This window comes from Strix aluco, chromosome 7 (genome assembly GCF_031877795.1).
Source record: "Strix aluco isolate bStrAlu1 chromosome 7, bStrAlu1.hap1, whole genome shotgun sequence".
Taxonomy (NCBI): domain Eukaryota; kingdom Metazoa; phylum Chordata; class Aves; order Strigiformes; family Strigidae; genus Strix; species Strix aluco.
Genome location: NC_133937.1, coordinates 34,517,062 through 34,589,150, shown reverse-complemented (window position 1 = coordinate 34,589,150; position 72,089 = coordinate 34,517,062). Strand labels below are relative to the sequence as shown.

Genomic DNA, 72,089 nt, shown 5'->3' with positions numbered 1-72,089 from the left:
GATAGAGTAAGGTGAAGATGACAGAAGTAAAGCTTCCTTCGGATAGGGGAAGATGGACCAAATGAACTCCCAAAGTTCCTTCCAGACCCCAGATTTTATGAAGATATGTAAAATAAGACTTTCGGTGTTTTATCTCTCATGTAATCTCATGATTAAAATTTTTCAAAAATGTAGTAAAATAAAATAAATTGAAATAAAATTGTCATTTTAGTATATTTAGAATAACAGAATAACTCTGCTAACTTTTCATATTGTGTGTGACTAAGACCAGAGTTTGGCCACAGATTTGTACTTTAAAATCACATGACTGAAAAAATAACAGCATGCCTTGGAATCTTACAACAGGTAATTTCTCCCAAGTCAAATTTTCAGTGATGATTTACTTATTGTGCTACTTACAATAAATACCATGATTCTCAACTACAAAGATAACAAGCTGTATTTGTGAGTGGTGCATGTCGCATATTTAAGAAGTAACAAAGCAGTAAAGATTACTTCACGTGTACAGATTATGTATTATTTGTTAGTGTGTCACTTCCAGTACTCTTTCTTTTCCAAGTGAAAGTATAAAAAACATGTGATTAGCTGTGATACTTTATGTGTTAGCTTTTACCCAGATAAATGTCAGATTTAGATAATCCTGTGGGATCTATGCTTCAAATGCTTAGAAACACGACTCTGGAAGTTTAAGAAAATATATACATACATATTATTGAGATTAGTATACCAAATAGTACAGTCCTGTAATAATAATGTGTGGGGCAGGATTGAGTTTAGCAACCATCTCCAAACATTTCCTACATGAATTAGTGGAAACCGAGTATATGGCGAAGGGGAGTAGATTATTCAGTAAAGATGATGGTTAAATATAACATTTCTCCCTAATCCATCTCGGTCCTAGCATGTTTTTTAAAATTTCAATCTCAAGTATATTTGTAACTTTCAGGAAAATAAAATTTAGTACTTATGGCTTCCAAAAGTGTCTGCTGTGGATAATTCCTTTTATTCTAATGCATGGACTTTTGCACAGGTAATTGTTTTTTCCTCTACCATTCATTCCTTCTCGTTTATACTTTTCCCATTTAGCTCATATCTATAGGGTGCTCAGACAAATAAGCATCAGTATGAATACCGCTGCTGTAAAGGCAAAACATTTTTCTGTTGTAAGAGGAGCTCCTACAACTGATTAACTTTTTTTTGCCCATCATGGGCTCAGTATCTGTTAATATTCTGCAAGCCTTATGTAGTATCATATTTATTAGACAGGCCATTCTTGGGAACTGACCCTTGCAGAAAAAAATTGTAATTAATCCTCAGGCATCCAAATCCTTTTCCAAACTTAATTTTGCTTTTGAATTTTGTCTTTTAAGACACAGACAAAGTCAAGTGCACTATGACACTACCTTAAAGGGAAAACTTATGTCTTGCAGAGCATCTCAGAGATACAAATAGTTTAAGTGCATATTTACTGACAGGGCTCCTATATACCTAGATCTTACTTTATCACATACCGTGTTGCTAAACAAGAAAGAGGAAAATTCCAGGCCCTGGCAATTTGTTCTTTCGACTTGCTTTCCTCATCAGTCTCAAACTGGAAAAATATAAAGAACTTAAAGATCATGAAAAAAAAAGAAGTTAAATTCTTTGTACAACTTCATTTGAGTTTTGGAGAAAGTCAGACTGTTTCATGTTTAAACAGAAACCTGTCACTACCCAACATAATGTAAACAAGTTATATAGGAGTTCACTGTCTCAGCACCACTTTCATCTTGCTCTTTCTACTTTCATTTACTGCATGTTTCAGTTACTTCCAAGACACACTGTATTACTCTACATTCTCATAAGCATGAAATATTTTAAGAGTTCTTTACTATTAAGAAGTTGGTGATTTGAGTGCATGAAAGGACTCTAGGAGAGGAAATCGAGCTTTCCAATATGAGACAGAATTTGACATTGGATGTGTAGAAAAAGAAGTGTGAACAGCAAGGTTAACCTTGTACTTGAGTCCTTCTTTTCTCATTGTTGTTAAAATCTATTATAGCTGATGGCTAACTCACAAATGCAAAAATTACACACCTGACTGCCAACTATGCACAGCTGCATAGATCTTGCTACTGATCCAACCATCTGCAAAACGCAGCAGCCAGCTAATGAAGAAACCCATAGCACTCTTAGGAAACAACACTTAATTTGCCAAGTGCTGCCTGCAACTCAAAAGAGGTATCCATTCTCTGGGATTCTGGATTAACAGCACTGGATTTAGTTTGGGACCCTAAAGGGACGGGCCAGCCCGTTTTAGTAATCCTGAGTTTCATCAGGGACCTGATACAAACCAGACGGTTTTTGAATCACACACCAAAACCAAAACAGACAGGCTAGAAGAATCAACCTCACTCATATCTGTCCATAATAAAACAGTGGGCAGCAAGGAAGTTGCAAACCTTAAAAAACCCAACACATCAGATAGACTTCTGCTGTGTACACACAGTTCAATATATAGAAAATATGTGATTGGGGCCTTCTGACACTTGGAAATATATGTAACTAGATATACTAAGAATTTAGAATGGGAACACTGAATTTAGAATTTAGAGTATTCAGCACTGATTTAACTGAGGCCTTATCAAAACATTAATTTCCTCAGAAAAAAGCCCAAACAGACCAATGCTGTGCAGTTCTGAAGAAAAAAAGGATGAAGAAAATATACTGGGTACTTACAATACAAATGATAGGCTGTTAAGAGATAAAGGATGATATAGAGATGATATCTTCATCTCTAAAACTATATCCTTCTCTTGGAAACCAGCTCTGGGTAAACTGCAAGTAGTCAAGACAACATTTACAGAGAAAAGCATTCTGTGTATTGTAAGTAACACATCTAACTTTTTAACAACGTTCCAAACCCAAAGCTTTTGGAAAATTACTGTTGAAAAATAATGAGATACAATAAAACTATGGTTAAATGATGATGACCTGCCTGATACTCTGTATGTAGAATTAAGAAGAAAAATTTTCCAAAATGCTTGTTGATTTATTTATAATCTAAGGCCATTTAAGATATTTGTAAAAAATTAAATAGCACCCACTTAACAATGTGTGTTCAGTAGACTCTCATCCCCCAAAATATACACACCAATTACCTTACCTTTTCCACAGACTATGCTACTCCAAAGAATCCCAACGTGCTTTGCAAATATAATTAACAACATGGCATGTCAACTTCCACTGCTGATACGCAACTGTTATTTATGAAACTGTCAGCACTTGGCAATACTGTGTAAATGTTTAAAACAAAAGTGAAGAATCAGTTATCTGTCTAGGGGGCAAATATAATCACTTAAACTTGGAATTTGATTGGGATTAAGCACTGGGCTTTTACGATGCAGATCTTATTATTGCATTCCCATGGTATCTTGATGGTTAGCACCCTTTATCTGTGTAAGGGATGACGATGTTTGATTGGATGACTGCAGCAATGAAGGGCGCTACACAAAAAATAAGCCTGGGTTTGGTTTGGTTTTATAAGGGTTCAAACCTTCTTCTCCAAAATATGCATTTGGTATAGTTAAAAGGAAAGCAACTTTGGGGCAGAGGTAGGCAGGCTGGTTGCAGCAACTATAGCATCTAACAGCTGCTCACACTACGCTCTTTCTGATTTTAGCTTTCAAGGGATTATCAGTCAGCTAGCTACAGGCAGTCCTCTGGGTAGCACCCAGCCTATTCCTGACATTACTGTAGTAAAAGAAGTTGACTATTGTAGCTACAGAGACCCAACACACTGGAAGAATCTCAAGCTGGTCACTTATGCTATCCATACCGTCTGATATCATGGTACCCTAACAAAGACTATCTCACCATATACTAATGCTCTTAAACACAGCACAAGGCATTACAGATAGAATACATAATGATTTCATAGTTCATGAATTTTGTTTTACGAAACAAAAATTCATGTTTGTGTTTACTTTCCCTGGTTATAAAGGAGGATGTGAGAATTCCTGGGTTGTTCCAAAAATGTAAAGCAGGATCAGCAGTAAAAGATGTTGAAGCAGCAGCGTTTCCCTGAGAAGCAGCCAACTTAGAAGTGGAATATGGATTAGTGTCATCAGGAGAAGCAGCAAGAGCTGCACAGGCAGACTGATGGGGCACTTTCCTCGCACATCATTCTGCGGCTGTACAGCTGAGCCACTCAGAAAATCACGGCTGAAAAATTTTGTCCAGAACTATCAAGCAGATTTGCACCCTCTCTACACTCTGAATTTTACAGGTTACTGAATAAAGATGAATGAATATATTATGTAGCAGGTGTAATTTTGATCTCCAGAAAAGAAAAAAGTAGCTCCACTACTGTACACAGGAATGGCATGAACTACAGTTTGATGTGTCATACAGTATCTTCGCAGAAGTTTGTAATCTCTTGTTGGATGAGGAAAATAAATGCTCTTTTTAAACAATCCAGTCAATCTCTTCTTCAAATGCTGTTTTATTTGCAAAAACTGTAGCTGGGAGGTCTCTAAACATGTTCAGATATAACAAGGAAACACTCAATAAATTTTCTTCTTTAATGTGTCACTTTGAGATTACCTAAAACCCCTTATTAATAATAAACTAACACAAAATATGCTAGAAATCAGTCTTTCACATTCATTCAGTGGTAGCATTCATTTCAGTCTCTATCTTTAACTGGCTATAGTCAACAAACCTGCAGGAAGTTTGGGTATCTACCTCTCTTAGTTGAAACTGGCCAGGAAGTTAAAAAATTATGAAGGCGTTGATTACTGAATGACTGAAAGTCTGACTGCAAACACCATTTTTCTTTAGAAATACAAAAGACCAACCAATATTTACACTGTAAAGTTTTCCAAGTGACAAAAGATATTTAAATATAAGCTGCACAAGTTCAATAATATATTTTATCAATTTTAAAACGTTCTGAGTTACCATAGGGCAAATTTACATCACTCTACTAGGCTCAGTTAAAAAAATAATATTCTGAAAGTCTGGGTTTACCTTCTAAGATGTCTCAAGGAAGGCACCTGAAATTGTAAGTACCAAAAGTGACAGCACGCTTTTGAAAACATAAGCTTCTATTTCCATAGCACAGAATGTTATTATTATTACTGAATTTCAGACATGAAGAAGCCTTAGCTATTCACTACCTACTCAGAACTACATGCCTAGTTTCTTTCCTCTTGTCTGGATTGAGTTGGTATCTCACAGTGTTTTTATTTCCGTCACTTGAGTTTGCTCCTATATATCTTTTTGTGTTCTTATTAACATTCTAAAAAAGTTGAAGAATTCAAAGTAGTGAGTTTTCCCATATGACTATCTATAATATTGACCATTAAAGCATTAGCTTCAAAAGACCTTCATGTTACCTAAGGAGTTGGTAATTCTTTGTTGTGCAAAGACTTCTGGACATTGAAGATTTTCTTGCGTTCTCCTTCTGCTTAAGGTGAAGTAGCTTCGACCATCATGAACATAGCTCTGCAAGATTTTAAGGTAAAGATACAGTATGAATTACCTCCTTGTCCATTCCATGGTATAACATAATCACATGGCTCTTACTACCTAGCACATCCTGGGTGTAGATGAAAAATAAGACAATTCCTAATGTTAGTACTAAAGAACAACTCTGACCAGAAAGTTCCTTTACCCCAATAGGTTATTGCTTTGTGCTACCAGCAGACAAGTCAAACTTTTTACCCCATCCTACAGACGGGAACACTGAGGGAGCAAGACCAAATGGCCTATCCAATCTGTGGGTGGTATTAATATCACAAGCAGGAGCTCATAACTTCCAAATCAGATCTTAGGCTACTGGCCAGTAGCCTCAAATTGTGATCATAGGCCCTTGCAAATAGTCAAATTGACCGTACAGTCATAATAACTATGCATTTAAATTAGGCAATTTGTTATTATAATTACAAGTTTAATCTGAATTCTGTGTGTGTAATAAAATTTAGAACTATCCCAAATATGTTTCTCACAGTAGATTGCGATTTTTAATTTCCTGACACTCTGCAGATGTCAGAGAGGGGTTACTGCGATCCCTATGTCTTTTAATATGCCCTAAAGATAAGTGAATCAAGATGAAAAAATTCATGAACCATAGGCAACCTCGTTATCCATACTCTCTGTGCCGTTCATTTCCTAAGGACTGTTCTATATGAGGGAAATTTTCTATATTCTATGTATACTATAACAGGATAGATCTATTTTCCATCTGCTACATTTTCCCCCCTCTAAACTGTACTCCCCCTGTTGGTATAATCAAAAGATTCCTGCTTGTCCTCAAAGAGAAAAGTATAACATCTAAATTTATACATTTCATCCTATATTTTTCGCAAAATACACAAAAAATCAACAAAATTGTTATATGCTCTTAAAAATGATTTAGGCCTTAACAGTTAGCTACCTCATTTTGTTCTAAAATTCAACAAACTCTGAGAAAATCTCTTTTTATACAATCTTTTGGATATGTCATTTGCCATTTATATTTGATGGCCTTAAGGAAAAAAAAGTTACAAAAAGGTATTAATGCAAGTAGATAATAAAGCTGCATTCTCTAAATCTATAGCAGCTTACAGTAATCATTAAAGCATGCAAAACTCTTTCATCTATTCAAAAATATGCAGTGCACAGAATGCCTGCTAAGGTGCATGACAAGTCAGAGTTAAATATATATTAATAAATGAATTAGCTTCATAAATAATAGCCATAATGACATTTTAGGAGACAATAAGTCTGAGGATTGTCAGAAAATGGTTGATGTATGAGCTTCACGTCTCAGTGATTCTTCAAAATGAATAGGCTTTGCGAGATAGTTCAGACCCACGACCAGCCTATTTCCTTGAATAATTTACTTGTTGTCAATTTGTACAGCCACATTACACATGCAAATTGTGCTGCCTGTGCAAACACCACTTGGAGATGATAAAAACAAATTTACGAAGGCTATAGAGGAAGGATTTATTTCACTTTCTCGCCCAGGTCAAGCAATACATGTATCTGACGATTGTGTGTACCCAATTTTGTTGTAATTATATCAGCAAATTATTCTTTATAATCTTATTATTTTTAGCAGTCTCCTTGTGCTTGGGATAATTAGCTTTCTTCACTCAGTGTAAAAACAATTCAACTTGCCAGCTAGGCAGGGCACAGCTCCATTATCTGTTTTGGGTTTAAATTTATTCCCTATATTCTTGGACACTTTGTGTAAATTAAAAATTTCATAGTCCCTAATACTGTACACGCTGTTCATTCAGTGATGAATTAAGGTCCCTAAACCTCTACGTTTGCTATTAGATATCTCACCCACTTTATATGTTAATCTGTGCTAATGAATTCCACAACCCCTAGCCACAGCGAGATGACTAAAATTATTACCACTTACAGAGATATGCCTTTTTCATTTAAAGTTCAATTCAAATTGCTCCCATAAACAGTCTGCCACACAAAGATACCTCCTTTAAAGAAGAGTTACTTACCTGTAAGTAGAGTTCTCTGAAGGTAGCATTATCTTTGGATACACATTCCTCAGCCACGTGACCTCTGGTTTGTGGCAGGGGGGGAGTGGATCCATCCCTTGATAGTTAAGACTTTTTCCTCAAGGCACTTCATTACCTCTGCGACTCCTGTGCCTCAAGGGTTATTTATACCACAGCCTGTCAACACAACTGCCCCTCGCCTTCGAAGGTAGGCCCTGGACCAGACTGAAGAGCAGAGAGGCTCCTTAGAGAGGTGGCCGTTGTGTTGACAGAACATCTACACAGCAGCTTTGTACTGAACAAGTCTCAGGTAAGTGTCTTCTTCCCTCTCAAGATAGCTACCTACGAGCCTGTCATTTACAGCAAGAATAGCAAATCCAGTGAAACAAAACCACGCGGAAGGCAACAAAAAAGCTGGCACAGTGTTACATGTGGAGAACAACAGTCACCCAGAGGTCAGCTTGCCCATGGTGCAGCTACTTGCACTTCACAGAGAGCCTGGATATGCAACCAAAATTCTACTACTCTCAAAAGAAAATAATTTAAATATTACAGTTTCCTCCATAAAAGAGAACAGCAATACCCTCTGCTGAGCAATTGTGTTTCAAACCAGTAGAGGGCATTGGTATACATAACGACTAAATAGGTTCATTACAGCAGCTTGAAAAATCAGCTGTTATTTATACAAATGAAACAATAGTACATTTTAAATACAGTACAGAGTATCAAAACTAGCCCTTCCAAGTTAAACCAACACAAAATAAAACTAAAAAGATCGAAAGTTTTATAAGACTTTCCAATTACATAGACCTTTTCTGCAGTACAAATACTAAACTAATTAATTTTATCTAATATCCTTGAAAAGGAGTTAAAATAGTGTTGTTTGTTTCACAAACTAAACCGAGGAGAGGTTAAGTGCCTGGCCCTCGCTCCACATCTGAGTGCCACATGAAGGAACTCCTAGCTGTAAGGCTCACTATTGCACTTCTAAATAACGCCAGTTAATACACAAATAAAAACCCTCTGAGAGGTTCAGAAAACGGCTTTCTGACTCTTCTTGTGTAAAAACAGATGATATTTCATTCAGTATGGCAGAAGGGTGTTTCTCTTCTGTTGCTAGAGTAGAGGAAATATATCCAAGATGCCAGCCCAGTATATGGACTTTGTGTCCATTGCAATAAAATTGGGATTGATGTATTTGAATTGATAAAATTTGTCCTATGCTAGGTGAAGACCCTCAGATAGGGGTGATGGCTACATTGCAGCGAATTATATGCCTGCACGTCCCATAAAACATAGCCTATACTCAAAGTAACAAATGTCGTTGTAGGTCTACAACTACAACACAAAATGGGGGTCAGGTCAGCAAGGACAACAGTCATCAGGTCTCAGGTAGCTGAATAAATGCTATGGCACTTAACTTCATACCCTCATTGCTGGTATCCAAACAAGTTAGGTTATGGCTGGTATGGGTACATCAACAACAGCTCAGTTATGCTTTTGCCCTCTGCAAAAATTCTAAGAACCCAGATCATTTGCACCTTTAAGTGCTTACACTTTTTTTTTCAGATCTACCCCACCAGATGAATTAATCTCATTGTTATTTGTTCCTTGGCTTGACATAATATCTAAAATCTGTCACAGACCTTCAGTGGCAATTTAAAACCAGTTGGTTAGAACTTCTCTACCTGTTTGTGCTCATTCCCCTCTTCCCTATCCACACCCACAGTTATCACCACTCATGAGTTGGTTCCTAAACTGCCATACTATTCAATGCTCATAATTAGAATTAATCCACACAAAATACGAGACTGAAAGCTGTGCTGCTTTAATAATTTGACCACATATCCCTAACTGAGGGGAAGGTAACATCTGTTATGAAGGCTGAGCCTTTGAAAGCTGTCCTGACAGTCTTAGCCTTCCAATGCAGCCCTTGCCAGTGTCTGTCGCTGCCCTCAACAGTCCACATGGGATCAAAACCTGCAGCGTTTATGCTTGCAATAAACAAGGATGATGAAAGATTTCTCTACCTGTGAGGTACTAAAGTTGAAAATATGTTGCTCATTCCTCACAGGAAGTCTGTGGTAAGAATGATAACTGAGTGCAGATCTTCCAAGTTTCAATCAGGAATTTTGAACAAAAGATCTTACTTCCTCCCTGAATACTGTGTGCTAATACTTTAGACATGCCTTTTTTTAAAAAGTAGCCAAAGCATGTGCTGCTGATGCTTAAAACTATGGGCATTTCTTTCTGTACCTATGGACAGAATTCTCATCAAAATGCAAACCTCAGAGGAACAAGACGATAGTAAATGACAGTATGACAATCTTAGCAAAAGCTCAGGGCTTGATCCTACATTGTTCAGTTATATAGTGCCATCAAACAAGCAAATTTAGAAGCATCTGAGACGACCTGCTCTGATGCTGCATAACAAGGAGTCCTATGGACTGACCATGGAGCTCTTCTTGGCAAGTGGCAGTACAGCGATGAAGAAGGGAGCACATAGCAAAGATTCTCAGCTGTACACAGGGGATTATGTTCAAGGTCATTTTTCTTCAGAATACTATTCTTTGTTCCATCCCCTTCTATCTTTTTGTGAGAACACAAGGGGACTTGAGACTTAGATCAATTGACAGAAGACAATCTCTGGTATATAAACCAACCGTACACACATGTGGCCAACTTGTGTTGCAGTGTAACAGCTCTGCAGCTCTCTGCTGCTCACTCTTGGCCTAATCCAAACCTAAATGAAGCCAGTGGAAATCCTTCCACTGACTTTAAAGGGCTTTCGATCAGGGCTCAGGAAAGGGCCTGCCTGGATTAAAGTCTTAGTTTGACTGAGGTAGAGAGAGCTCAAATTACAAAACATCATTACTACTTACAATATATACTATAGAATATTTACTAATATACTTTAATGTATGGTCTTAGATAATGTTCTTTGGAGATTTCCATTAATTGTGTCTATGATGGTTCTTGTAATGTTTGTTTAGCAAGAATTAATTTGTTCTTATATGGCACAGTAAGTGGAAAAGAAACCCTCTGTAATCCTTTTAACTGACTTTAAATGCTCATTTGAATATAATTCTTTTAAAGGATTAATAAAAAGTATTTTTTAAGTTAGCAACAAATTAAAAGTTTAGAAAAAAAACAGAGGTTATTGTTTTGTCTTTACATCTCTATTTAAAATCATACTAATTTTCCTTTCCAACACTATTTTATTGTATTAAAATATAATCATGCTAGAAAAATTTCCCATTATGTTAGCAAAAATGAATACAAGGTAGATAGTATACTAACACAATGACTGTAATCTGCTAATACAATAAGGCCTTCCTATTATGTTTAAACAAGAATTTAGTTCTTGATCATTTCTACTTATTTCCAAACCTGCCTCAGAAGAATAAAACGTAGAATATTTCCGTGTTTAAGGAAAAGTTTTTGATGTCCTCATTTACTGCTAAAAACCAAGAAACAGTTAATAATACGTATTTCATGTTGTAGCAGATTCCATTTCTGCACTAGGAAACCATATATTTTGTGGATGGCATGTACACAGCCGTTAGCTTTTCTGGTATCTGACAAATTGGACCACTTCTGTTACAGTTACTCATTAGAGAGTGTTTCAAAAAGAACCCAAGCAATGCTGAGTTTTGTAGATCATACTCAATACTTTTGCCCAGAAACTCTCAGTGCTGCTATATGAAAACAAGCAAAGGTATGGAAGAACGCCTGTTCAGGCTTGGTAAAGTGCACACTGCCAAATGTGGTGGTGGTATGAAGAGTCCATCCTAAATGGTACCAGGAGTACAAATAGCACCAGATTAGTTACCCAAAAGAATACAGGATACACTCAAGCAAACTTGCTCAAGACTACCTCAGGACAGCATGAACTAGAAGTACCATGGTGCTGTACACTAATACTTGGTTACTCTTCAGTAACCATAGAACGACCATGCCCCAGAGCTGCTGTTTTCAATTCCTGAACAGACTGTGTGCTTTGCTCTACAGAGATTCCCATAGCAAGAACCTCATATTCCTGTTGCCACAAGACAATGCATCTCACGAAGTAAATTATACAACTGGGACTAAAAGTTTCTGTAAATATCTAACAGCAGAAGGTAAAGGTAGAAAACAGAGACATAGAGAAAATTGCCTAGAACTTGAAAATTTGTAAGAAATCCCAAAAGATTCAAATTAAACTTGATGTTACATCTAATTGCAGTAGGCCTTCCTTCTAAAGTTCAAGCAGTTTTTAATAATAGCATCAAAAATATCTAACCTGTAATTACTGTGTTGCACTAGTTTGATGTTCCATGGCAATCTCAGAGGCATGACTCGTTTCATTCATAAGAGTCATTGTCTGGCAGGTCTCCAGAACAGGAATTCAAGTGAGAAAGGAAGTAAGATCAGTTGACCAAAAGGAAATAAATCAGATTATTTGAATATTTGCTCAACATGGAATAGAAAATTGGCATGAGAAGAATTCAACACTGAATCAAGTTTTGGACACAATAGCAGCCCTCACAAATCTGATGTAGGGACATCAGTGTTGGTCACAAGGGTGTGCTGCCTTCTCCTTTCTTCTCCAGTTAAAAAGACTCTACACAGTTTCAACAGAAAAACAGTAAGTAGGCAACAATCTCTTCTGTACCTTCAGCAATCACTGATCTTTTGAATACAAATGCTTCTGGATTGCTGAAAGGCAGGGAGGAGCTCTTTCCACCTTTTTTCTCATGGAAGAACCTGTGCAAGTCAGAATTTGTTGCGGGAGAACTGGAGAATATCCTGAAATTTGGCTCTTAAAATTACAAATACAATGAATTAGTAATTATAAAATGAAATGCAGGTGAACATTTGTGTACTTGTCTTCACTACCAGTGTCAATTTGTGCCACAAATTGGCTTGTGGATACTAAATAAAGAGCACAACATCTGGATACAAACTGTGTCACAAATTTAAATTTGCCCTCTGAAAATGTATCCCTAACATATAAAGTACAGGTCATAAAGATATCACATATCCTTCAATTTTTGGGGGTGTCCTTAAATTAGCTCACATTAAGAAAATATCATGCAGCCTAATGGTCTAACATCTTGCTAGAAGAAATGTCAATGAATAGCCAGTACCAATACATTTATCAATTACCACTTATCTGTATACCAAATACAATCAATTATTAAATGTAAACAAAATAAATCTCTTAAAAATTGATTTCCCAGATGAGAGGAAAATCTAGTTAGCAAGCTGAGTGTGAAATTTACATGTAGTTCATGAAAAAGTGATTACTTACGGAATTAATTGATTTTAGAAATGAATCTGAGGATGTAAAACTATGGCATAAAAAGGAAATGAATCTGAAGATCTGGTTTATGTTCATGAGAAAGGTATTTTCCTCCTTCCATGCACAGCCAATCCCAGAAACTGTGATCCATCAAGAAATCCCTACTCAAAGCCATACTCCTTATTATCCATCTTCATAACACTTTAACTTTTGCCCCTTTCTCATTCCCCTCACAGCTGAACTGTTTGTCCACAACTGAGTTGTGTCCTGATTTTGTGGCAGCACTTCCTTTCTCAGAAGACTTGAGACTGAGATTTCAAGTTTTCAACCTGTCAAATTGTCAGCCAGAAATGCATCTTCTTACAAATTATTTCAATCACAAAACTTCCCATGTTTCAGACACATTTCCGTACTAGTGATGTCAGCCTTATCCCTTCATCTTTTTCTTGCAGTTTCTCTGTGCTTCCCTTCCTGCTGCTCCTTAAATGCAAGATGTTCTCGTTGAAACATATTCAGGCTGCTCCTAAATACTTGCTTCATGTCTCACCTATGAAGGCTGAAAGGACAAAGAGGTGTAAGAGAATCTTCCAAATACGCAAGTCCTTTGCTGAATGCTCTGTATAGACTTACTGGTCACCTTTGAAGCACCTAGAACTGTGCTATTTGGCTCACAATTCCTGATGAGTTTCTGAGAGCTTTTGCACATTCTTGGAGCAGTTTAAGGGAAATCAATCCACAACAAACAACCTTGCAAGATCTGGGACTAGTGTTCTTGAGGTTTTCTCTTTACCACATTAATCCAAGACACCAGTGGGAACTTTAAAAGGATTTTTCCATCCTTGAAGAGTACGGCTGCTGACCCTAGCCATTCTGTCCCTGCATAAACACTTAGGCATTGTATAAATTACAAGGTTTACTTTTGGAATAGACGCCGTACTTCTTTATGGCAACTAGGATTGCTGTAAAACAGAGCACTGCTGTTAGTTCTGACAAAACCGCCTCACTTGCACATGTTGGGCTGTCAGACCCTTCTGGAGCCCTCCTGAGTGCGAGGAACTGGCTCCGTTTCCCCAGAGCGACCTCGCTGAGAGGAGGGGCTATGCGCCCACAGTCCCCAGGGGAGAAGCGCCTGCCCGGGAAGGCAGCACCCGTTCCCCCGGGGTAGGCGTCGGGGTCGGAGCAGGGGCAGACGCCGCTCCCCGGCCCTTCGGCCCCCAGGCCGCTCCCCGCCTCGTCCTGCCTAGTTGTCATGGAGACCAGGGAGGCCGGGCCCAAGGCAGCAAGGCGCCCGTTGATTGGCTGCGGGGCAGAGCCCAATCGGCAGGCGGGGTGTTCCGCCGGTGCCAAGATGGTGGCCAGGTAAACACGGTTGGGGGGGGAGGAATCGCGGTGCTGGGGGTTGTGTGGGCTGCTCGGCAGTGCCGTCGGGCTCGCGGGGGTGGCGGGACGGGGGGCGCTGTCTGCGATCCCCCACCCTGGCTTGGAGCGGCGTTTCGCTCTGTCCGGAGCGGGCTGCCCTCGCTCCCCGGCCTCCCCCTTCCCCCCGCCGCCTCTGCTCTCCGGTCTCCCCGCCGGCGCCGGAGGGGCTCGCCCGTAGCGACCTTGCCGGCCAGGCGGGAGGCGGCGAGGGGAGGCGGTTGCGGCGCCCTGGGAAGCGCTGGCCGGGGAGGGTTGGCTGGAGGACGTGCTCCCCCGCTGCCCGGGGAGAGAGGCTGGAGGCGTTTGGTGCAGCATCGCCCTTAAACTGAACGCAGCTGTAAACAACTGCGAAGTGACAAAACTTTAAAGAACGAGGAAGAAAAAAAAAAAAAAGCTAATAGCTTCAACCTGTGTACTGAAATCCTCTATTTCTCTCTGAAATTGTGAGTATTAGAAGCTTTATAATGTGCTTGTCTAAAACATCTAATGGTAGTTACTTCTCTCAAGAGAAATTAAAACATTCTGACGATGTGTTTTGCTATTTCTGCTTCTCTCTTCTGCAGCTTAGTTATGTTTTTATCCCAGAATGGCTAAACTCACGTAACTGTGGTGTCTTCTCAGTGGCTTGAAGTGGCTTGGGCTTGTTTAAACTGGAAGATGTGGAGTGGACTGTTACCTCCGGGACTGAATGAAAGTGATGTTGACTTAAGTTCTGATGATGGAGATGAATCGCATGGTTCCTTTTCAAAGGAAGATGCAAAAGAAGATATTGGAAGAGTTCAGCTTTCTGAATTCCAAGAGAATGGACCTGAAAGTAATGTCAGCAGTGAACCCATTGTGATACCAGTGACAGATGGAGAAAACGAATCTCAAACGTGCCCTTCTGGGATTTCTTTAACTATGTGGAATGTGAGTATTGTTAACAGGTCTCCAAATGTCCAGAGCAGGAGTGCAACATACTCAAAGTCAAATGGCTAATTTTTAAATTAAAATAACTCAGTGTTGAATATTAAATATGCAAATGTGAAATGAAATAAAATATGATCGAATTGCAGTCATTGCAATATACCTTAGATTGTTTCAAGTAGGGTGAACAGGAATTTAGATAGGAAGTGAGTGTAACTGTTTTACCCCTAGTGCAGTGGTGACTGAAAGCACAGCAGGGAAATGTTTGGGTAACTATACAGTTGCTTAAAGACTTGCATTTTTGGTAGTGTGTGGGCTCTGAGCTTCTTTGTAACTGCTTTCTGCATTGATAAGGATTTACTGCGAAGTGTATCAGCCACTGTACTGGTGATGCCTGTGTGACGTAGAGGTGTACTCTTCTGCTTTCTGTAGGGGTTAGTTGTAGGCACTCCAGACTTGTAGTTGCTTATAACCTCTTGACTTTCCTGTTGCATGTAAGGACTGGAAAAAAAAAAATAAAGCAATCTGTTTTAGGCTTTTGAGCCAAAATAAGAATTGTCAAAAACTAGTTATTCTCCTCCATCCTCAATCCGTGTTGGTAGCTTGCTGTGCAAGGACTATGCTGTCGGTAATACCTGTAATTAAAAACTACCAGCTAGACAATACGTTGAATAGCTCAGGAGTGCACAACCAATGTTAAGTGTATTCAGTGTCGTGTCCCATGAGAAAACTGTTGGGTTTGAATAGTCCTGGGATTTAGGGGGGGCAGAAAGTCAGAGAGAGGTGATGAAAGATTAGAGCTCGTTCCAGTTTGACACCATCAAGAGTTGGATGTTCTCAATGCATAAATTTTAATGTAATAGATATTAACAAGGTACTGTGGATAATAAAGATATCGGGATGATGTTACTCAGCATGTTATGTACATTTTTTAAAAAAATAGGAAAAAAAATTTTTAAAATACTGATTTGCCTTTTCTTAATCTTGTAGAAATTTGTGGAGCTTCAGAAGAAAAACCGTGAAATGAAGACCCAAGCATATCAGGAAAATAAAAGCCGAAAAAGAAAGCGCCACAGGAAAGGTGTTTTATATAATTATAGAATTTACTTTCTCAAAATGGAAGTACTATCAAATACATTGAAAATGGGAATTGCTGGTTGGTAGGGTTTTTTGTTGGTTTTGTTTAGTTGGTTTTGTTTTGTTGTTTTTTTACCAAGAATTGGGTGCCTGGGTATATGTGTTCTAGCTATTGTCTAGGATTTTTTTTTTTTAACTTGTATTCCACTTGTGTGGAAAAGTGTTGTTTTCCACTTGTAGGACTAGGTTGTAAATTGCTACTTAAAAGTTCAAGTAGTACATTTGTCCTCTTTTTAGAAAAGAGGTAGAATTTATTCAGTTAGTACTAGTTTATAATGGCGAAGTGTATTTCAGTAATTCTGTAAAACATACTTTTGTGTACTCTGCTGAGAACTCCTTCACAGATACTGTAGGAAGTTCTTCGTATGAAAAGTCTTACAGCTAAGTGGTTTAAATCCACATGATCATTGGGTAAAAATCCTAGCGTGTCAGTCTTTTACAGGAAACATGACCAATTAGAGTTCTGTTAACTTCATTGGGTGCTGTAGGGTATTACTGTGTAATGTTGGATTTTATTTTCTTTTTTCCTCTAGAAAAACAGAAAAAGAACGATGAAGTAACTAAGAGGTATAACCAGGTCAATGTGATTATTTGATGTCTGTTTTTAATATCAGGCAAAACTTGTAAAAAAAATTTGACCACATGCATGGCCAAAGCCTAGCTTTGAACATCATGTAAAATGTCTGCTGAAGTTGTTCAGTGTCTCTGTCGTGCAGGCTGAATTTGATTCCAGTGATTGATGGAGTTTATTGCTTGATTTTAAAAAGAACACAAATGTATTATTTGGCATAACTTAAAATGGACTTAATGTTACTCTTAAATGATATTTTGCATGGAGTTGCATACAAACTTGCTTTCAAGATTGTGGCATTACAGTTTTAGAGGGGAAGGAATAGCTAATTTCACTTCCATTAAAACCTGTGAATGGGTGAAAAGAGCATGTCTACCAAACGGAAAAATTTATTTTACCATTGAAAAGAATATTACAAGTTGTGGAAAGGGAACTGGTTATATTAATGACTCTTTGTTGTGGTTTTTTTTAGTAGTCAACAGTTGGCAAATGAAGAGAAATGGAAAGAACTTACACAATACTTTGGAATCAATGATAGATTTGAATCACCTGTGGATAGCAAGGCTCCACAAAAGGTGACTGTTGATGCAAAAGCCATGTCAGCTTGTACTTGGCAGTAAAAGAACTCGGCCTTAACTGAGATAGGAATAAAACTGAGACTATTTGAAAGTGAGTAAATGATTGAGACACTGTGAGGAAGGATAATTTAGTGCACATTTTTAATTTCCTTTTAGATATCACATGAACTGTATTTGGATTGAAAGGTTGCTGTGCTTTCTTTTGAGACAGTATCCATGCTGCTTGTTTCCTGTCTAGTTTTGTTTTCTATTATCATGAGAGACAGAAGACTTCATATGTGTTGTTTTGACTTTTTTTCCTTTTGTTTTTTTAGTCATTTAGTCAATTTTAACTTTAAAATGTGTCAAATAAATCCCTTAGTGAACACTAGTGGCTATAGGCATTAGAGGGCCAAACCTGCCATACAGTTTTGCGGGGTTTATTATACATTCTGTTCATAAATATTATTGTGTAAATAGTCATATTTGGAATAACTGGTACACGATGATGGATAAGTTAAGAAACTCATTATATTGTGAGTAGCATAGCACTGTTCGTTCTGTTTTTCTAGTAAAGGCCTGTGTAAGTTCTATGATGTCAAGTGTTCAGTTAGCCTCCTTTATGATAGATTTTGTATTTTTCATTTGCCTGAAGTAAGTTTCTGCATGCAAGTCATGAGACGTTGTTGCTTCTGTCTGAGTTCTTTTGGTGAATATTTAGTTGTAGTTAAACTGATCAGGGTAGATCTGGAATGAGGCCCATAGTCTTAAAATGCAGATGCTGTCCATGTAAGTTCAGAGATTTTATCGCTAGTGGAATGTATGTCTCATTAATTTCAGAAAAGATATCTAACAGTTGGCTATCATCGCAACTTCTAATTGTGTACTCCTTTTTTTTATTTTTTCCCAATTTCCACCTGAATAATTCAAGTGCAGTATCTGCAGATTGCTGTTTCTCAAGAATTGTTTGCTTTTTTGCTTTTATCTTTTGAAAAAGTACATTATGAAACTGTCAAATGTGTTTTCATTCAATATTTAAAACCAGTGAGGCTGTAAATTCTTTTATGAGAGAGTTTTTTGTGAAATTCCGGTCAGTACCTACTGCTATGCTACCCTTCTGTATTCTTTGAGAAGTTTCAAACTGTAATTTCCAGTAAATATTTACTTTTTATTGTTACATTATTTGTAAATGTTGTTGTTAAACAAGTTATGTTGATCATAAAGGTTATTTTCAGAGGTTAAATTCTGAAGCTTTTTCATTGTTTTCTATAAGACTGCTAGAATTTTTAATTTATTAGCACAGTGGAGTGGCACCATGCCAGAACTCAGTTTTTGGGTAAAGATAAGATCTTAGAACTGTAATGATACAGTGGTAATTGCCATTCTTCATGTTACCTGACACATATATTTCACATTTTGTTTAGAAAGCTCCAGGGATGGAAGAGATAAGCCAGATCTTCAGATGAAATTTTATTGTGACAGGCATAAACTAGTCCGTGTAATTTTTTTAACCTACAGTATTATCCTGCACATAAGGTGGAACTAATGCAATGATTTGTGCTCAGGCAGCCTTTCAATGAATTCTTAATTATACTGTCCATTACAATACATAGACAAAGTGATTTGTGTTACATAAAAATTACAGGTTTATGCAGTGTCTTAAAATAATTTTGTGAAAGAAATATTTTTAGAAAGGAGATGCTCCCTTTAAAGGTGTTATTTCTTTTTGTCCTAAAGATACTTGCTTTTCTTTTTTCTAGTCTGGCCTTGAACTTAGCATAGAGAAGTCTGTGGCTGAAGGTGACATTGATAAGGCTGAGGAGCTGAGTGATAGATTAGCCATCCGTGAGGTAAGTGGACTATTAACAAAAGCTCTTAGGAAACATTTAGTTTTGTACATCTGTACAAAAGGTGTGATAACTAAAATAACATTGAAGATAGTTTGGGGCATCTTTCCTGTTTCCTAAGCAGATTTCTGTCAGTGATTGAAGGATTTTGTTGCTGATCTAATAATGCTCGGACAGCTGAAGCTATGAATAAGAATTGAAAATACAGCTATGAACGATCCCAAATAACCTCGTTTTAAAGCCTTCCTGCTGACTCCATAAGTCAGATGAGTCATTAACTAGTCATCTGTGTTGAGCTTTTGATTTTCTTGCCATGTCTCAAGCCAAGAAAACAGGAGTAGGATGTTCCCTTCCTGTGAGTTCCTTGTGCCTCAGATTTGTCTTTGAATTCCAGGCCTCCCAAGCTTTATTGGGGAAGAAGAAAGGTAGAGATTTAGCAAGTTTAGAGCATGCCCAAATAAGGACAGACATACTCAGACTTGTGTGTCAGTGCTTTTTTACTGTGTATTTGTGTGATCAGGAGTTGATAGCTGGAAGTATTCTGAAGAAGAATGGGAGTAGATGGATGTGAAACATTGCTGTAGCCTTAGAAAGATGTTTATAAAATGAATGGATATTTTTTTCTCCTTGTCATCATTTTTAGTATATAAATGCATATAAAAAAAAATGCAGCTGAGAGAAACTCCCTTTTTTTTTTTTCTTCAAGATGTCTTGTTAGTTGGTGTATATGAGTAATTCTATGAAGGCTATGTTGCTCTTTACTACAAAAAGTAGACCCTTTAAATTTGTATGTAGTGCTGAGTGAATACTTAAACTGGTGAGGAATCTACCAGATACTTCTGGTAATTGCAGTTTCATACAAGAAATAGTTAAATTGGTGTATGTATGGTAGGTGGTAGCAGCTGAAGTATGTAATTGAAATCCATGAAAGCTCTTGTGCCCACTGCTGCTTGTGCATGGGAGAAAATGCAAAGGAAGAAAACTAGGATAAAAAGATAGTCCGAATAGTTTTGAAGCCAGGTAAGAAAAAATAACTAGATAAGTACTATTTGAGGTGAGTGGAGAAGCTATAATTTTTAAGTTACCTGATTTATATAATTATAAATATTCTAAAATTATATTAGAAAATAATTACATATTTTTTGCTTTCATTCGTCTATCTTGCATACTATTCTATCTTCACAGAGTTAATGGGAATTTTCTGGTATATACTACAAAATTCAAAGGTATTAGCAAGCATTAAGAAAGACAAATTCCAAATACTTCTCATTCTCATACAAATATTTAAAATGTTTCCAAAGTACAGGGTTTCAAGCCAAGCTTTAATGTAAAATTGCAGATTTATATCTGTTTAATGGAATATAATACAATACTGTGATGGTTTTAAAAGCAGATGGCTTTTGAAATGGGAAGTACAGTTCCTGAGGTTCTCTTAAGGTTAGGTAAAACTACCCGTTCCTCAGTGCCTGTTCTTACGCAATCATTAAACTCCTCCTACATTTAGGCACTCAGGGCAGTTTCTAAGGACTAGACCCTTATCTGCCTTTTCACCAGTGATCACAAAACTTCAATCCACAAAGGTAACAGTTACTGACAGTGATAGGAATGTGTCCTAATGTCCCCTTGAAGTCTGACCAGCTTCTTACTGTGACGCTGTTCTATTCCCTTTCATGTGTACAACATGAAAAACACTTGCTGTTCTCCTTCACAAATGTCATTATCCCATCTACTCTAAAGTGGTTAGAATATCATAATCAATAAAACATACTGAGGTTCTAGTGCAAATTGTTTGACTATAAAAACAAATTAATGTAGGAAGTTTTAAGGTTTTGTAATATTTATGATAAACTGTTATCTGATTTCAGTAGCCATGGGATTGTACAACATCTAGCATATCCCAGGTGCTACAGCAATGTATTATTATTTGTGGAACATTAGCTCCAAATTGTTGACTTTCAAATATTAGCATGTTGTAATTCTGAAAACAAAATGCTTGAAACATTATTAGTATTCACAGCCTTGACTTGGTTTTGGTTAAGTGGGTTTATCTGAATAAATAGTATGTTGAAAGAAGGAAAACTCAAATGATTCTGTCTTGATCTCATGAGGAGTTCTGTCGAGGCAGAATCCATGTGAATTCACTGGGGTTCTCTACTGTTGTTAAAGATGTGCTACATAACCCACTGCGAGATTTGTTTTTATTTGATTTTAAGAAGCTGGGGTTTTTTTAATGGATCTTTTAAAATACTTTTTATTTTAAGGAAATCATCCTAACAGTGACTAATTCTGATTTAGTGAAGAACTTTATAAAAGGATTTGATTATGGAAGAGGTTGATAAAAAAATCATTGTTTTGTATACAAGTACAATTAATAAAATATTGCTTTCCTATTGTATAGTATTGATTCCATGGCTACTTTCCTTCTCTTTGCAATTTAAAGAAATGTCCCTTTAAAAACTGATTTTACATAATACTTTAAAAATTAACTCTCTTCTAAGATGTGGCTGTTTGTATCCCTCTAACTTCCAAATGCAACACAACACTGTGAGGAAGCCAGGCATGGAACTATATACTATGACTGTATTGAAGTATGCCACTTCTGAAGTCGAGAGAAATAAGTGGATGAATTATTGTTCTTTTATCTCAACTTCATCTTTTTATGTATAGTTTTCATTTTTCTTGAGCAGTGTTGCAGGGTTGGGGACAGGGAGTATATGAGAAACAGCTGCCTTCTGTTTGGGGTACAGCTCTCCTTGCAGCCATGTGAAAAATGTTCAGTGGGTAGGTGTTCTTTTTGAAATCAGGTGTATGGGGGTTTAATCGGCACCATTTTCTTTTGCAAGAAGCAGTGACTGGAACCTGCTGATAAAGCTTTTGCTTTGAGGCACAGATCCCAGAGTTCTTAAAGCTGTTTCCTGCCTTAATAAGTGAAACTAATTTTTGATGTATAACATTTATAAGCCTGTGAAACTGATAGGGCAGCTTCAGTATTTAGAAAAATGAAGCCAAAAATAAACAGATGATGAGAATAGGCAGTAAAAACATGTCCTAAAAAGCAAAGGAATGCCAAGATAATGCTGTCAATATGCTATCATTATGACACAGTGAGAAAAGGCTTTTTAAAATCAGATTCCTTTAAAATCAGTGATGATTTAGGCAATATGCATAATCTAGCAGCTATGAGTGGATCACTGCAATTTACATCCTAACAACCTAAATGCTACTGCTTCAAGGCTTTGGGTCTTTTCGTTTCCATGTGGTACTTGTTGCAGGTTCTTTGTGGAAAATGTTGCTGTACTGCTGTAAAATGAGGCTTGGAGCAGTATATTTGTTGCTTTCTCCTGTTTTGAATATGCACAAATGCTGATTTTTAAAACAGGACTTGTTAATAGCATTTAAGGTTTTAGACTGAGAGCTGGAACTTGGGATACCTTATGCGCAAGGCTCTGTACTTACTAGTGGCTGCATGTGTGGATTCATATGTAGCTTTTGAGACTAGTAAAAATGTGTTACCCCTTTTTTATTAGTAGCTGCATTTCTGTTAATAAAATGAATTGTATTTGTGATGATGATACTCGATCTAATCTATTGGCAAACCTCACTACAAAGTGTTAGCCCTTGTCTCCTGTTGTCATCCTAGTTTGTGGACTAGAAAGGTGATTTGCAGTTAGTTTGGGAGTTGTCAGGGTTGCAGGTCTCCAACTGTAGCATCCTTGCCCATCCCCACAGTGTGTTCTCTTGTGGGGTGTTCTGCTTCACTGAGTTCTAGTGAGCCTGAAATTCCTGATTGCACTGTTTTATATATGACTGAAGTTCTTCCTGAAAGAATATGCGCATGTCTGTATGATGTACAGAATAATTTAGGCCATCAGTAAGTGCTTCTTTAGCTAGACTGCTTCTAGAACCCCATCTAGCTTGAGCAGCTCAGTGCAGTTACAGTATTTAGGGTCAGTACTCCTCTGATAAGTTTGTGTTGAGCATCAGCACAATGCAGGTGGGTCATACTGCTTAATCTTAAATCACTGTATTTTTAAATACATTGTTAGACTAAATTATTTCTTTGGTACTTACAACATAGTACTACTTAGTATTAAATAACTAGCAATTCATTGCAGTATGCATGGTATAGTATGCACAGTTAAGGTTTAGTATTATAATCCAGTTGCTGTCTTTGTTATAATATTCCAGGCTTTCAGCATTGGCAGAGAGTCCTTCATGTTTTAAAGTTCTGCTTTTCAAATGCAGAATGGCATACCTAAAACTATTGTTGAACACTGTATTTAATGATGATTTGTTTAACTTGAGAGATGCCAATAGAAGTGTTAGTATTAATGTGGGAGTTACACCAAAAATTCTGAACCTTTTAGAATGAAAGTTGAAGAGAATGAGGTTTATATGAACACTTACCTGGGCTGAGATAAAATGGTTTTCTTGATGATGCTCTGGGGTAGGGTAGTTGAGATTTAGTGGTAGCAGGTACTTGGAAATGTAGCTGGGAACAGACGCTTGGAATTATGTCAACTGTTCTAATGCTTTTCAAAAACCTTTTTGGCATAATATAATTGTTTCTACTGTGTTTGGGAATCTGCCTTGACTTTTTTTTTTAATAATAAATATTGATACAGTGGAGCACTGTAACTGCATAGTTGGAGGTGTTTATCCTTTTGAGTAAGGATGGTATGTGGAGATATCTGGTAATTTCACTTTAAATCAGTTTCAATTTGGAGTGATACTTGTAAAAGTTCTTTTCCTAATTGAACCAAATAATTTTAAGATTCCCTCCCTACCCCTAATACATAAACCTGAAAATGTTTTCCAAGCTTTTTTTCACTTAGAGAAAGAATTTTTCATAGTGTTTTTGTACTGAAATCATCATGCAGTGTCTCAAGAAGCAGAATGAAGATTTCTTATGGCTCTAACATTCTGAGAGCTAATCTGGCTAAACCTCAAACTTTGCATTTGCTTGTAGTTTTTGTGTTAACTGCCTGGTAGATAGGTGCCACATTGTCTAAGAGTGCATTAGCCCGAGGACTGTAACATGATAAAATAATCTTGACCATATTAGACTTACCTGTCAAAAGGAACTTTTAAAATAGTTTGTAATTTAGTGTGCTAAATTACTGGAGTTGTTGTCAGTCTCTAAATAACGCAGTCTTTTTGACAGCACCGTTCCTAAGTGCTTAGCTTAGTGGCTTCTGGCATTTTGGTGAAAGATTTTTTTAAAAGCTGCAATTTATAGGGAAACTGTGGTATTGTAATTAAGCTTAAATGAAAGATCTACATCGTAATTGGCGAAATTAATTGGCTATTCACTGGGATATCATTCTCATATTACAGCAAGATCACTCCTGCTGTTGTCTTCAAAATTTGTTGCATCAGTTTTGACCATTTTCTTATCACATTAGTATCTGTTATCTGTAAATAACTTCTAGTCATATAATTTAGAATGGGAAGTACACGAGCAAGGTTGTATGTCATAACTGTTGAGAACCATTCTGGAAGCTGTTTTCCATTTGAAAATCTGGGTTCGATGTGATTGATCATGAGGTCACACACACATTACAGTTTCAGATGCTTGGTGCTCTTCTATTGGTAAAAATTTCTAAATTCTGTGCGGTGTCCACAATTTATCATAGTGCTTTTAGGTACCTGAAGACATTGATGCATTTTTATACAAAATGTAACCAAGCACCAATTAACTTGGAAGTCTTGCCTGTTGAAGGACCCAGGGAATAAAAAAAGAAGAGTTTCTGTTTTATCTCTGAAGGATTTTCTTTCTAACACTTAGCAGAGGTGCTTCCAAGTATCTCTCTTCATTGAGGTTGTTTTCTTTTAACCTTTGGAACATGGCAGGGTTATCACCTAGAATTACATTCTTATGCTCCCTTAATTATGTATATCTTTTCCTTAACAAACCTTAAAAAAAGATTTCAGATGTTACAAGTCTAATTAAAGAGACAGACAAAGCACAGTTTATACTGTAGATTTTTTCTGCAGTTCAATTAATCAGCATGTTTTCTCTTTTAATTAAAACCATTTTAGTAAATTAAAGCCCACAGCAAAACACATATATAATTTGTTTGTAATTAGCTCTTAATTGGTGGTAGTTGAAGCTTAGCACCCTTGGTTTCTTTCTTCATGATTGCCATTTTATTAGCAGCCAGTCATTAATTAATCTTTTTTTCTAATTAGCTTATAAAACTGTTGATGGCACATTATTGTAAATGTGATTTTAAGTTCAAAGCTTGTTAATAAGCTTTCTTACTTAGAAGAACAGAGATAAAGAAATTGCTGAAAACAGTACTACAGTTCTTTTTTTAAAACTGCCTTTCTTATAAGGGGGCTGTGTAAAGCATCTAACAGCTTATAGTTAATTTTTTAATGCTGTGTTTTCTCATGAATGGAAGAAGTTACTTGCATTTAAATGTTTAAATCTAGCAAAGAGCTTAATATTAGAACAGTTTTCTGTCCTTGCTCCATTACTGTGTCATCCAAATATAATTTGATGTTGTAATACACAGCATAAAAATACAACAAAGGTGTTACAAAGTATTTTACAGTGGAAGTTGAGCACATCATTGAGAGGGGACAATTTTCACTGCAAAATCCACTCAGTATTCTTGTTTGCTTTATATATTTTATATACGTCAGCAATGGATAACATTCCATAACATAAAAGGAGAAAATCATTGCTAAAGGCAAGCCTGAAATAACTAGATTCATATTTGATGAGAAACTGTAACACTGTATTAAAAGGCTGTTTGGCTTCTCTGGTATGATCATAGGATATTTCAGGACCTGTTTGAATATAGATGTTTTGTTAGAGCTTCTGTACGTTTAGCATTTTGTATATCATACCTAAATATTTCTGGAGCAGTTCTTGAATCTGTCTCATTACTTGTATCATTCAGCGCTTACATTGCACAGTCCTATCTTAATGAAAAGTCTTTGCTATATGATATTTCGTGTTAAATGGTTTGATTTTCAAGGAAGTTTTCTGAAAGTTACAGCAGATTCTGTTGCACCTTAATAAAAATGTTTACTCTTCTGCCTGAACTTTACATACTATTTCAACTTCAGCCATTTCTTTGCTTGTTTTAAAAGTGTTTTATGATGCTGTGCAAGAAACACTAGAAAGGGATAGCTGACAAGGAAAAAATTAAAAATTGGATAAAAAGTAAATGAATAATGTCATATTACTAAAAAGATGAGAGGCTAATTTGTGCCGACTTTTTGCTAATTTTGTTCAAGCCTCAAAATGAGGAGCTGTCACCCGTTCTGTGTAGCACTGATGACAGTGCCAATGATCCATGAAATAAGCTGCCGCTGGCTTTGTTCTGATAAGAATGAACAAATCTGCACAATGTACGGCTCCCAGAATCTCATTTTCATACTTGCATGCAGGCTAAAAGAAATAAGCTGTTTGCAGGCTTGATTAATCAGACATTTGAGGGTTTTTTGTCTCTTTGATCTCTTTCGTCTCCTAGGTAACTTGCTTGACATTAATGTTGAGCTTGAGTAAAGACAATCAGGAATTGTAGACCAAACTGATATAAAAATTAAAGACCTTAACACTTTAAGTACTCCAGTAATGGTTCCGCTTTACTTCAGAAAACATCTGTTTTCATTTAATTAAAGAACAAAAGAGAATGGCATAAATATTTTTCATAGAGACCTGTTATTCTATAAAAAGTTAAAGTATGATAATTGGTATTTTTAAATAAATGCCTTGAAACTGTTCAAAAAGAAGCAAAGCTTCAGAAATTTGTTGCAAGGTAACAATTTCAGATGAGTAGAAAATTTATGAAAAATAACGGATAAGGAATTTTCATTTATGCTACATTAAATATCTACAGTAAGACACTTGGTATGATTATTGGTCAACTTCAAAATGGAAAGGTCTTTGCCCTGTAGAGACAAAGTTGTTTTTAAGTTTGTCTTAGAAATATATATATTATGTTACAAGGATGAGCCATTATATCAGCTTTACTACCCAATATGATTTACACACTTTAAACCTGTAAAATTGAAAGGAATTTAAAAAAAAAAAAATGTCGCAGTGCGTTTGCTTGAGGTTATGCAGACGCTTTTACAAATCTTCCAAGTGGCTGTAAAGATGAATGCCTCAAGGGTCTAGCCAGAGCCCTGCTTTTCCAACCAGCTAAAGCCCTTATCTTAAATCCAAGCAAAGTACCATTAATCTTTTTGAAAGACCTTTTATGGCTTTTAATATATCCCAAATTAGAACATTTTACACCCTTGGTTCCTGAAATATGGTGATAAAAAGCCTTTAGAGCTTAATTTTCCTTACTGCGTGCTCTGACCAATTTGCAGTTCTTTGTGATAATGTTTAGACACCTTAATTAAAATGCAGCAAAATATTGGATGTTCTATATGGAAAATGCTGATACTTTGACTACACAAGAAATTGTTGTATATATTTTTATTCATGCTTTCTTACTTCTTTTAAGATTGTATTTTATTGAGTTATCTGATGACCTGAAATGGTTTTTTAATGTAAAACCCATTGACCAAGCTTTTATGGATTTCTTTGGGGGTGTGGGGGGTGTGCGGGTGTGAAGATGTACGTCTGGGTGTGGGTGGGAGCAGATGATGTTTAATCCGACTAAAATGTTTATGTCTGTTTATGTGTGACACATTTGTTTTCATGTCTTGAAAATTTGACTCTGTAGCCTAGAAATGATAACATTAATGCTGCAAAATGTTTCTCCTTTTACTTCCACATACACTACAGAGGATATGATTATCCCATTTTTTCTGTACTTTTCAAAGATAGAAGAACTCATTCTGTCCTTCAAAAAATACAGATCAAAAGATTTTTCTGCAGTGCTTGTGTAGACTTCACTTGTGTATATTTGTGTATAAGTGTTCAATCAGCCACTAGAATATATTTTAAGGAGATGCTGTTATTCATCACATAGTAAGAGTTAATTTTCAAGTATGTTAGGAGGTAAAATACAGCTCAAAAATAAAGGCATGGTTCATGCTGATTGACTTCAGCCATCAGATTGCTCTGTTTTTCAGGTAATAATTAGTCATGTTTCAATTAACAAGTAAACATTTTCTGAATATTTTAGGTGAGTTTTCTTAAGCTTTCTTATACTGCAAGTTTATTAAAGTTGATAGCTGCCCTTAAATATTAAGTGACAATAAGAGTGATAATAAGAGAATTAAGTGATAATAAGAGAACGTTATGTTCTAGTCTTTGACTTGAGATTTGGCAGTTAAGATGTTGGCATTGAATTACTGATTGTATGTAATGTTATATAATGAAAAATGATGTAGCTAATAATATAAAAGTTTTGAAATGTCTGGTCACATGAATTATTTTGTGCATCAAAATGATTCCATAGTTACATATTTATGACCTTATAACACGTGCAAATAGTAGATGAAAAACTTGTTTAGCATTGCTTTGCACATTTTCCTTTTAAAATATTATGCTTACCTCTTAACTGTTTGTGTTGCCAGTCTTTAATCTCAAACAAAGGACAAACTGATGTTGTGCTTACTGCCTTACATGCATGTAGACTTTCAAAGCCTTCTGCAGAAAGGCTGTTTTCTTGATTCTTGAACTCTGAAAGGACCGTAAGGTAGTATAGCTTGTAGCGATGCTCTCTTGGTTTGCTTTGTTAACAAAACAATCAGGGTTTCAGCCTACCTACAGGGTAGGTGTTTGGCGGGAGACCTGTAGATGTGTCAGTGCATCTACCCTTGAAGATGCATTCTTGAGTGTTATCTTACCTGGACAAAAGAGCTGGAGTAAATAAGAATTGCCTGTATAGATGCTGCAGATTACTGATGTGTATTACCATTAATAATGGAACTTTAACCAAAGTGTTAAGGAATGTTCTTTCACTTGGGTCTCCCATGCCTCTCTTGTTGATGCTCCCATGACGTTTTGGGAAATTTAGAATATCCAATCAGAAACAGGTTAGCTAACTTCAGTAGGTTTTGGAGTGGATAGGAAGAAAACCTGTTTGTCCATGTCGCAGTTTGTAGCAGTTTGGGCTGAATGAATTGCTTGTTTGTATTGGAGAAAAGCGGTAACTTCTTCTGAGACCAAATTCTTCCATAATTCCTAATTTAGGTGCAGATAATGTTGAGTCATGACAGCAATCACAAAATGTAACTGCAGTGGACAAGTTATGAATGATGATTAAGGAAAACAATCTGGTCATAGTTCACAGTACTTTCTTTCATCTTTTTTGCTTTATTTTTTACCTCGATGTTCACTAAAGTGAACTTAATTCTCACCATGTGAGTAAGTTTATGAAAGTATTCACCTGCATTATGCAAGTAAAGTATTCACCTCCAGCCTATTATGACCTTATTTGAAATGCATGCATATTATCACACTAATAGTCTGAAAGCTAGTAATGTGAAGACTATGCCAGATGAACTGTAAGGACACTGCTTCATTTACTTTCTGGATAGACTGATTAAAACGTGTCTACTGGTAGTGCTGGGAAATGTGTGGTCATAGCAGTCATTCCTGTACAAAACTGGTTTTGGGCGGCTTTCATATTGGTAAGACCGGATACTATTCTGTTAGCACAGCTGAGGTCACAGAGTGGTTTTACTAATGAAGCCTGCATGTGTGTATATGTATGTCTATATATTTAAAAAACAAACAAACAAAAGGATCTAGTGGGCTATTGACCTTTGCTTTTATTCTTGAAAAACGAATGATTTGGTGAAAAGGATTGCTTGCCCCAGGATCCTACTCCTTTGTATTTCTCTCAAGAGACATGTGTGCTTGTCTGATCTAATAGTACAGCATCAGCCTAATATTTTAATATCTATTGACTTTTGAGAAACAATATCAGACCAAGTAATTTGTGAGGCTTAAACATATGAGCCATTTGCATCTATTCAGTTTTCATTTGTTCTTTTTCTTGTCTTAGCTTGGTGTGAAAATTGCCAAAGCTGCCGCTTGCCGCAACTTTGTAAAAGCCAAGCAAGAAGCAGAGGCTGCCCAAGAAGCTCGAAAGAAAAAGAAGCTTGCTTGGGGGTAAGCCATTTGAGTATGGAATTAAACATTTGTGGTTTCATTGGCACTAAGTGTATACAATACAATGTCAGTTAAATGTTTTTTTTAGTTGAAATAGGCTTGTGCTAATCTTATTTGTTTAGTTTAACCTTGTTGGGTTTTGGGTTTTTTTTGTGGGTTTTTTTAGCAGTGTATCAGACATAAGTACAGGGGCTTTTCCAGAATTAATGTATTGGTTATATGGCTGCACTTGCCTTCATGTCTTTATTACAGTATTAAAAATAAGATTTTATTTTTGTTGTTGTTAAGAATAGTATGGTTGAATACCTGAAACACATATGCTTGTGATTCCTAATGTGGCTTTTGTGCTCTATTTCAGATTTGAAGCCAAGAAAAGATGGGAAACAAAAAGCAATATGGGATACATGTGACCCATCCTGTTTTCCTCAGGAGTCATATACCTGTTCTTACCAGAAGAATCTTTGTGGACAACTTAAATCTAAACACAAAAAAATCCCGAAACAAAACCCAACATATGAAATTCCTTGTGTTTCTCATAATGCTGTTAGACTGCAGTATCTTGTTTTGGAGCTATCTTATAATATATTATAAACAATACTACCTAAACATCAGTACTATGTTAAATATAGTATTTTTCTCCAAAATCTAAAAACTTAAGATAATACATTGCAGAATGCGTTTGAGGTCTGGCAGAGAACTCTCTAAAGTTGGAATAAAATGCTTTGTCCAAATGTGTTCTGTGCTGCTCTGCAGTTATGTGTGGGTGTAAGGAGAGGGATATGTTTTCCTGCTGAGGTTATACAGACTTAATGCAGCAAGTACTACTTTTCTGATTGCTTGAATGTTTGAGGGGGCACTAAATAAACAAAAGCAAAACCACCCTACATGTTTAAAACCATTATTATTTATGCATTTATGGGCTTAGTAAATGTAGACATTATAGTAAACATAAAAATTGGCTGAAAAAGTCCGTCCTCCTTCTCCTGGGAGGATCAGGTATATATTCATCACGTCCTGGTGCCATGTTCTTCAGAATATTTAAAAGTCCCATTTTCCTTTCCTTCCTAGGAACTCACGTTTTAAAAGTCACAGTTTCTTTGAGCAGATAAAGTATAGAAATAGGTATCCTGAAAAATATCTGAAATGTGTTGTGCAGTTAGCTGCACCCAAGAAACAAATGCAGATTTTACTCCAAGTCAAATATTTTACAGATCAATTAGGATTTGAATGTTTGTTATAAGATTATGAGAAGAATTGATGATGTTTCTTCAAAATTGTTCAGTGAAAAGGACACATTCAGAACTAGTAACTTTTCTCCCCGAAGCTCTTGCATGTATGTTTATTCACCACAATGCCTGAATTTAATTGGTAATGTAAATGTCAGTTATTGTTAACCAAGATTAATATGTTTCAGGCCAAAGGTATGGTATTAGTGTAATGGTGATTTACTGTGTAAGTACTTGAGGCTAAAACAACTTGCCAACAAATAGCAATTTCAAGTTTTACGGCACCAGTTCGAAGAGTTTAGGTTTGCAGTCCAACATGGAATAGTGCATTTTTGTTCATTAGCCCTCAGGATATTTGATTCTTTTTCTCTTTTAGCAGAACGTCGTATTTCTTTCACAAAGTTGAGAGTTTGCAATATGGTAATCTGCAGTTAGCTGTAATTAGTTATGATGACAGAGTTGAATACAATTGCCAGGATTGTAAATCAGGGGCTAAACAGGTTTCTGCAGTATAACATCATAAATCTCACACTATGGTTTATGAACTACATTAGCTTTAGGTACTTTGGTGTGGAGGGAAGCAAGTGATATCTCTTAGTAAAGTAATTATAAAAGTAAATTGCATGTTTGCTTGCATAAACAAACAGATTACACTATGAACCTTTCATCAGGATTTTTCTCGGTTCCAAATGTTCCTGTCCAAAATTTAAGGGCACTCTGTCCATAATTTCTGTTGGGTTTTTTTAAGCAGCTGGCAGGTGAGTGTTAGATACAGTTGACCTTTCTGCTTGTTATATACTGAAAAGCAGAAATGGTACTGATAATTTTGTGCTGAAAACATCAGCAGTATTCCATTAAACATTTAAAAGTAGCGTATATTAAACAGATGCTGTATGTTTTTTTTGTAATAGTTGCTCTTAGCACTAACAGTGTTTATTATTCAAATAAAGATCTTGATGTAATTGTAAGGATTAGTGCTGTTTGATATGAAAATGTGCTTTAAAAGAAATCCAAACTGTCAAAAACCAGCTATTGTCTGAGAACTTGCCACATTGTATTTGTCACAGCAGTGCATACCCAGCCACCTGTAATAATTTTCACTTTAAATAACCGGTTAGTTTTATGTTAGGCCATTAATAATGTAACTATTAAGGAAGTATGCAGAATATTGGCATTGGGTTACTTGTGTGATGAATTTAAAAACGATCACATTTCAAATATTTTGATCTATCTAAAGTATTTGTTTAGAATATTACTTAATTCCCAGAATTATACCATGTTCAAAAAAACCCGATTAACAGGGAAAATAAAGAAGCGTAATACAGCTTTATAGAGAAAGATCATCAAAAAACATAATAAATAAATGAACACATAACTGTACCTTTAATAAACATCCTCCTGAATTGTGGATCTGATTCTAACATGTCTTGGATTCCTGACACTTTTCCTTAGTTTTGCTCTGTGCTGTGAATTTTGGTCAAAAAAATCTCAGAACACAGTTTTACTTGACTTTTCCTGGTTTTTAAGAGTGTTAAAACAATCCAAAAGCTTGTTTCTCTTAACTGAAACCTTTTTAATCAGCTTAAATATATAATCTCTTACACTGAACTAAATTTGAGATGTAGTAATAATTCTTGTAGCAAATGAAAAGTTTGTGCTATTTCCTCGTCTGACTGAAATTGCATATCTGGAGGAATGTACTTAAATTACTAATTTCGGTACAAATCTGTTGTGAAGCCAAATATTTATTAGGAGCTCATTTGATGATATCTTGAGCTCCTTCCTACCCCTGGGAAGCCTTGAAAAACATAAATGCATGAACTAGTTTTGCCTCAGTATTTTTCTCCACCGCACTTTCATATTTCTTCCAACTATAGTCATGGTACTGCCTTGAATATCATGAGTAGTCTTAAGTCATTTGAGGAAAAGTCTTGTAGCTTCTCATGTGCAGTTCTCCAGAGTAAACAGAAAAACTCACTTTGAAAAGGGGAATGTCTCACAATTACCCATTGTTCTTTTGAAGCTAGCTCAGTTATATGCCAAACTTTGCCAGAAATGCCTCTTAACTAAGTTTATTATTTGGGTACTATAACACAGTGGGGTGGTTAGATTGCTTTTGGTTTTGCAGTAGATGTAGTTCATGTCAAGTTGATGGTTGTGTGCAGTTTCACTAAGCACTGGATGCTCGTTGTGTGCTGCCTGCTTATGTGGGTGTCACACATTCTCATTTCTACTCCCATTTGGGGGTAGTCCAGACTTATATTCTTGCAGCTCTATTATGTTCTAAGGCCTACACAATCAAGAAATAAATTGTTTATTAACTCCTGTGATAAAATACAGCCAGTTTGATGTTTGACAACACCATACTAATACAATTACTAGTATTTCTTAATACTGCATTCCTGAGCTCCTAAACCAAAGAGTGGCTGCAGGGACAGTTTGACAGATAATAACATATATATAGTTGTTAAAAGTTTTAATAGTTTTTTGCCTGCAACCATAATCTGTATCATTATTTTTTTAGTTTAATTCTGTTGGACAAGTTTCAAAGATAAATACGGTGTGTAATAAGCCTTTGCAACCTCTAATTTGTGAAGGAGTGTCTGTCCAGTTAATACTTGCTCATTGAAGCAAGGGGTTTTGAAATAGCTGAAGTACAAACTGTAATTACTGATGTCTGTTTCCTATTCACCTATGGCTTCTGGCATTTGATCAAAAAATGTAATGTATTGCTTAATCTCAGAGCATTCCACACTTTCAAAAATATTTACTTCATGAGAATTGTACAGCACTAAATGACCTCAGCAAAACCAGAGTAAGATTTTTTTATTTGGCATTGATCATACGTAGTTAATCCACCAGCAAGTATTTTTCCTGTTATTTCTGAATGTTGGTAATTTAGATATGCATGTATTTATAACGTACCTCTAGTGCAAGCTCAAAACATTTCAAAAAGTATTAAATATATTAATAATAGGGTGGGTTTTTTACTTCACAAATGGGGTGGCTAAAAAGAGGAATACAAAGGTTAAGTAATTTTATGCGAGGGCAAACTGCAAGCTGGCAGCAAAGCGGCAAATGGAATCTCCTGGTTTGTATGCAGTTTGTCATAGCTGGAAATAGCATGGAAAAAGAAGTCTTGAACAAATGTGAGGCAGGTGCCTAAATCTCTTTGAAAGCCATTGGGAATTGAGTACCTCATTACCATCTGTCCTACTGAGAGGGTAAAAAACTGGGATATTGAATGCAGATGTTCCAAGAGTAAGTAGAAGCCCTAATTTCATTTGAGAAGAGTTGTCATCTTTCTTGTTGAAAAATGCCTGCATTGCTTTGATCTGCCTCCAGCTGTATTTATTATACCATCAAATCTTGTCTTCCTGGTTTCCTTGGGACTGTGTGTAACAGAGTTGAGAGGTTTTTTCTAGTTCATTGCTTAGAATCAGATGTGGAATATAACATTTTCTCATCAAAAAACCATCAGAACTAAATGGATACTAAGAAACACAAATTAGCCAACTTATATATAAAAATGAGCTCTACAGGTTTTGCATGTGATGGTTCTTATCATGCTCATTCTTTGATTATGTTCATAAATATGATGGGTACCATCTGAGGAAGGAGAAAGCTATTTGTGGTGAAAAGACAGAGTCATGCCAAGATGTCAGTTGAGTTCCAAATCAGAGAAGCATGTCAGTTACTGAATTCTCATCCTAACTTAAACAGTACATTCATTTCTCTCGGAGCTTCCCAGGTATGCTGACTGCTTGGCTCATACAGATGAGGTGTCTTCAGATCAACATAAAGTGACCACAGATTGACATGAGCATTGTATTTCTGTGTTACATGTCTCAATGAACTAGCCTTTCACAGCTTTTGCTGTAACTGAGTGCAATTCCTGTGATGTAAGAAAAAAAAAAAAAAAAAGATATGTAAATAAGGATTCTTACTCAAATGAGAACAGTCTGCTTTCTGATAGACAAAGAGGGAGTTTTGTTCATCCTTTTTTGGCAACCTATCTGAAGTGACCAACATACTCATATACCCCAAACAGCAAATCTAGGTATCAAGTAAAGTGTAATGGCATCTGTGGAATCTCTTACCTAGGGAGTATTTATGGTATTCTAAGGCTTTTTATGTAGAGAACTGTTTGCTGACCTTGTGAGGTCATCCTTAATACTGAAATGCAAGTTGTCCTCTATCGATAGAGGCCATTCATTCCAAACTAGTAGCCCCCTGAATTTACCAGAACTGCTCACTGAGACAAGGAGAAATAATCTGCATCTTCTCTGATGATTATGATGATTCTGTGAAAAATAATCTGCATTTGTGATGAAAAAATTGCCATGTTCTTTTGTGAACTGAAGAGATTCCCAACATAACCAGGGGGCACTGAGATTTATTTTTTTAACATTGATTCCTCTTCTGTAGAATTTATAAAAATACCTTTTCCACAATTATAAGTATGTCACCAGCTCCCCAAACTACACTCTCTGTAATAGCATAAGTTTCTAAGAAGTCTAAATAAAACTAGGTGTAATATGCTAGTATAAACTGTAAATACCCAAAGAACATTGGAGGGTTAGTGCATTGCATGATTCAGCTTCTAATTACCATCAAACAATGTAGAATGGAGCTTTTATTTTTCCCAGAGTTAATGAAGAGAACGTTGAGAGCAGCCTGCTAGCAAGAGCTGTCCTCTCTGTTATCTGCTGAAGAAGTACACAAGCTGCAAAGGGGGAGAGTCAGCCAAACAGGCATTTCCAATTTGAATACTTTTCTCTTTATAGAAATATGTTTATAAAATGTCCTCCACTCTCACCACAGCGATGCCAAGGGCCTTTCCCGTAGAAATACAGACATCACAGAATACTCTTTGTTGAGAATTATTTCCTTTGCTTCTCTTGCTATGGGTGGTTTTTTTTGTTTATTCTAACAAACAACATTTTAAAATAAGCTTTGCTTTAGGTCACTTTAATTTTTAAAGAACAGCTCAGAGAAGGGATTTGGGTGCACTTTGTCAAGCAACAGCACGTTTTTCCAAGCTCCACAGGGCTAGCATTTCATGTCATACCTTTAGCAAGCTTTTTAAAGGTCTGCGTTGCATCTCACACCCTGTAGTGGGCTGCCTGCCACTGAGGTCAGGACTTCAGGTTACCCATCTCTGGTGTGTTTGAGCAGTTGCTCCTTCTTTTCTGATCTCCCTAAAGGAAAAGGTGTAGTTTTTAAAGCAGTTCCTTTCAGTGATCCTGCTGAGAGTGCAACTCCACAAATAGTTTTATCGGGCTAACTGGGGGAGCAGCAGAATGGGGCAGGGGAGGTGGGAACAAAAGGAAGGATGAAGTTCCTATAGAAGAGGAAGGAGAGAGGGAATAAACCTCTTTTACTGACATTATCTCAGGTCATACTGTACTCAAGGGCCCCGTGCTCAGTTTTAGTCTGACAGCACTCCCATTGGAATCAACCTTTGTTGATTTTGATAGCTGATGACAATGTTGGATGTTGTTGTTAAATACAATTATGGATTTGAAGCATAGAATTATTTGATTTAATATGATCTGGGGATCATATTCTGCTGTCCTCAGTCAAGAAAAGTCTTTACTCCAAAACTGGTCACACTGGAATAAATAAAGGTGACAAAATTTGCATGAAAACAAACTAGACTGGAGATGCGGACCTGCATTTGCTAAGGGGAATGGATATTGGTTCCTATTTCAGTGCTGAGTGGAGAAGGGTGTATAACTCTGAAGGCAACTGTTAGGTGGAGAAAATGAAGCAGACGCCGCTGTGTTTGGTGCTGGTAAGCATAATCTAGCACTTAAATGCTGATGCAGCCTGTATAGAAAGAGCTCTCCTACGTGTTAACTGCCTTGCAGGTGCCTGAGCTCTGTTCTGCATTAATATTCATTGGTCCTAGCACATGCCTGTTGACAGAGTTCTCGCAGATATTTGCAGATCCTCAAAATGTGATTCCCAGTGGATTTAATGGGCTCTGTCAGAAGATCTGGGCCTTAGCTCTGAGGTTTCTGGAATATTGGCTTTCTCACAGTCTTGAGTAAGGTGACATCGAACAGGTTGTGGAGAGTTTTTAACATGGTGACAAGGGAGTGTTGTGAGATGTCCAGGCTTCAGACCTTGCTTCTCTGATGCAAGGAAAAGGGTATATTGAAGCTGGGGGAAAAAAGGAATTGAGAGCAGAAGAGGCTGGAGGACCAGAGATGAAGGAAAGCAAATGGTTGGTTGAAACTCTTCCAGCTCCACTGATGTCAATCGTGAGATAGTTTCTGACTATTAAAAACCAGATGTTTAGTTTACACAAGTTGAGAGTGCATGACTTGCTCTTATTTAGGTACAGGGAGGTGCTAAACAACTCATTCAAGGCTGCCTGGATGGTGTTTATATTTCAACTTGAGCTCTGTAAAATTCAACGCAACTACTGCAGTAAGAACAGAAAAGACCTTCCCAGAAATGTTTCGTATTGTTCAGTGAAAGATTATCACAGCTGGCAGGTCCCTTCAATTACCCTCACATAAGATAACCAGATGACTGCTATCGAAGGTGTACCAATCACCATTGCTAATGCTGTAAGATAAACTGGTAAGAACTGGAAAAACTACCAAAGAGAACATGTACAACACATTTTTGGTGCCAGTTGGGAGCACACACAGCTTCATCAATAGAGCTCCCTAGTTTAGGAGGAAGTTCATGGATTGTACAAACAAATCAGGTCATCAGTATAATCTAGTGAGAATATTTCTGCAGTCGAGTGACTTCTGAAAATGTCTCTTGAAAATGTCTCCCTTTGGTCACGCGATGTGGAAAATAAAGCTATAGCATAACCTTTGCTTGTCGTGTCTGAGCTCCCTCTGGTGTAGACAGAATATGTACTGCTAGCACAGATGTGAACAAAATACAGCTTGAGTTGTATTGCCCCTTAGTCAAACACTCTTCATTCCTATCACACTGACCATGCACTCAGCTCCGAGTTAGGACTGCTGACTCACAAGGGCCCAAGTATTAGGGTAAATACACTTTTTTTTTCTTCCCAATAAGAGCACAGACAGGTTAGGGAAGTTGGCCAAGGCTGTGGAGAGTATGACTCACAGGATACAGAGACTTGACCTCACATTAATCATAACCAAGCGCAGGCAACCTGACATTTGACTTTTATACAGTGAGAACCTGGCAGCAACCCTTGTGATTCACGAGTAATCTGTTATAAGCACCTATTTTCCACTGCTCATAACCCTCAGGTCTTACATATTTTGCCTTTGTTCCAGTTTGAATATTTTCAATTGACTTAATTATTGTCATAAGTAAATGTTAACTAGAAATTTATGAGCCATAATCACATCTAGGATGCAAATTTTTGTTGAAATAGGTTTTTGGGAATAATTGTTAGGATTTCACAATTCTTCCTGTGTTATTTGTTGTGAAATTCATCCATTTTGATGACCTTTCAAGAGCTGTATAATCCTTGTTGCACTAATTTGGTAGTGTGATATGCCACAGACAAAAGATTTGCTGTACCAAGACTGAACAGCAGCTTTGTTTGAAATTTTTTATATAGCCCAGTATTTCAGATTTATTATAATGGAATTGCAAGCTTTAATGTACCTCAACTGATATTTACAACACTGCTCAGCAATGCAATTCATCATATAAGCCTAGAATTTTACTTCTAGAAAAAATAAGTGGAAGTGCTTAGATCACATAGACTCCATTAGAAATAGAATGTCCATCCAATAATAGAAAAAAAATGTGTGAATTCATCCTGAGGATAAACAGGCACAAATCTAAAAGAAGGCTTAGGGAGATCTTATCACCATGTTCCAGTATTTAAAGGCTGGCTACAAAGAACATGGAGACCCCTTTTTACAGGGAGTCACATGGAAAAGATGAGGGGTAACGGGTACAAGTTACTCCTGGGGAGATTCTGATTGTATGCAGGAGGGGAATTTTTCACAATGAGAACAATCAGCCACTGGAATAATCTCCCCAGGGAAGTGGTGGATCCCCCAACATTGGACACTTTTAAGATTCAGCTGGATGGGGTGCTGGGCCATCTTGTCTAGACCGTGCTTTTGCCAACAAAGGTTGGTCCAGATGATCCTTGAGGTCCCTTCCAACCTGGTATTCTATGATCCTATGATTCTATTGAAGCAAGCAGTCTTTTTATTTGAGTTGCACATGTTTCCTCCAGGGATTGGTTCAGTCCACTTTGCCTTTGTAGTCTATGCTGAAATTCTTCAAGATAGGAAAAACTTGCAGAGTATTTGCATTTACTAAGTGCCTGGCATAGATCAGAGTCTTTACTTTTCACTTTTGCTAGCAGTACAATCATTTAAAATTAAAGAAAAAATAAACCAAGTAATTAATCCTGTATGAGTGTTCAAACATTCTGTTACTGAGTTATTTTCTCCCTCTAGACCTTGGACTTCCTCTGTGTGTGATCCAAGAAGGCAAGTAAAAGTCCTTTCCAGGAAAATACAGTTTTCAAGTACCCTGATTGTGCTATGATAGTTGCTCTACCTGAATCTTTTTAGATAACAGGCATCATGCTGTCTTTGGTTTATTTATCTCTGATCGAAGAGCAGGGGAACATAGAAGTGGCAGTCAAGGAACATATTAGGGGTGTATACACCGTTTGTGATAGTAAGATGAAGCAGAACTTGTGAGAGGGAGAATTTTCTTCATCTAGAAATTCAGCTGTGCTCATAATAAGATCCACCCTCACAAAGGAAAAAGAGAAATCTGGAAAAAACTCTTTCCCCCACCCTCACCCCCTTGAAAGGACAGTCTGATCTTGTTTTTAAGGTAAGGATTGGGACTCTGGATATATTTTTCCATGGTCTTTTGCAGGCCAGGCTAAGATCATCCCGTCCTCAATCCAAGCTGGCTAGCAACCAGCCAGCTCCAATCCCAAATCTGTGCAGCTCTATTAGTGTGGTGCTGTGTCCACTCCATTAAACCTTCTGAGAGTCCCTAAGCCTTGTTTGCAAAAATCTGGATAGACATTCCTCAGAAGAGCATAGTTCAATATCCAGCACTGGCACTATTTCACTGTGAGACCCTGGAAAAAATGCTCGGAGCCAGATTTTTAAACATGCAGAGCCATCCCAGAGCCCACTGTTAAAATGCTACTGATCTTTTAAAAGACACTGCTCAGTTGCAGTCTCTGTTTTTGCCAGAGGGTATATATAAAGCCACTCAAACTTTGACACTGCCTCACAGGGAGGCTGTGAATGAACTTGTGCATTAACCCCTAAGTACAGACACTCTCTTTTTGATCCAGTGGAAATTTAATTATTTATACAAACTGACATGACACTTTTAGGGGAGATCAGTCAAGCCCAGGATAGCCAGTGCCTCAGTGGCTGGGATATTTCCTCAGCTGTGGGAAGGGTGTCCTCCAGACTCTAGTCCAAATTTGATAGAAATAATCAAATTAAAATCTTTAACTAGATGACTACTAGATGACTACTTTGGTGAAAAGCTAGTCCCTGCTGAGAGGCTGGTTGCTTTCTGTCCATCTTATCACAGATGGGATGCACAAAATTCAACTGCTACCTGTAGGGAGAACCCTGACAAGGAAGGTCCTTCTGTCTGGTCCAAGGAAAGTGCCTGGTTTTAGGCTTGTTTGTATAATCTCAAACTGCTGCCTCCACAGTTCAGCTGTTCAGGTCCTCCTTAAACAATGATGCGTGGGGACCACAGGCACTACGGCAAGGAGAGGGTGTCCCTGTGCAGAGTGACCTCCCGCTTCCAGACTCAAACTCTCAGCACTGCAACACCTGAATTGTTTAGGGGATACAGTCATGATGTTCTCACTCTTGTTTTCTAATCAGGAAAAAAAGAATATTTTTTTGTTCTCTAACCCCGTGCTTGTGTTATCTGCTTGTAGCTAAGTTCTTTGCTGTGTTTGCTACTATGTTCAGACCAGATAATAAATAGAAATCTGATCTTGACAGTGCTCTATGCTGCAGAGGGGATCAGCTTTCCTTTGTCATTGCAGAAGGGGAGAGAAAGGGAACAAGACTTCACAAGGGCATGCAGGTGGTGGCTGAGCTCATAAAGGACTCTATGGAGGAGCCTCCATGGGCTACAGGATATCTCTGAGAATACTGCATATCTGACCAGTGCCTAAGATCTCAACTCTTTCTAAATGAAAATACTCCTGGACTCTGTGCTTTTAGAAGAACAAAGGCTTTCACCATCCAACAGTAGTTGCTTCTACCTCATCCCACTGTACAATTCTCTTCTTAGAGATTTTTTTTTTTTTTTTCCAGAATGACTCTCTAAACCTGGTGCTTTAAACCCAAATCATACAGCCTGGTTCCTTGGGCAAACTCTTTGTTGTATTGATGCTTCCTACTGCTTTAATTTCCCAGGACAGTAAGTGTTCTTCATCTTCCTTCTTCCAGGTTTCTCAAATGGTGGGCCAGCCTCACTTGTGTTTAGCATTCTGAAAGCAACTATAAGATTATAAGAACAAAAGGTCCTTATATTCTACATGATTTATATAAAAATCTGTGTAAGAAGGAAGGACTGAGTCTGTTTTACATAGGCAGGTAACTAATGGTACATGGATATCCCAACTTCCAAATCCTTTTTAAATGAGATCTAAGAAGACTACTTAAAAAAATCAGCCTTTTTTTACCCTAACTTTTTAATTAGCATGAATTAAATTTTGGCTTTCCTCATGTGGGAAGGATGTAGGTAAAGGCACAACAGCAATTCAGTTAACTTCTTGCATATCATCACACAAGAAGTACCTCTGAAGAAGGCTGCAGTCAGTTCAAAAGAGTCATGCACTTGAGAGCTCACAGGGCATGTTTCCAAATTGTATTACAAGCTGGGTTTTAATTTTGTGATTCTAAGTCAGGAAGACCAATAAATAGAGTCATTTGCAGGAGATATTGAACATAGAATCTCATTTAGAAATATTTATCTGATCTCTTTATGCTTCTTTAACAAGAGATACTCATGGGACTTAAGGGGTTGAAGAAGCCTGTGAAATGACCTGGTTTTGTGCAAGAAAGGAAATGCTACAATTTGACTTTTCTTCCCCAGGGAGGCTGTTGTCCTTTCTGAAGAATTCAACACCACACAGTGAATAGCAGGGAGGTGTATATATTACAGGGAGGGAGGGTGGCATGCAGAAGAAGTCAAATTTTTGCTTCAGTATGGCCTGGAAAGCAGCTATGAAATGAGAAACAAAGCCTGTGGCTGAGCCACACCTTGAGAGGATGTAGCGCCCACAGAAGCCGTGGCACGCTCCAGCTCTCCCTCCTCCCTGCCCCCGTACCAGTGCAGAGAGTCGCTTGCCTGGCTTCCCCCGGCTCGCTGCAGCTCCAATATTGTAATTCTGCTGCAGTCGTGCATGCCATCTGAATTCATTTGTCATATTCTATGAACTAGAATCCATCAAAGCATATTCACTGGCCTTTTAATTAGTGTTAGATTAGCATTTTAAGATATGGGTAAATTCCCAAGTCTAACTTTGTTTAAAGGTGCATATTCAATACAGTAGCCAGGAAATCATGTATTCTCATGTACTTATTACCTTAGTAATGTAATGCTGTGAGGGAAAAAGGCAGATAATACTTCCGACAAATATTAAATGTCATTTGTATAGCTACTGTCTGTGAATTTAAACAGAAAATCATTCCTCACGCCTTGCCATGAAACACACACAAATTTCTTTTGTGGCTTTCATGTTTCATTAAAGCTTTGTATGTGGAGAGGAGGAAAATCTAAATTGCTACTTAATTAAAGGGATACTGTCAGATTAAACATATTTTGAAGAAATGAACTTTGCTTTTTACCTGGGTTGTCAGTAACACCTAGGATTATTAAAAATGAAATATTTTTTAACATCTAATATACTTCTCACCATTTATCAAGCTGGGTCTTTTCTTCTCCTTGGCTGGTGAAACTAAAACAGTCTTTTGCTTTTCTCTTTAGTCAGCTTCATTGTCTGGATCCTATTAACTAGCCCAATATTGGAGGGCTTTATGTTGTAAATACAGGAGGTGAAGCTTACATCTAAACCAAAAAAAAGAAAATGTATGGCTCTTCCTTTATTCCATTAAAATATTTCCCTAAAGCTGGACATAATGTAATATATGCTCCTTTAATCATGTTTTCATCACCACACAGCATGTGCAGTGTGGGTTAAATCCTGGAAAGTGCTGAACAGTGTTGTGTGTGCACCTTTCTCTCTTACTGAAGGCCAAAGATGCTAAGGTTGCTCAATGGCATGAAAAGGGGTCAGACAGCTATGCTGCAGTGCATGGAAACCAGAGCCCAGTCCCTCCCAGTGAGCTCCTTGCTGTTGTCCTTAAAGGGAGCAGTAAAGATTTAAGTTAGGACCAGGGCAGAGTTTGAAAGTACATGGGTACATCTGACAAATGAAAGTGAGAATTGGTTTGGAGCTCCTCCAGCACCTTCACTTTCTCACTATGGCTGCATGGTCCTGTCTAGAAGGGTGGACAAAGTCTTGCTGAGACAGGTGCCAGGTGCAGCTGTAGAGAAGAGTGGATTCTGCATCAGTGGTTTTGTTGTTGATTTTACAGGAGCTGCACAAAGAGGAGAGGATGTGTATTATGGGTTAATGTACTTGAAAATAATAATATATTCAGCAATCCCAGAACTCTGCAATATCAGAAAGGGCACTATTTACTAAATGGCCCTATCTATGTATACCAGTGAAAGCTGGTTTTGGAGTTTCATATTAATGCACATTAACAGCCTCATGAACCTATCTGATAATACTTATACATGGAGACTTAAGCTCCTTAAGCAATGTTCACACCTCCATGAAAAATAATACAGTTAAGTTCTTCCTTTTAAATAAACTTTCTAAGCAAGTCTATTAACAGTTATCTGCTATCTGCCACAAGGGGAAACATGTAGACAGTTCTGTAGCTTCTTATAAATCTTGGGCTGCTGAGTATTAGGTAGTAAATTAAATGAGGAGTGAGAGCTCCTTTCACTGGATCCTCCTACTTCATTTTACCACATGGGAATGTTTAAGTTGAGTCCTAAGGAAACAATCTGCATCCCCAAAGGATATGTTCCTGTGTTCTGAAAAATAAGCTTGCTATGTAAAAGGCATTTTAGAATGCTTTTGTGGTAAAGATTTACCATGGCCTGGAAGTATAAAAGCCTGCCTTGGTGTCGTACAGTGTTGTATCATTTTAACATGGGTATGTGCATAGTGAGACCACTCGTAAAATCTGAATTCAAATATCTGGAGATGTCCACAGGCTTCAATAGCAAACAATAGCCTGTGGTTTGGCTCCTGCTAGAGAGTTGGGCAACTGGAACTCAACTCCCAGGTTGGCTATTTCCTCTGACTGTGAGCAATTCACTTCATCATTCCCTGCTTCACAGTCCCCTCTCATAACGGGTGGTGAGGGGGGTGAAGAAATACATTCCCAGCCTTGTGATGGCTGGGGTGGCCAAGGATCTCCACTGTGGAAACCATACGAGTCACTTGGTGGACAGAGGTTCTGTACAGGGCTGTGGAAGCTGATGGGAAATCCTGCCTGCTATGAAATGCTGTCAGATCGTTAAAAAACAAACTCTAAAAAAGGGTTGTCATTGTAAATTAAATTCCATAGACTTTCTGTTTTGTGTTGGATACATTTGTATGATATCTTACTGTTTTCATCCCATTTGTTTCTGCATGAATTTTTCACAATGGCAGTAGAATTTAATTTGAATTAAAAAACACCCTCAAAAACCAGAGGATTTGGATTCTAACCATAGAAGTTAAACTAGCTGGATTTATAATATGCCATAATCAAGTAAAAATACATAAACAGGGAATCAGACATGTACAGGCAATACATAGATAATTCCTTTTAGGATTAAGCATATGGCCAGCAGCTGGCAGATCTCTGCAGATCTCTGTGAAACTAAATGATAACGTAGACATCCTTTGCTGCATGTTCCTGGGTGACAGTAACTGGTAGGAAGGAAAACACTGGTCATTCATAATCTTTATTTTATTTAGTGAGACTTTTATTTCTGTTTTGAAGAGGAGAAGGAAGACATGTAAAGGCAGAAGCTTCCTGGAAAGTATAAGCCTGTATAAATGGCAGCAATGGGAAAAATAGGCTTTTATTTTCTTTCAAAGACATAAAATTAAACAGAACTTTCCAGCATATGTTAGCATTCATAGCTCTTGCAGATCATGCATCAGAACAGACGACTTGTGATGATTATTAGTTCTTTGTATTGCGGTAGGTCCTGGAGATCAGGGTGCTATTATGCTAGTTGTTCATAATTAGAGATTGTGTACTCCCTGGAGTAGTGACTATCTCAATAAACAAGACAAAGGATGAGAAAAAGGAAGTGGTATTGTTCTCATTGTACAAACAGGGCGCTGAGAAACTGGCAAATTAAATGATTTGCCCAAGCTCATACAAGAAGTCTTTGGCAGAATTTGGTAGACAAAGCTTCTTATTTTGTTTGCCTTCTAGGAAAATGACTACAATGCAGGTATCTAGTGGATTGATCCTCTTCTGCAAAAGAGAGGAAATATTGTTTTAAATGTCAAAATAATTTCAGATTTTAAAAATAAATTATTTTTATTACCTTCTAAATCAATTATAGTCACATGGATGTCAATTTTTTATTTTTGAAAATTTTGGTTTTGTTTTCAGTTTCTCCAGTTTGTTTCCATCCACCTTTCTATTTAAAAAGAGTAGTTTTCCTAGTAGGAAAATTAGGAGAGGAGTCAAGAGACCTGGTGAGGAAAAACAATAAGCCAAAATTCTGATAAAAACAACACTATCTCCCCATGATTTCCAGCTTCATTAAAAAACTCTGAAAATTTGTCAAGATGCAAATACCAGGCCCTTTTCATGAGAGACACAATTCATTTACTCTCTTATTTTCCCCTCTTTTACCACACACATTCAAGCCTCCAAACCCAGACTGAGATGAAGCCAGCAGAGATATCTGGCCATACACCCATGGGACTGCTCAGGGAAGTCAGCCCAGGACACTGATCATTTCCATGACCGACTGTTCCTACTCATTTGGGCTGAGCTCCAGCACTCCCCTGCCCAAACTGGCAAGGTGGGACAAGTGCTGGAGTCAGGATGAACCTGTATATCACAGTGCATTTGGAGATGGGAGAGGCTGTGCTGTAGAATAGGGTTAGGGTCAGAGGTAGGGTTAGGGAACCAAGAGCTTTCAGAGCTGGCACTTGCAGCATTGGGGACATTTCAGGAGGGCTGTTGCGAATGGCTTGTGACAATCTGTGATCCTGAGCTCTTGTCCATTACGGGGTTTTAAGCCTATAATTCTGTCTCTTCCCTAAAATGGGCTTCTTGTACCTGCCATGTCTGCACCAGTCAAAACCTGCCCTTTGGTTGCAGAGCTCTCAGGAGCTTACTTCACTCTTCCAGTTCTTCATGTGGTGTCAAGAGTCCAGAATACCAATAAGGAACTTATTGTTTATGCTTTTCAACATGAACACATGAGAGAGAGATGCTGGATGCACAACAGAAAGGTCCCTTCTTCCATGTTTTGATCCATCCTGTCTCTCCTTTAGTACATTGGAGGTAAATATGTAGTTTGTTTCCTTTTGTCCTTGTTTCTTAGTGCTAGGAACACTGTGGAATGACTCCTGTGCTCATACTGAGGTCAGGGGGTTCCTCCTAAAGGCAGGGATGGGGGTCCTTGGACACCATCCTGGAATGTCTTGCGATATAAAGAAGTTTTAAATATGTTCTGAGACCTCCTGTCATTTGAATGATAATGATCTAACATTTTTATAACACTTAACAACTTCAAAACTTGAAGAAAAGGCAACCAAATTAACAAAACAAAACCCTTTGCTAAAACTTAATACTTTTTAGAACACTAAGTTGCCATAACAACTTGATGCAAAAGTCTTTGGTGGCAACTTTGTACTTGGTCCTATTGAGGCTAAAATAACCTTACTCTTGTGTTAATACTTAGCCAGCATAGTAAATACTATTGGTTACAGAAAATTAAAACTTTTAAATAGTGAAACTACTTTTACTGAAGTAAAAGAAACCTCTTAAATCTAAGTGTTTTTCTTCTTTTAAAAAAGCATAATTTGTTAGACATTAAAATAACAAAAGGTCTTTGAAAAAGGATTATGGTTTCTGATGTTTCACTACTAGAATGGATTTACTTTATATCCTACTGATGTTGTAATCTTGAATTCTGAGGTAATGTTTTAGCCCTTTCTTTTCACATAAATAAAGATTTCAATGATAGCACTTCATTTCTTCTGTAGAACTTTCCTTTATTTTTCAAACTACTCATTTTCTCTTGCTTAAACCATTTCATCAGAATAACATACAAATTGGATGCAGTGCTTATTAGGAGGAGGGGAACAGTTAGAAAGGCAAGGCATTTCAAATCAACACATGACTGTGAGGTAGATTTTAAATGGTGAATTTCCATATTGCTTGTATGTTTTCCTCCACAATGTACTTTTTGAAAAAGTTTTATTTTTAAGATTTCCCTGTATATACATGCATTTTTTAGTATATTGTGGGGGTTTTTTTGTATTTTAAAGTCACTTGAACCCTCACTGCTATATGGAGCACAAAAAATTGCTTTCCATCAGTACTAAGCACTTAATTTTAAGAATCAAAAAGCATATTTTAACATGGTAATAAAACACTTGCTAATCAGACTGACTTCCTCCCTCTTTGAAAAACAGTGCCATATATCTTTTTGGGTTGCATAGATTTTAATTAACACTAAGTGTCTTTAAAAAGTCACAAATTCCCACCCTCTCTGAAATTAAATCCACCCTTTACACTCAATTGGGCTGCTTTTTGTTTTGTTGTTGTTTTTTTTTTTTTTAAATATTCTATAGGAGAGTGAGTGGTGGGGACAGCAGAGTATCTTTAAAGGATTATTGTTTACTACCGAGGGAACAAAGAGTGCTCTGCGTCCTTCCAGCTCAGGGAGACTCGACAAGAGATTTCCCTCCAGCAACTTCATCGTTATTAGCTTGCTTGCCAAATAGGGACCATTCTCCTGACTCTCACCCTACAACCTGCCTTTGAAAGTATAGAAAAAGTGGTGTTTATAAACCAGATTTTTTTTTCTTTATTATGTATAGTGAAGGCCAAAGCCTCTTCCGCTTCAGCAGAACCAGCAGGGAGGAAATACATGTAGTAATTACCTTAAACAAGCAGGCAATAAAGGCCGCCATCTCTCAAGCCACGCGGTTTAAGGACATGATGAAAGGTGGAGGTGTCAGCACTCACAACGGCTGGGAATCCAGCATCCCCATGCTCCTCCAACCTTCTCCCATGGGCAGGGGCCCTGGCCGGCCAGGCGAGGATGCTGGGGGGGCAGAGTCGGTCCCCGGAGCCAGGGGCTGGCTGTGTTCAGGTGAACAGTCCCACCGACAGAAAGGGCATCCTCAAGTGAGAGAAATTGCTTATAAGAGGGACTCAGAGATATCCAAAGCATCAAGGAGGTTTACTGGTTGAAAACCAATGACAGAGAAGACAGAGTTTGGTTCAGTCCTGTCAGAATTATTCTCTGGAGAAGTTTCCAGTCACCTCATCTTTTGGTAGTTCTTTGTTTTTTTCTCTGTGCTCCTAGAGCCAGGTCCTCCACTATGGTAAACCAGGGAAACTTTGCTGACAAGAGCAAAGCCACCACACAGGACCTGGGCACGAGGAACAGGCTGGGAGGTACAACACGGAGTGTGTGGTGCTTGTGGGCTTTTACTGCAGGACATAATATGTGCCTTAAAAAGAGGTGAAGAGACCAGCCGGGCCCCACTCGTGGCCCTGGGAGCCTCCTGCAGCCCCCCGCCACAAGCTCTTCTGGACCGGTGCCTTCTGGTGTCTCATGCGGACTGGCAGGGAGCTGAGCTGAGGCCATGACAGGTGAGATGGGTGACACTGCCTGTGCTGGAGGGGATGGGGCAGGAGGTGCCTGTGCCTGCAGGCCGCTCTCCGAGGCCTCCTGGGGCCTGGCTGGGCCTGGCCAGCAAGATGGGGCCACTGGGGGCGGCCGTTGTGGGCAGCCATTGAGAGAGGCTGTTGAGAGATGCTGTTGTGATTCCTGCCACGGGCTGGAGAGAGCACACGCCTGTGGCCACTGAGGCGAGGGTGGTGCTGGCCCCATCCCCAGGCCCTCCCTGCAGGCGACTGGCCGGAGACTCTGGGACAGTCCCAGGCCAGTGCCCTGCTCCAGGTCGGTGTGGCAGGGCTGTCCCCCAAACAGGATTTGCTTTTGAGGCTCCCACCCTGCACAGCCAGATCTTTGTTGCCCTCTTGAGATGTGTGGCAGATTTATTTCTACTAATTTTTTAAGTACCAAGTGTATCTAGTGTACTTATTACTCCTAATTAATGTGAGAATAAAGAATCAAAGAGGGTATTCCTCCAATGAGTTGTTTTTGAAGAGTGACAAATTAATCCCCTTGGATATGGCTGAAGCCAGGGAAGATCTTTTTGTTCCTCTAACAAACTGCAGCAATTAGACGTTCAAAACTCTGTTCGTGATAAATAGATTTTAATACCTATTTATTCTCTTTGTGTGTGCCAAAATCCCAAGGCTTATGTCCTTCAGCCAAATGTTCTCCCAGGTAACCAGAGATGTAGGAATGTGTTTCCAGTCATCGCACACATCGCACACACAGACATGCGTGTGTGAGTGCACACATGAGAAATTGCATACATCCATTTACCCACTAAATTCGTTACTTTTTCTTATGCTCTTGTGAGCTTTGGACCAAATATTCAACGGCCCGATTTGCTTGCACAGTTACCTGCATTCACTTGCCCTGAAAGTCCATCTCGAGCATGCTAAGGAAAAAAATTACGGCTGATTTTTTTTTTTTTATGGTTCTTCCTGTAAATACATTGTGACATTTCAAGGGGATACTTGTAATCTGCTTTAATAGGGTCAGGTGGTGTTTACTAGAACTCATTCAGACTCCACAGGTACAACTTTAAATCTTTACCTGCTCGTGCAGTAGAAGGCTTTAACAGCACTTGGGGGCGATAAACCAGAGATGAGGTTTTGACAGGCCCCTTTTCTGATGGGGTCTGGAGATAAGTGACTGGGAGATTTCCAGTCTGAATTGTTTCTCCAGGTCCTGATACTGGGCGAGGAACAAGGGCGGTGGGGAAGGAGTGGAAACCACCTTTATGCTGAAGTGATCAAAGCAGGGGACTGAAAGCTGCTTCAATGCTATCAGCCTGTCACAGGCCCCCACGGGACTCCTGCACCTGCTGGCCACCACCTCTTTATGCTTGTGCCACATCCTGCCCTACGCTTCCCTTACCCCGGGGTGACAGAGAAGCGACTGTGCCAGAGGGTGTTCGCTCACAAGAGGGTAATCCTCAGCTGTTTATTCAGGCAGCTCAGAAGGGGTAGCAGCTGCCGGGCTGCTGTGAAGGTGGGGTGGTGGCCACAGGAAAGGATGTGCGGTTGTAGGCAGCCAGGCTCCAGCTGAGCAAGGTTGGAAGGTGGGTTTTCCCCATGCGCTGTTCCTGCTGTGAGCCTCATAAAAAGCTCATGTCTCTGAACAAGATATACAGAGCAAGTGGAGCTTTCGATGTTTAAAAGTCTTTCCTGTGGTGCGGTAGATGATCCCTGTGTTGTCCTAAAATTTGTGGCTAGCTAAATATAGTAACCTTACACAGTGTACTATCCAAGGAAAGTACTCTTGCACACTCAAGGCAAGGGAGATAATGCTTCTATTTCACTGCAGCCATTGAAGACAAGATAAAGTATAGTAAAATGCTTCTGCAGTGTTCAACTTCAGAAAAAGTGATATTTTCACAGGCTTTTTTTTCTTGGATATCAGACCTTTTTCAAATGGAAGCAGGCTGTAAATAGCTGTGAAAATCATTGAGAAGGGGAATTTTTATGAAGCAGAGTTTATGCTACAGGATGCCACATGAATGCAGAAAAAGATATATGTTTGATGATTTTTATCTCATATAATACATTTCAAATGTCTTTTTTGGTACCCTCAATTAACAAGAAGTTTTAAAACCGATTTCCATAATGATATTCTAGAGCTAGAACAGCTTAAGTTGAGGGTATATCATACTCAGTTTGAAAGCTACTGGGCCAAATCTGAGCTATTCAGCCCAGGAAATCAAGGTAAATTTTGAGGTTAGGCTGGTGTGGTCATGGTTCTTTAAGTGTGAGGCTCAAAAGCAATGTACTGCACAAATGGGAACCTAAAAGGCCAGAAGGGAAGGAAACTGGTTTTCGAACCCAAAGAATTGGTGAGGCACAGATGGAAGGTCTGGTGGTGTGTGTGACTGGGGGAGGAGTGAGACAGACAGTGGGGACAGCCAGATGGTGAGAGACACACCGGAGAGGCACGCATAAGCCCTTATTCTTGTTCCATATTTAAAGGAAATAATTTGCAAGACTTCTGGAAGCACATTTCTAAGTAAAACAGCAAAATATCCAAATGTGCCATGTGGTCTTGGAAGCAGAGAATGCTGTGGTCCCTGGATCCAAGGCCAAATGGAGCCAACTGTCATCTCCTCTTTGATTTCTCACTCTCACTATCCCAGGCCCACATCGATTTTCACCCAGATATTATATGCAGAGGGGTTGCACAAATCAAGATATTTCTTTGCTTCTTTCCACTTCTTCCCACCTGTGGCTGCTGCAGTTCACACTGGCCTTGCCTTTCCCTCAGCACAAAATCTTGCTGCTGAAGAACATGGCTAGACTGCAGCGCAGACACTTATCACTTTATTTTCTCCTATGAGCAAGGAGTGGGAATGTCTCATCTGGTGTGTTGAACTCAGATCTAAGTGCTAAAATGTTTACTGCTTTCAATCTGCCCAGCAGGATACTCCGAGCAAAAGTGATGGTTGGCAGCCTGCTGCTGATGGTACCATCCAACTCACAGGGCTTACAGCAAAACTCGCGCGGAATCTCAAACATTAGGCTTTTAATTATTTCAGGGGACTCATTCCACAAGTACTTCAGATGGTTTTCTATTAACATTTGACAACATCTCAGCAATTGAAATATGTTTAGTGAGATTACAGCATTTAGATTGTGGTCTGAGAACTTCTGATCAAATTCTGCTTTCCCTAATTAATGCATTCCGGCACCTACTTAATGGCATTCATAGCAACAAATAATTTCTGTTCTTCTCTAATGATGTGCACCATACCTTGGCACTAGAGTGCGGATAAATACATATATGTTTTTGTTATTTTAGAAGAAAAATCCATGTGCTGTGGATAATGAATTGAAGGTTAAGTGACAATTTTTCTTTACAACCACTCATGTCTTACAGTCTGTGAACTGAAAACTGGATTAACCTTTAATTACCCCCCGTGATCTCTCAACCCTGAAACAACATTACCACTCCTCCTAGTGTTCTTTGCATACAGCATTTAATGAGAGAAACATCTGTTTGCATATTTGATATCATTAATATTATGCAGATGAGCTGAGATTTCATGTTGCAGTGGGCAATTGTGCAGAAATCTCCTTTTCTCTCTTTTTGGTCTATTATTTCCCTCCTCCTAACAATTTGCTCTGACTTGTGTTACTTAGAAAAAGAGCTGCCTGGTGCCACTAGCCTTGCATATATAATGCATAGCTGCTATGTGATCTGAATGGCAGCACAGCAATATCCTGATGAATTTACAAAAACCAGAATATCTGGCTTGATGCTATTAGGCAAACCTGTTGATATTTTCTGAGGCAAACATGCTCTTTTAATAAAATATGTTACTATGGCTGAAAATTAAATGAATACAAGGAAGATTATGAACAGATTTTTTCCTCATGACTTTATTTATAAAAATTATTTCTGTCTAATAAGATAAAAAATATTCATTAGGTACCTGATCTGGCAGCCATTTGATTGAAATTTAGGTTAGAGCTTGATATCTGTATCTGTTCTGTCCAGCAACCTGAAATGCTTCATATGGCCCTAGGATGAAATCTTTACTCTGTACTGAGCCACGGCCATTGAAAACTGATGGGCCACTGCTTTTAGTCAGTGCATAAACCTCAGGCATGGGAGAAGCTGCCTGTTTTTCTTGAGAAATAAAGAGAATTTTCCCTGTTGTTTAGTTTGAACCCTGTTTTCTTGAAGGTGTTCTTCAGAAGAGTATAAGCCATTGCTGACATTAAAAAAAAAAAAAAGAAGAGGAGGCAGGGAGGGATTCAACTATGGAGAAGAATTGTAGGGGGAAACAGAATATTGATTTCTAGTTTGCTGTTAGAATTCCCTAAGTCTCAGATGTCATCATTTGCTGAATGTTTAGTCAGTTCAAGATGTATATAATATCCTAGATGTGTTCCCAGTAAACAAGGTCCAGTATCTTTAAAACAAGGATTTTAGGAGAGAAGCTGAGGATTTGGTTGGACATTGTTTCTGTGTTATTATTGCCATTTTCTGAGGGAATTTCCACTAATTCAAAGGTAGAAAATATTTCCTACAGAGAGATCTGCAGCGTGCTTTCCATAGATGTTAAATTCATTTAACTCATCACAAATTGTTTCAGTTTGCCCTTTTGTGCTTGAGTTGAACTGCTGAGCCAATGTCAGTGACTACTGAAGGTTTGCAAAACTTCAGATTATTCTTTTTCTAGACTTCCATCTGGATAAAGATGAGTCTGGAGCAGCCTGGAATTTACTTCATTGCCTAAAATGACAGCTGAGCTATATTTATCTCCCAAGCCATTCCTTTGTTGAAGAGTAGGTTTCTGTAAGACACGGGATACCTACTAATTGCTTGGACTAAACTGCAGAAGCAAAAGAGTTTGCAATACAGTAAGATTTTCAGACAAGAACGGTATTTACATTCGCTGCTTTAGTGTGTTTCTCCCCAGTTGGACTTTAGCTAAAACTGAAACTGCTGTGTGCTGCTGCTGCCCATCCGAGTCCCTGCTTCTGAGCTGCTGCTCATCAGCATCACCCATCCTTCCTCCCATTCATCGGGGCCTTGGCTAGCTTAGCAAAAGAGAAATCAGGTTGACTTTTTCACATTTGGAAGTTACTTCTGTATGGAGACAACTAATGGTCCAAACTGTCAAAGTCTGGCTAATTTTCAGTGAGGAATAGAATAGAAACTTGAAAAACCTGTAGGTTTGTCTGCATCCCAAAAAGTTGGTGTGTTATGGATAGGTGGAATTATTCTGTAAAATGGGTGTTTAGATCACAACTGCTTCTTTCCAAAGAATTTGTGATGATCTGTGCCTCAGTAGTCCAGGATCAGCTGTGCCCACCTATTCCTAAAATAAAAGAGATACCATTGATAATACATAGCCTGTGACTAAATGAAGATTAAATATAACTGATTGGTGTCATTTTTTTTCCTGATTCTGCTGCAAAATAATAATATGCCTTACTTCTAATTAATGTCAAAAATTTTATCGGAGAAATTTGTGGGGTGTTGTGTTTTGTGATGTGAACCATTTTCATGATCAGTTACATATTTTGTGAGAATGTATGTTTTTCTAAACCAGATTTTCACAGTTTAAGAGTTGATTTTTATAAAGACCTTCTTTATCTAAAGGTCTGACTTGCAGGTAGGATTACTGTGGTTTTGTACACAAGTCATTGCTTTGGCATCTACCAGGCCTTTCACGTAAAAAAAAATCCTTAATGTATGTAAACTGTTGTGCATGCAAATTATAGTCCTGTGTGTGGAATTTAGGCATGTGAGTGAGCACAATACTTCTCACATGTAACTGCCCAACTCCTCTGCAAACCGTCCGACTCCTGAGTACCTGCAGTGCATTGGCCAGTTTATGAAGCCAAGCCATCGCTTTGGAATTTGGATTTCTATGGGTAAACACATTGTGTTAGTGGCAATCAAGATTAATGTTAGCATAACACTGCATTTTGTAAGTCCTTTCATTTCAGGAACTACTATGTATAAGGAAGGGTATCTCCAGTGGTCAGACAGAGATCTGGAGAGGTAAATGAAATCTGTGGCAAGGTCATACGAAATCTTGACAGATTTTGGGAATAAGAGTATTGTTACTCCAGAGCTGTGTTTTATATTTCAGCTACACAAACAAATTCTAGGTTGCCAAAAAATTTTGGATAATAAAAGATTTTAGCCTATCATGGCAAGCTTTGTTTATGTGATGTTATTTAGATTTTTCAGATATAAAGCAGATGGTCTTAATTCATGACAGTGTACATTTCATGGGTGAGGACTATCTTTGGGACCTTGGAGAGGATTTAGGAAAGCAAAGGGGCCTTTTTTCATTTGCCACAAACTCCTTATGCATCCCAAGACTCTGACGCTTCCAAGGCAGGGTTTTCTCTTACTGCTGAGTGCAATCCGGTGGCTTCTCACGTGAAGTAAAAGTTGTTAGTTGAGCTAGTTAAGAAATAATCCCCTTGATTGTTCAAGGGCTTTTGTCAACACAAGGTCAAATAAATTTTTGTTGCCATGGCTGTATTTTTACACATTGTGTCCAAGAAAAACAAAACCTGTAAGAGGTGAGGTGCTCAGCACTAGCCAAACTATTCTTGCTAAAATCAGTGGCTTTTGTGCCAGAATTTAACTGAATACTGGGTACTTTTAGTGCATTTTGTCTGCTGGCATTTGATCGCATGTGCACTCTCATGCCAGTTTATGAATGCACTTTTCCTGTTTGTCCTCGGAGCAGTGATATCACACTAATATCTGTACTTTGATGCGAATGAGATTAGTTTGGAATAGGTGAAACACTTCACCAGTGAAACACTTTTTTCGCTTTGCCATTCAGCTATTTGTCTGAAAAGCTTGCCTCCATGGAGTAGCTCTGCGTGCTCTGTTTGCATGTGTGTTGAGAAAATCGCTAAACAAGAAAAACAAGAATAATATCAGTGTCGTAACTGATCTTAAATGCAGTGCAATTTGCGTTAATAGTGGCTTTTATAGGCACTATTATAGAGTAAATTAAATTATATCTTTATTCTTGTATCTAGGATAAACAGTAAGTATGTAATATATCAGTAATAGAAGACCCTTGGCATTTAAGAAAGAATTGTGCTTTAATGTAAGGACGTTTTTATACCTCAGTAATAAATTAACATTTCAAAAGTACTTTAGCCTGCTGAGATGGATCATTCTATGAGTATGGGTAACACCATGGACTCCAATAATTAGTGTAAATTGCCTTTGAATAATACAGAGCTGGGAACAACTTTCAGTGCTTAATGCCCCTTGCAGTACATGATGAAGAGTCCTTAATGGAGCTTGGAAAAACAAGTAATACCTATAAATCAAAGAAGAAAAGCCGTTTTTGATGCATTTGTCTGAGAGTGTGAGTTTTAAACCAAATTGTTAACACTCCTCCCTGCTGAGGGTCATGGATTAGCTAGGGTGGGAGTTTCTTATAGGATCTTTCACACTAACCAGCAGAGGTAGGGGGTTTCAAATACAAGTGTTTTCTTAACCCTAATCCCTGCCTCCCTGACCAGTAGAGCTCTGAATTTCTCTCTAATTAGGTGGAGAATTAGTAGGTGGATAAATGTGTTAGTGGATGAGGATGAAGTGATTAACTTGCCCCAGACTATGATAGTGAGTTCAAGGCGCTACTGAATTCATTTTGTTTCTAATAACTTTCTCCCCATATTCTAGTGGCACCATGGCAGAGTACTTGAATTTATATCTCTGTAATCTTACAGCAGTATATTCTGTTGTCTCATTCCCATGGCTTTATCTGCTATATTTAAGCAGCAGTGCAGTATATTTCCCAATGTGCCAGTTCACATTTATGTATACTATTTAATTATTTGAACAGTCTTGTAACCTAATCGAGATATATTGATGTTACAGTAAGACTGTATATTTGAGGGAAATATGAATTTTATTACAAGATAATGAGACTGGAATACTTTCTCCAAGTATTTGATAGCTGTATTTTAAAAACAAACAAGTATCTGCTGCTTTGCTGCTGCTGCCTGCTTGCTGCTCTTTGTTCAGTATGTGGGGCTCTGCTGTCACAGAGCAAGCACAGTTTCACCGCTCTGTAGCCAGATGCGACTCTGCTAACTTGGAGTGGTGACATTGTCTGTCTCTGCTGATGTGTCCCTGTTGACCAGGTAGGGAAGGATTTGTTGCAGGGGAGGGCAGGATCTGCTCCCTGCCATCTCTCCCTCGGCAGCCTCTGGCACAGGATGGGCCCTGACTTCTCCTTGGGAACTCAGTGGGAACCTCTGTTCTTTCACAGCAAAGCTGAATCATCCCCAGTCACTCTCAGAACACTTTTTATTCTTACTCATGGCCAGAGCAGTGTCTCCGCTACCCCAGCATGTTCCTGTCCCTGTGGTCTCTCTGACTTGCAGTGGCCTGCTCAGACCTGTGAATTCACTTGCCCCCAAAGAATGAAATGTGCTACTTGCAAAACAAGCAAACCCAGGAGAAAAGGGACAAGTTTCTCAATCTGGCTCAATGCTGTGACTCAGAGAAGCTGGGATATCGAGAAAACCTTTCCTGGAATAAAAGTCAATGAGTTTTTCAGGTGTATTCAGAACAAGGGAGGGTGCTAGAAGATGCCACAAATAGGAGTAGATCATAAATGTGCATTTGCTGAGAAAAGAGGCTGACATCTATAACTGATGACACTGGGTACTAATTATTTAGTATCTTTCAGAAAAAGATCTAGTGCTCCTCAGCTTACACGTTGAAGGGAAGTAAAAATGCCTTGTGGAAATGCCAAACACTGCTGTTGGTTTACTAATCAGAAAAAGAGGCTGTAGGACACAACTAATCCTTCAGGTCTGTCCAGGGGGAACAAAACCTCAGCTAAAGTAGCATGTTCAGAGGCACCACACTTCAAAAAAAGAGGAAAGGAGCAAGAATGATCAAGAGTCCAGAAAAAATTACTGAAGAAGTTATATAGAAGAAAAGGGAAAGGTTCTGGTTAGCCCGTGTTAAAAGGCAGACATAGCAACTTCTGTGATCATGCATGTGAAATGCAGAGGTATGTGTGTGTAAGGAGGTAGTAACTTATCCTACAGGACCATAGTGCATATGACAAGGATGTTTCAGCTGAAACAGTGAAGATTTAGTTTAGAGAGTAGCTGAAATGTGCTAATAATAGGAGGATAATGAAGTATTGGACTAATGTGCCTAGCTAGGATGGAAAGACAAAACCAAAAGATAATTTCAAACTGGAAGTGGTTTAGAATCTCATGTGATGTTTTAGACGATGGTTATTCTCTTTGAAAGTGTGGAGTGAGCTCTACCATTGCAAACCACACTCCATCAGAAGGCAGGTCAGGCTGCGGCGAGAGACTCTGTGGGTCAGGCTGGGTAGCTCGGCTTGCATGATTGAGTCATTAGACTGGGTATTGTGTGTGTATCCAATAACTCAGGCAGGCAGGAAATTTAAAGGGAAGTATATTTTCTATGCAGTGCAATCAAAGTTGATTTTATCCTTATCTCAGTTCTTTGCTCCAGTGAGCATCAAATGCCTGAGGAGAGCATGGTTGCTGAGAAATCTGAGGTCTAAAGGGGACATGGGGGTGGTGCCAGGGTTAGCAGAAACTAGCTCTGGTGACTGTCAGGCACAGCCCCGTCCCTGTGGCCAGATAAGTCAAAGAATCTGGGCACTGCACAGGCACCTTAATGTTGACCTTTAGAGTGAGAACCCAGTTATCTCAATCCCAGGTGCCTGCAGACCCTCTGGACTGCGTAACATCCAGGATATGTCAAAAGCAGCATTAGCTTCAGAGGTCCTTAGCAACAATCTTGTCTTGAATGGGCTGCTCTTCTTTCGTGCTTCTCTTTCCTCCTGTCCTTTTTGCCTGTAGAAGCCTCTGCCTAAGTGTCTGACTAATAAAACTCAAACTGACGCATTTGGGAAGTAAATTTTTATTTGGATGTGTTCATGACAGTGCTTTGCAAATGGTGCTGTGAGTTTTGGGTAGCAGATAATGGTGGCAGCTGTAAGATGCCAATACAAAGCTCCTTGGGACAGGGTAAAATGTCTCTTTTTAGGCAGTGACTGGAAGGCACAACATGCTCAGGAGGCAAAACCTGTGTATGCTGTTTAGGTGCAGCGTTAGCCCTCAAGAGGGTATTTTTACTGCCCAAGCCTCTCCAGGTGGAAAGATTGTCTTTCTAATGTTCAGCTACATCCCATATAGTACATAAAAAGTCACTCTGCATTAGCCAGGATTATGTTGTCTCTGATCTTATCAGGTTTGGCTTTGCAAACTACAAAGGAATGTAGCCTGATGTATGCAACAAGCCAGGTATCTTCTCTGGAAGCAAGTGTTTCACCAGCAAAAATCTCTCTGAAGTGACTATCTACAGAGTTTATCTTCAGTTTTTAACAGAGGTATGGCTTCATTAAAGCATTGGGAGCCAGAATTTTGCTGGAAAGATGTTTTTCTTCATAAAAAATGGAAGTCAGAGAATGATCTTGCTTTCTTTTCTAACTGCCTACCCTACCCCTTGAAATAGTTTAATATATTTAAATGGACGAGGATGTAAATTGTACTTCCAAACTATTAAAGCCAATAGCACACATAATATGCTGTGAAAAGAAGATAGCTTCGGCCAGTAACTCTTAAGCCTAAATGAGTTTCTCCTAAGAGGAGAACAGCTGCTTAAAGTACATATATTTAAAATTAAATTTCTTTATTACAAGTTACTTAGTGTATTTTGGACTTATATGTTCTCTAGCTTAAATCTTTTTTTTTAATTGCACAAAGCTGTGGAAAATAATCAGAAGCTCAGTTAGCATTACAAATTGAAAATCAGAAATTATACGAATGTTTTTTTCAGGTTGTCAAGCTACATAGGTATATTAACCCTCATTAGGCATTTTGTGGCAGTGAGAGATTTGAAAACAGAATTCCATTACAGTATTTATGGTCAAAATCTGATATGATCAAATAATAGGTTTCCCAATAGAAATGTCTATGTGCCATGTAGTAAACTTGATAATTGTAAGAATACATTTAATGCAGTAGAACTGAATACCGAACCAGGAGATTAACATTTCTGTTATATAATTACAAGTTCAAGGAGTTCAGCTTCTTATCATACTACAGTAAGTATAGAAAGTAGAAGTGATCCTCTTTAATTTGTAATTATTTAACTGAAATAGAATGTCTCCCAGTCTTATTCTTACTCTTCTACACTGAAGACATTGGTATGCAGAAACCATGCACCAAGGAATAGTACACTATCAGAGTAGGACATGTTTGAGTATTCTTTAAAACCAACTAAGAGAAGTTAATCTCATTGAACTTCTTTTTATTCAACAAAAGAGTTAGATGTTTCCAAGTCTAATGTGACTATAATGTTCATTAAATGGACTTCTTTACACCTTTAAATGGATTAACTGTACATCTTCACAGTCTAATTATTATACATGTCGCTCACAAATCACAGATCTAATTCAAAGCACTGTAAAAGCTCTGTTTGTGAGCATTAGAAAAGGAGATACAGTGGGAACTGAGTGTGATTTTTATCTGGGTCATATAAAAGAATAAACGTTGTCCATAATAAAGTACAGAAATGCATATACCTTCACTTGTTGAGTTTTTGTTCAACTTTGGTCTTGTGATAGCCTTCTTTGAAAAGTTAAGCCACGGACTAATTTGGCATCTTCACTCCCTCATTTGTCCATAACCCAAGATGATCCCTGGACTAAGATACCCTCCCTGCGGCTGAGCTGTTAATAATTTCCAAACAATAGTTGTCAGTTGGATAAAGGATGATATACAATTTTGTTGGTATGGCTTGGGTATCTGGGAATAACTGTGATTTAGTTTGTTGTCTCAAGTTAGGTCAGCTTATCAGAATATACTAAGAGTGGTTCTAGTGGTCAGATTTGTAAAGGCAGCTAGGTGCTTAACTTCCTGGTGCAATCAAAGTCTAAACCCTTTTAAAAAAAGTGCTGCTCAATGTTTTTGACACATGTGAATTGTTGGCAGTTCATAGAAGTCGGTGGAGTCCCACCAGGTTATGTGGGCTCAGAGATCAGGGTGGCAAGTTAGCTGTAAAACAAGCTTCATTCTCCCTTTGGGCAGCAGGAGCTTACTGAGGGGTTTGAGTACATGGTATGACAATACAGTCCTCAGTGAAGCCACTACATCTGTAGTATGAACCAAAGAAGTCAGGTTTGCCCTAAATTTCTCACGCTTTCTTCTGTAGAAGAAAAAGGACCTCAAGATAATACTGAAGATGTCTGTGGGATGACCTTAGGGCTTTTACTATGAGGGGCTATGACAACAAAAGCTACAGATATTATGCAAATGTGTTATGTATGAGATATATTTCCACTGAATCCTGACAGACCAAAAATATCCTCATTGCTTACAGAGATGTGTACTGGCAGCAGTTGCAAGTCAGTTTGTGTTTATAATGTAATACCAGAAATACATCCCTTTTCTCTTAGTTAAAAAACCATAGATATTCCCGCCACATTTCTCTTATAAAAGGTTACAGATTTCTTCAGTAGATGACAGTTCAGATAATTACAATTCTCAACTTGGAAACCATCATGATAATGCCAGTTCCCTGGTGAGGCTCACAGATCCTTTCAGCCAGCAGTGGCCCAAGCACCCAGGCTCTCCCACCAGAAGTGGTGTATCTGCAAGAAATGCAATGTAGCTTTTTTTGTGAGGCAGGATATTACTGTGCAAAAAGCATAGGCATGCCTCTGTAAGACAAGGTGGAAAGTGATAAACCTCTGTGTGTGGGGGGGTCTGACTTTTCTCTGTGTTTGGACAACACAGATCTGATCTCACTGGATCATCTAGAAGCTGCTGTGAAACAAATCACAGAAATCTATAATGCAGCCTCAGCAGCATCACTGTGCATTACCAGTGTATACTGATCACAGCTACGAACCACAGTATTTAGGTATTGGGACTGAGTGAAGACCGAAATTGGGGATTTTGGACATAGGGGGTAGTTGTTTATGCCTTAGGCATGTACCTAGGAGAGCTACAGCCAACTGACTGAAACAGATCATTATATTTCAATCTGAAACTAATGATTGGAAATAAGGCTTTTGGATTCTTGCCTTGCCAGACCACCTGCTTCTATTCCATTCTCTCCTGTGCAAAAGCATTTTAGTTCATAAAATAAATAGCTACCTTCAGGTCTCTCTGCACCATAGGCCCTGCCCCCAGATATTTTCATGTTTTCTGTAGTGATTTTAAATAATGTTTGCTCTGCTTTCCACATGTGCCTCTGTGTTCTGAGCGCCGGTGGCAGGTATGTTAGGTGGTATGAAAACCAGGTGTTCCCCCACAATTATTTACTTATGGGCAGACATGATGGCTGCAACATCCGCTCTAGCAATTTGACAGTGATTTACCTGCTGCTGCCAGCTGCTCTCTGCTTGTGGGGACTGAGCTTCTCAGACTCCCGGGGGCCAGCACTAGAGTATCTTGATTTGATATCAGAGGGTTTGGAGGCCCTGCTCTGTGATTTCGGTGAGAACCAGCCAGCTGTAGGCTTCTTTCAGCAAACACCGTGTCTAAATCTATTGCAATGACTTAGCTGGTGGGGTCTCCAAGAGGTTTGCTTGCCTGTGGTCTGAAGATGCAACTTCAAAACCTTTCATGCTTCCCTAGACTTACACTGTAAGGGTTCATCTCAGCATGAGACACTTGTCTCACCAAGGTACAGCAACATGGTTGTGTGGAGTTTTTTTAGTCCAGTAAAATGGTGCTCCCACAGGTAAATTTTGTGAATTTCTATAGCAGCATACTATCTCTTTGAAAGTTTTAGTGTTTTAATGACATCAAGATAAAATATCACAAAAGCTTTGTGAGCTGAATCTTGGTGAAGGGCAGAAAGTATTTTTAATTTCACTACGGTATATCTGAGCAAATGGCTGGATGCAATTCCAACCTGCTGGCTGTTCCCTTGAAACCTTAACTGAGGGAAATCCATTTCTTGCTCACTATGTTCCTACAGATGCATGGTGCGTGGCTAGGGACGGGTGTAATTGCAGTGGATTGGATTTGAAATGCATGGGGTTTTGGCATAAGGCACAGAAAGCAGGGAAGCAAGCAGCACAAGGAATTAATTTTTTAGAGCTCCTGTTCTGTTTCACTCTGCCACATTTTTTGACTGTACCCACTTTGGAGCAAGCGGGTTTAATTCAGATTTGTTCAGATTTTTTAAAGGATTTCCTTTTAAAAACCTACCATAACATATACAGCAAAGTTTTCTATCGGGGTGAACCAATTTAGGTAAAAATGACCTATCTTTCTAAGTCTGCAGCCGATTCTCTTACTTTTTGTCATGTGATACACTTTTACTTACACAGTTAAGTAAGCAAACAGATTCTCAGGTAAGTTTTCTCTCTGTGAATAGGGATGGGGATCCCAAGCAGCCCATGAAGGCTGAACCTCAGCTGACAGTGGAAGTCTCTTCCAGAGACCAAGACATAGGGGCAAAGAGCAGAGGGCCTAGTGAAACCCAAGGCAGAAAGAGGTTGCCAACATATTTGGTTAAAAATACAATCTAAGGGAAAGTATAGGGTGTGTGGGGGGGTTCTCACTGAAACAGACATTTCCATGAGAAATATGCAGAGTTGTTTTTTTATGTTTTACTAAGAGTATGGAAAGATTGTTCACCTTTCAGACAAGAATGTTGAATTCTGGTTTTGTGCATGTGGCAAAATCTGGAAATTTTTGAAGCAACTCATTTTGGACAGAAACAAAATCCCTTTTCCAGTGAATTCTCAGTGATTCAGCCTCTGGAGCTGTGTACTATAAGATAACTTAGACTGTCATCCTCATCTCTCCCCTTCCAAAGACCTCCAGCCTGCCCAGATGTGCCCAGGGTCCAGGTCTCTTTGTGCGGGGAAGACACATTAGGTCAGCTGGTAGAAGATACTCAGAGATGTTTCTTTGCTGTTCACACTCCCTCGTGAATTAAATTTTGAATTAAATTAGGGTCAGTTTAAGATTAAATGTTGACTGTGTAACATGCTTGTCACTATAAAGCAATATCCATTACAGAACAATGTATGGGAATAGTCTGTTTTCTCCCCTGTACAAATCATGCCTTAAAAATATGAGTCCCAGGTCATTTCTGCTCCACATGACTCTGGCTCTGCCTCTGGCCCTGTTAACCCAGCATGTGTCTTTATGAACAAAATTCAAATACATAGTTAAATAACTTGAATTCTACATGTGTAACTGATCTCAACAGAGATGTCAATTCAATTAATATTACATTAGGCTACCCACAAGACTATGCTAGTACAGAGCTGATGCTTCAAGTCAAGTCTGGGCTTGTTGTCTGCTACCTGAAAAAGCTGAAAAAAGATGAATACTAAATGTAAGGTAGCTCCATTAACTCTTTCTTTCCCTGAAGGCATATTCAAATAGTTTGAATGCCGGGAGGCCTGCTAGCAATCTCTGTGAATATTTCATTCTGACTCATCATCGGATGCTTCAAAACTGTTTGGGGAGCAGTTAGAGACATCCAAAATCACTGGCCACTTTGGGAAATTTTGATCTTAACTTGTGCTGAATTTTTATATATTTCACCTGAGGTTTCCTACAGTACTGAAAGTGAGGGAAAAAAGGAAATTACTTTTCTACTGGAAACTTTAATGCTGTCTAATAAAAATAAAGTTTCTTAGAACTGTGGAGGTGGAGACCGGGCAGAATGTCAAGGACAACTGGGGGGAGAAGAGCACTTCTTCATCCGTGGCAGTTAAATTAGGTCTCAAAGTATTTGGCATTCCTAAGTCACCTGCTCCTGGTGGGGCTTCACTCCAGGAAGTTGTTTGTATGGGAACAACCTAATGGAAGCAACTAAATGCAGAACACTTTCTTCTGTTGTCTGTCAAGCAAAAGAACAATCAGTTCTCCATTTGTAAATAACAGACTGGATCTCAAATAAATGTTTCTTTCTTGATGACAAGCCCTGGGTTCTCTGGGTTTCTCTTATAGCTGATAATCTCAGAGATATTTGACTATGTGACATCAGTTCTTGTATTGGCCTGCATGGTAAGAGAAAATGCTGGAAAGGGGGGTGAATGTTTCTGGTTTAGAAGACAGGCGGCAAACAAGGAAATACTGATATTTCTTTTAATGTGGACTGGCTTAAATTATGGGTGCTGCTTAAACGTGGCATCAAATATGCAAATGATAAGGAATGGACAGAAATTGGGAACTATTATCAAGGTTTATATCCAAGATAATCTGGTTCCTATCACCCTTGATTTTCGTTTTGCAACTCTGACTGAGTAGTGTCCAAAACCCTGTGGATCTTGGCCTCTGTGGTCTCTCACCGACATGGTGACTGGTTGGATACAAGTTATTGGGTTTTGTTTTTTTCTTCCATTTCCTGTATTACGATGAACTGCCTTCCAGCTGTTTTGTCAACTTTTCAATAGGGATTTCCATGTTGATATGCTAATTGCATTGATAAAATATTTTATCATTTGGACTCCACTCTAAAATGGCAGAAGAGGTGTCTCTCCTTCTGCCAGAGGAATATCTCATGCAAGACAGAAAATTCTCTTCAGGTGAGAAGAGTTGATAAAGTCCCAGGACGACTCATTATAATTTCTTTTGGCTCCTGAATTTTTGGAATAAAGCAGTACAAATTCCTACTGTCTGCTGGACAAATGCCATAATGATTTGAATGGCAGATGGGCAAGGGAATCAGTTAATTTTTGTGTTTTTCTTTGAAAAGCCCCACACAACTGACATGCACAGTTACAAGGGACTCCAATTTTAAAGTTATTTAAAATGTCTGGGTGAAGACTTTGATTTACTTGTTAATTACTTTCCTGTTTTGCATTGAGCATGAAATAGTGCAAATCCAGTGACACAAAAAGCTTCAGGCTTAGTTTCAGTGTTGCATAGCAGCTTCCCCTGAGTCTGTGCTTGTTGACTTGGAGTTTCATCAGTTTTTGGAAAAGACTTACACGATTTCAGATTCCCCCATCAGTGTGTAGTATATTTTTCTGAAGAACCTATTAGTACTTCTAAGCACTCCTTGTCAGGACATCAAGAAGCTGCATCAGGTCTGTCCAGCTGCTGTCTAACTGTAAGGTAGAGCCAGGGCTAGAAGTTGGATCCTAAGGAATAGTAGCAAGGTTTTTTCAGTGCACAACATAATGTTACAGCTGCTGATTGATGGTACTTTGAGCTTCAAAAGGACAAACATATTCTACTTCTTTTCCTTATTCTGTGCAACACAAAGCAAATTTTGAAAAGGTAGCATTATCAGTGGGATATGGTACATTTAGAGGCTCCAGAAATTATGCAGATGCTGAGTATATGGTCTATGCCCTGAAGATGCTAATCTAATTGAAAAAAGAAAATTTTATCTCCATACTAGTAAGAATGGCACAAAGAGATGAAGTAATATGGCCAAGAGCTGCAGCAGAACTGTTGTTCCTCAAGTCTGCCACTTTAACCAAAAGTGCATCTTTCTTACTGTGGACTAACACTATTTTGAGAGTCCTGTGTGAGCTGGATAACCCCCATGGATATCTGTTGTACATGTTCAGAGTAAACACAGAGTGATATGGTATAAAGGGATGCACAATAACATTCCTTGATGAAAAAGAAAAACCTGCAGCCTTTGCTAAATGGCAGGTCTGAATGGCACACAGAAAATTATGGAGCACATTCACTTGCAGCCAGGAAATTGGTCTTGCTGGGCATTCATGGTTTGATTTATGATGCCCCTAACTGAGTCAGGATTCCTAATTGTTGTTGAAACAGGCTCCTGAGATGGACTGGGGGTGGAGGAACTGCGCTCGAGAGCAAGAGGTGCAGGAGAATGGCAATGGGGACACTTGGGGGGACCCTTGGCCAGCCTGAAGCAGTGCAGACAGCCCCAGAGCATCCCCTCTCTCCTCTAGAGCTCCTGGGCAGACAGCAAGCACAGTATGATCTGCTGAGACCCCGGGGGATGAATGGCACAAGAAAGGATACAGCACTGGAAGGACTAAAAAGAAAGTTGATGTCTCTCAAGTTTTGGTCCATTAAGGTAATCCTACACTCTGCAACTGAAGCTATGGGTCAATGAAAACAAATTACAGTTCATTCCCCAAACAGAAAGATTAAGACACAGGAAGCTGCCGAATGCTGTAGGCACTGGCCTTGACTTCACAACCTAGCCAATTTGTGCTGCCTGTGGGGCTGTACAGCTGTCAGTGAGAAAACAAATCTTCTCATACAGAAACTCCTCTTTTATATCATATTCTTCTTTTTTTTTTTTTTCCAGACACCAGCCTTTGTTTCTAGAGAAAAGCCAGAAAGTATTTTGCATATCGAAAATGCAAAGGCAATACTTGTGCTCCTTATTGAAACTGTTTCTGTTACAAACAAATGAATTTGCAAATGCTGAAGAAAATCCAGGGAAAAACCATCTGAAATGGGGAACTTAAAAAAATACTGAATATTTCTGATGGTAGGAGGTAAAACCAAATAAGCTCACTGCAGACTAGACCACCTAACATCAGACTTTCTTCTCTGACAGAGAAAGCACCCTCACTTTATCGATGAGTGACACTAGCAGGCTAATAGGTGCAGGATTTTCAAAGAGAAAATCTAATTTGTAAACAATCAACATCCTAACAAGCTATAAACAGCTGTCTGGACTTCTAGCAGATTTGCTGATGCTTGAAGGGCTAAACATCACAATGTTTTCCTAAAACCTCCTTCATTAATTTGTGGCCTGGCATTCATCAGGACAAGCCTCAGGGGGCTATTTACAGCTTAGCTCCCTCCTCCCCATCAGGTTGCAAGCCCAGGTTCTGCTGATTTTGAGGATGGGTGTGCAGCTTTGGAGGTGCCGTTTTAGATGTGTCCCCATCGCATGGAGGTAGGTATGAGGACCTAAAAAGAAAACAAACAGAAACAAGGGCACCAAAAATACATGGCTGGTTCCTCCAACCCGAAACAACAGGTCATTTATCACTAGCACTTCTAGGAGCACTTGTCATTAAGTAGATTCCACAGTGATGCTTCTGTGCCATCCATGTGGGAAATCAAGGAAGACAAGACAAGACTTGCTCTAACCTAGAGAGAATTTATGGAATGGCTGGACTGGTCCCAGTAAGTGAGAGTGATAGCTACACCCGGTATAGGAAATACAGACTGATCCTTGGAGTGGAAGAAGATAACGAAGTAATTGGGTAGATAACAGTAAGCACCTGTGACTGATGAGCACAAGCCCATTTCAACATGACTTTGAGAGTGGCAGCACGTATTTTGAAGTTGCAGATATTACAAGGTTGGTTGCAAAGCTCTATGAGAGAGGTTTGGCATGCTTTAAACCTCCCCCAGAAGGTTGATGTAGTAAATTATAGAGTAAGAGGAGGCAATTCTGTGTGTGAATGCTGAGAGAAAGGAAAACAAAAAAAAAGTGAAGAGAAATATGGGATAGTTTGTTTTTCCAGCATGCCTTAGGTAAACAGAAGTTTTCTCAATTAGATTTCTTCTTTCCAATCCATTAGGGTTAATGCAGTTTTAATTAGCACTTGATTTGCAGGCTGTGAGGTATGGTTTAATGTGCCTTTTAGAGATTCCAAACCAAAGTACTGCAAGGAATTGAACACAAATGAGCAAATTAAAGTTTTTTCATACCCATTTTTGTTTGTAGATGATTTTCCCACCAGCTTTCCTTTGTATAAAGGTGATCCTAAAATAGAGATCTTGGTTTGTTTGTGGAAGAGACATTCAATACAAAATACTCCATGAAAACCTTGGTTTTGTCTCTGCTCTCATGCACTTGTCTTCAGCTCCTGTTAGCAGGTGCACTGCTTGGTGTTACTGCTAAGGCCACTTATCTTGTCCTGTTGACGTTGAAGATAGACAGATCTGCAGTGGTGACCTTGCACTTGTGTTAAATAATTCCTTTCCCTAACTATGTCATAATTATCAACTTCACAGCTGAAAACTGGATTACAGCCCAAGAGTTCCTTCTGAATGCAAAACACAAGGAATTCAGCGTCCGCAATGAGTAAGTCTGAAGTAATCTACACAGGTGGTTCCTATATTGCACCTGTCATAGTGGTATCTGAGCTCCTGCAAAGGTCTGTGATCGCATCAGTGTTTCGATTTCCTATAAAAAGTCTGACTCCTGCATTCCTTTTGTCCTTCTGAAATGTGTGGCAATAACAATATCTGGAGGGAGTATTTAAAATAAAGCCAAAACAGAAGCAGTTAAGGAGCAAGGACATGCTGTCCTGAGTGGTTTTATCTAATTTATTTTGAACAGAAGTGGTTTCTTAGACCAAAATTATCATAGTAAAAATAATATAAAAACTAAAATGAGGAATTCTGGCCCAAAACCCAGAAAACCACTGCCCTCAGGGCAAAGCGCAAGTTAAATGCTGAATGTTAAAGTGTCAACATTAAGTCCAAAGTCCCACAGTCTCTGTCACTACGTGGGGTTTATAGGTAGGTAAGATCTTGGAGACCTCAGCGCGTGCCGTAGGGTCTGTTCTGCTGATCTAGGCTTGTAACCCCTGTGCACATCCTGCTGGAAGGAGACCCTCTCCCCTCTCTCCCCCTGGTACGTTCTTGGCACGGGAGCACTTTGTGCAGGTGGATGACTGAACGCTTCCCTCTGGCCAGATGGCCACTCTGCTTTAATGTTGATTAGACTCTATTATGGATTATTGATATAATGCTGCTACTGGCTCTGCACAGCAAGACCTCATTAACGTCAGTGGAGCTTTGCTCAGGCCCAAGGGTCTATCCACAGGGGTCCAGCTAGCTGCAAGATCAGGGCCTAGATTTGTAAATAGTGGGATAGGATGAATAAGACTAAACGTGATGGGGGATGGCTTCAGGCAAGTAATTTAGCTGAGCCCTTGGCTGGATGTGTCTTAGTCTAACGGGAAAACAATGTGTTGGTTTAGGAGAGAGTCCTAGTGGGTTGAAAAATACAGTGAGTAGTTCTGAAAATGCGGCATAGTTGTGTTCCCAGCAGGCATGTGAGCTGTGAGGTCCATGTGAGTATAATGACTGGGCCAGTCAGCCCTCTGAGTTGGTGTATTAAGGGCTGAGAGTTGCCATCAGTCATCAGACAGGAGCTGCCCGTGAACACTCAGCCCAGCTTTCTCCAGCTGTCCCTTTTGCACAGGATCTATGGATGCAGCTTGACTCTGGTTTTGGACTCTAGGAAGGTTGATTCATATGCAGAGCAAGCCAGAATTTGGGAGCTTCCTTGTCAAATTATTGCTCAAGTAAAACTTAGCTGCAATATCAATTTAGCTAACTGGGACAGCATTGTTTCTCATGTCACTCCCTCCTTTCCCAATATAAAAAGATTTGCAGTGAAAACAAAAGAGTGTTGTTTAATAAATCTTCAGGCTTTCTGCATAAACCGCTGGCACGGAGACACCGAACGTCCTACAGCCGCCCTTAGGAGCGAGCTCTTCCCTGCTGTATGCCAGGCAGACCCTTTGCTCTCTGCGTTCGGTTCTCGTTACTTAGTCTTGAGATTAGGAAGGAACAGCCCTGAGGAGCTGCTTCAGATGCCCACGGACCCGAGGAGACAACCGGCCGTCGGTGCCGTCGGGTTTAAGCGGGACTTTCCCCCAAGCGATGCGGTCCGGCCCTCAGCGGGACAAGGAGGAGGAGAGGCCGGCGCAGGACCCGCGGGCTCAGGCTCCTGCCGTTTGGCCCGGAGGCCACGCTGGAGCCGGGGCAAGGCGACGGGGCTGGGGGGGGGGGCCCGCTGGGGCTCGGGGCGGCCCGTGGCGGGGCTGCGGGGGACCCCGCCGCGGCCGGGAGCGCGGCCGGGAGCGCGGCCGAAGCCGCGCAGGTTGCGCGCTGCCGCGCACTTGCACTCTCCTTCACCACCACTAGATGGTGTTTGACAACCACTTCTGTTCACCGCCCTTAAAAAGCCTTTTCCTGGCTAAAAAACAAGCCCGACGTTTTCTCCCTGCTTCTAATAAAACTCTTTCAATAATTTTTTATTATATTTTTACAATGATAACATGCAGGTGAACAAAGCTGCTGTTGTGCTAACCGGCTAAAACAAAGCAAAGGGCTTTGGAGGATTGGATGCTACAGTTCTTGACCTTGTGAGCTGGCACCACTCGCTCCCAGAAAAGCACCAAGCGCCTTCCCCTCAGCGTTGCTGGTATCGTGCCATATTTTCCCACCAAGATATTTCTTTCTTTTCCAAGATGGAAAGACCAGTCGTACCATCTTTTGCTGGTGTAAGGCTTCCAGCACTTCTGAATATTCAATGCCTTGATTTTTTAAAAAAGCTGCTGTGGCTGTGAGCGTAGCTCAGCACTGAGGAGCACACGCAGAACACGGGGTCCTGCCCCACCAAGAGGAGGTCGGGGGGGTTAGTGGGTAGCCCAAAGGGGACAGCCCTGAAGCTGTGAGCAAAATGATAAACAATTCAGGTCAGGCCAGCTCTGGGAATACATGTAGACATTGCAAACCACAGCTTTTAGGATCTAGCTCTCCATACTTAGTACTTCAGTTTCAAATAAGCATTTTGCTTTTTTTTTTTTTTTTTTTTTTGGTTGTTGTCACTATAAAAGATGGACAGGACTCTGCCTGGAGCTGTCAGACTCTGATCTTTCCCTCTTTAATTGGGTGGTTAGTTGTATCTTTTCTTTCCCAAATTATTTGCAAGAAATTGTGATTTAATCCATTCTGCACTTAAGAAATT

At 38.8% G+C, this 72,089-nt stretch overlaps 1 protein-coding gene across 5 annotated transcripts; it reads left to right on the top strand.

The window, feature by feature from the left end:
- Positions 1–14,062: 14,062 nt before the first annotated feature.
- Positions 14,063–32,440, top strand: FAM204A (family with sequence similarity 204 member A). 5 transcript variants are annotated; one of them, XM_074831385.1, is made up of 8 exons: positions 14,063–14,133; positions 14,757–15,102; positions 16,090–16,180; positions 16,770–16,803; positions 17,283–17,382; positions 19,125–19,214; positions 30,140–30,246; positions 30,605–32,440. In XM_074831385.1, exons 2-8 carry the CDS (start codon positions 14,851–14,853, stop codon positions 30,654–30,656), a joined length of 726 nt encoding a protein of 241 aa, XP_074687486.1. In that variant the 5' UTR covers positions 14,063–14,133; positions 14,757–14,850; the 3' UTR covers positions 30,657–32,440. The 5 variants fall into 5 exon arrangements, with proteins under 5 accessions (XP_074687486.1, XP_074687481.1, XP_074687483.1 ...); XM_074831380.1 differs by having other exon boundaries at positions 17,280–17,382; XM_074831382.1 differs by having other exon boundaries at positions 14,099–14,133; positions 14,815–15,102; positions 17,280–17,382.
- Positions 32,441–72,089: the final 39,649 nt, after the last annotated feature.

Bases quoted from the DNA above. Each gene is read 5' to 3' on its own strand.
- FAM204A (XM_074831380.1), top strand. From the start codon at position 14,851: ATGTGGAGTGGACTGTTACCTCCGGGACTGAATGAAAGTGATGTTGAC. The intron at 16,181-16,769 runs GTGTTTTATATA...TTTTTCCTCTAG, and splicing joins AAGAAAGCGCCACAGGAAAG to AAAAACAGAAAAAGAACGAT. The intron at 19,215-30,139 runs GTAAGTGGACTA...TTCTTGTCTTAG, and splicing joins ATAGATTAGCCATCCGTGAG to CTTGGTGTGAAAATTGCCAA.